At 37.2% G+C, this 72,089-nt stretch overlaps 3 protein-coding genes across 4 annotated transcripts; 1 reads left to right on the top strand and 2 right to left on the bottom strand.

The window, feature by feature from the left end:
* Positions 1 to 6,705: 6,705 nt before the first annotated feature.
* LOC110710788 lies at positions 6,706 to 18,209 on the bottom strand. The gene is made up of 4 exons (XM_021889129.1): positions 18,050 to 18,209; positions 11,214 to 11,412; positions 10,798 to 11,103; positions 6,706 to 7,923 (listed from the first exon to the last, which is right to left on the bottom strand). Exon 4 carries the CDS (start codon positions 7,839 to 7,841, stop codon positions 6,822 to 6,824), a length of 1,020 nt encoding a protein of 339 aa, XP_021744821.1. The 5' UTR covers positions 7,842 to 7,923; positions 10,798 to 11,103; positions 11,214 to 11,412; positions 18,050 to 18,209; the 3' UTR covers positions 6,706 to 6,821.
* A 4,051-nt stretch (positions 18,210 to 22,260) lies between these two features.
* LOC110710785 lies at positions 22,261 to 24,687 on the bottom strand. Its single transcript, XM_021889127.1, has 3 exons — positions 24,082 to 24,687; positions 23,482 to 23,560; positions 22,261 to 23,371 (listed from the first exon to the last, which is right to left on the bottom strand). The coding sequence occupies exons 1-3, from the start codon at positions 24,635 to 24,637 to the stop codon at positions 23,203 to 23,205; spliced, it is 804 nt and encodes a 267-aa protein (XP_021744819.1). The 5' UTR covers positions 24,638 to 24,687; the 3' UTR covers positions 22,261 to 23,202.
* A 16,002-nt stretch (positions 24,688 to 40,689) lies between these two features.
* On the top strand, positions 40,690 to 43,502 carry LOC110710750 (transcription factor AS1-like). 2 transcript variants are annotated; one of them, XM_021889086.1, is made up of 2 exons: positions 40,690 to 41,370; positions 42,001 to 43,502. In XM_021889086.1, the coding sequence occupies exon 2, from the start codon at positions 42,093 to 42,095 to the stop codon at positions 43,197 to 43,199; it is 1,107 nt and encodes a 368-aa protein (XP_021744778.1). In that variant the 5' UTR covers positions 40,690 to 41,370; positions 42,001 to 42,092; the 3' UTR covers positions 43,200 to 43,502. The 2 variants fall into 2 exon arrangements, with proteins under 2 accessions (XP_021744778.1, XP_021744777.1); XM_021889085.1 differs by having other exon boundaries at positions 40,691 to 41,370; positions 42,043 to 43,502.
* The last annotated feature ends 28,587 nt before the right edge of the window (positions 43,503 to 72,089 follow it).

Here is a 72,089-nt window from a genome sequence, read left to right as displayed (position 1 = left end):
CTTATGACATAAGCCAAGTGATCAGTTGTGGAAGTTGATGGTCGATGTTGATGGCTATCGATTATGGGATGTTATGTGGCCAAGGATGTATTATAGCAGGATGTGAGACTTGTGCTATTTTGGAGTAGGTTATTGGTGGTAGCAGCTAGCAGCAATAAATCTTTATTGCCATATGATGGATGATGGTAGCCAGTGGCGGATCCAGGATTTTCGAACTTATGAGTCACCATCAATAATTGATCACTTGTTTCAATCCAAAATTATATAAAAAAATTATATTTCACCAAAATGATTTCAATCCAAAAATAGGATCTCAAAATAGATACTATAAAACTATTACATTAAACTAACTTTATGATTTTTCACTTTAAAAAAAAAAAAGTTAGAAAACTTAAGAGACCAGTTATTAAATATAACAGGTCTCTTTAAGGAAATATGAAAGCAGCGCAAAAAATTATTCTGACAAAAAGAGACTTGTTATCTAACAGGTCTCTAATGACGTGGTGGCAATAGCAGCAACAAAGAGACCACCTATCTGATATTTTAATAGGCTGTCTCTTTGATATTTAAAAAACTGACAGTGGGCTAATCTCAAATAGAAGCAGCAAAGAGACCGCCTATCTGTAATAGGCGGTCTCTTAGTTTTTTTTTTTTTTTTTTGTGCATATGAGTCACGTGACTCACTGTGCACCTTAACAGATCCGTCCCTGATGGTAGCACATTGTTTCTTTTAAAAGAGTCCTGTTTGTTTAGCCTTTGCATAGGCAGATAATTCCTTTAACAAACTATTGTAGGTTAGGCCTAGTGACTTATAGATTTACAGCCATAAAAACTTTCAAGGATACTTAGCGTTTGGCTAAATTTTATATTTGAATACTGCTGAATTCATAGATTTTGTTAGGGCTCCTCATTTTGCTGAGAAGTGCATCTTATTTTGACATAATGTTTAAGGAAATATTATTAAATTGAGATTGGTTAGAAACTGAAGAAAGATTAAGAGAATGGAGAATTGGAGAGTGATGGAGAGAGAAAAAAGGTTGATGTGATGGAGAAGGAAAATCTTTAAGTGAAAAGAAAAACGTGAAAGATGAATTGTGACATCATTTAAGGGAAGTGTGAAAAATAGTCTGGGACAGAATATTATTATTTTTCACTCATTTATCTCCATCTCATCGAACTTTTTTCACTCTATATCCTTATAGCTTCTCTTTTTTTCTTTCTTAATCCACTTCTTTATATTGTATTTACCTTCAATAATTAGTCAACTACTCTTACTCTTAAAATTTGCGCCAATATCAAGTAGGAACTTTCATAACGAACAAAGAAAGTAGTTCTCTAGGTTTCACTTGCAAATGACTTATGTGCCTTTTTCTTTGTGCGGAAATCTATGCATTAATTCTTTTGTTTCTAGCGAGTGATGCTACACATACAATGGTTGTATGTGGGCTACCACATACAATACCATTATATGCATGCCACATCAAAAGGAAGGAAAAAAATAAGAGGAAAAAAAGGTGGGCTCCAAAATGCAAACCAATTAGAGGCTGCCAACAATGGTTGTATGTGTAGCCTTTTCCGTTTCTAGCTGGTCGATTAGGTAAAAGACACATTTATCATATGTACAACCTTTTGTGTATGATTTCTATTAGTGTAGTCAAAACAAAAGGTTTAGGTATGTAGATGCGAGGTTGGTGTTTTTGGGTTTAGGATTGTACAATATAGATTTTGATAATGGTGATGAACATTGATGTTAGTCAAGCCTATATGATGTAAGATAATGAAGGGAGATGGTAATCAAGTTCTTGTGTTATTTGATTAATATTTTCCCATGTCCATATGAATGTATTAGGTAATGCATTTCACTAGCAAGCATGTGACCTTGTGTGTTTTTATTTTCCCTTCTTCATTGCATCCATTTCCATCTTTAGGTGCTAAGTATTAGGTATTGAGAAATCTATGAAGATATACTCATGTCTGTTTGTCATGACTTTATTATCCTGATCATCCATATGCAACATTGCTATTTCTCGTTTTATTACCTAGCGCCAGTATGATTTAGTGTATTTATGGAAAACCACTATGGGATGCATGACCTGACTTAGTGTGTTTGTACCATGAGTGTCATCTTTGTACTACAATACTATTTACTTTATATTTGTCTTGGATGTCTAGCTGATAGAAAGAGTTCCCTTTTGAGGTCGCAGTTCCCTCTGCATTTTCTGACTTTCATCTCAGCCAATGTTTCTTTGCTTTCAGTTTATTGTGCAGGGAGAGTAATATGTGTTCATGCAGTCATGCTTTATATAATGTAATTCATTATGATAAGTAACTGGAGGGGATTACTTTGCTAGCAATTTGTGGATTTCAAACCATAGCCTAGGCTTCTGATATTAGTGAAAAGTGGGTTTCGTATTCTAGTGGTTTAGTATTCTATTTTTGACCAGGAGATTTGAGAATCAAACCTTGCCTCCCCCCAGCCCTCAACTGTTTTTCCAAGATCTTCCATTGATTGGCTTTGGTCAATTGGTAGAGCATATAATCAAATATAACGGACAGAAGAAAGATATCTATGTTGTGCCGCTGTTATAGCCTTTGTTTTTCAGCTTCTTTGTTTTTTTGGGCAGCTCAACATCTAAACAAAGATACTAAAAAAAAGTGGCATTTGTTAAAGAATTTACCGATAGAAAAGTTTTGATTAATAAAAGGAGTAAAAGAGTGAAAGAAGATGGGTGAAATTGTTGTAGTGTTATCATTGTATTCTTACTTCTATGACATTGTATTTATAGCCATGAGTTACACTAATAATACAATAATTACTCACATAGAGCCATATGAGTTCACAAGTGTTTGGACCTATATGAGCATTGTGTAATCAAATCAATAATTGGCATTCACTTATTAGACTTATCTTCTAACACTCCCCCTTGAATGCCACTAAAAATCTTGTTAGGTAAAACTTTATGGGATAAGACCCATAGCCAAAAGAGTACACCAATATTATTGTATTATATGCTTTGGTATACTGCCTCGTTAAAAACCTTGTCAGGAAAAACCCGGTGGGATAAAAACCTGATCGAAGGGAAAAAGAGTGCAGTACATATAATACTCCCCCTGATCTCAGCATAGTTCACGAAGATGTCGCATTCCGATTTTGTGAACTAACTGTTCAAATTTCTTCGAAGAAAGTGATTTGGTGAAAAGGTCGGCAAGATTTTCACAAGACTGAATTTGCTGGATATTTATTTCCTCGTCCTTTTGCAGATCATGTGTGAAGAACAGTTTTGGGGCAATATGTTTCGTTTTATCTCCTTTAATATATCCTTCAGTTACTTGAGCGATACATGCTGTATTGTCTTCAAAGATGATGGTTGGGTCTTCTGTTATTGCGTTCATTCCACACTCCTTTTGGATATTACTGATCATCGACCTCAACCACACACATTCTCGTCCTGCTTCATAGAGGGCTATCAACTCTGCATGATTTGATGATGTCGCGGTCAATGTCTGCTTTGTTGATTTCCATGATATTGCAGTGCCGCCATAAGTGAATACATATCCATTTTGTGACTTGGCATTTTGAGGATCTGATAAGTATCCAGCGTCTGCATACCCAATGAGAGCAGCATCTTGTTTTGGTTGGTAATATAAACCAAGGTCTTGTGTCCCTCGTAGGTACCGGAGTAAGTGTCGAACTCCCTTCCAATGCCTATATGTTGGTGCATTGCTGTGCCTGGCTAACAAATTCACAGAGAAAGCTATGTCGGGTCTAGTATTGTTAGCTAAGTACATTAAGGCTCCAATTGCACTTAAGTATGGTACTTCTGGACCCAAAATCTCTTCATTTTCTTCTCGGGGTCTGAATGGATCATTTTTCATATTCAAAGAACGAACAACCATTGGGAAGTTGGTTGGGGTTGCTTTATCCATGAAGAAACGTTTCAAAACTCTTTCTGTATAGTTTGATTGATGGACAAAAATGCCATGACTCAAGTGCTCAATTTGTAGTCCAAGGCAAAATTTAGTTTTCCCAAGGTCTTTCATCTCAAATTCTTTCATCAAGTATTTTGCAGTTTTCTCGAGTTCATTTGGGGTTCCGATGATATTTAAATCATCAACATAAACTGCAATGATAGCGAATCCTGATTGTGATCGCTTTATGAAAACACAGGGACTAACTTGGTTGTTTTTGAATCCTTCTCTCATAAGGTATTCACTCAGACGGTTGTACCACATCCTTCTAGATTGTTTCAATCCATAAAGTGACCTTTTTAGTTTTATGGAAAGCAGTTGTCTAGGCTTGTGGTTTTCTGGTAGTTTTAGTCCTTCGGGGACTTTCATGTAAATGTCCGTATCGAGTGACCCATACAAATACGCAGTCACTACATCCATTAATCGCATTTGCAGTCCTTTTGTGACTGTCAAACTTACCAGAAATCTTAATGTAGTTGCATCAACCACTGGAGAATATGTTTCTTCATAATCAATCCCTGGAATTTGAGAAAATCCTTGGGCTACAAGTCTTGCCTTGTATCTAACTATTTCATTTTTCTCATTACGTTTTCTTACAAATACCCATTTGTATCCAACGGGTTTTACACCTGTTGGTGTAAGGGTTATTTTCCCAAAAACTTCTCGTTTTTCAAGTGACTTTAACTCAGCCAGCATTGCCTCCTTCCACTTTGGCCAATCACTCCTACGTCGACATTCTTCTACAGTTCTTGGTTCAACATCATTTTCATCAGACACGGTGTCGATTGCGATGGAATTTGCAAATGTTTCATTAACGATAACATCTTTCCTATTCCACTGAGTCTTTGTAGAGACGTAATTCATTGAAATTTCATTGTTATCGATGTTTTGAACATCTTGTTCATTCCCCGTAGGGTTGTCTTCTTGTTCGTCCCCTTTTGGATTATCATCATTTTCTTTACTTTCATCCACATTTGGTCTTTCTTGACCTTCTGACGGGGGAACATTATTAGTCTCATTTTCTATTCCATCCAATCTTTTTAGTTTCCTTGGCTTAGAATCTTTTGAACCAAGTGGTCTTCCACGCTTTCTGCGTGCCTAAGATTCATTTTCTATGGCCTTATTACCAGTTGGGATTTCAATACGTGCAGGGGCATTTTCTGCTGGTATATGTGATTTTGTCACCTTCTTTGTGTCTACAAATGCATCGGGCAATTGATTTGCAACACTTTGTAAATGAACAATTTTCTTAACTTCTTGTTCACACATATTTGTTCGTGGGTCTAACATCAACAGTTGTGTTGCATTCCAAATGAGTTCAATTTCTTTCTTATGTGGGTCCACTTTCTCTCCCCCTAAGGCTGGGAATACTGTTTCATTAAAGTGACAGTCCGCAAATCTAGCCGTAAATAAGTCACTAGTCAATGGTTCAAGGTATTTAATTATAGAGGGGGATTCAAACCCGACATAAATTCCCAGCCTTCTTTGTGGACCCATTTTTGTTCGTTGGGGTGGAGCAATGGGAACATATACAGCACAACCAAAGATTTTTAGATGTGAGATACTTGGTTCTCGACCACAAACAAGTTGTAGTGGTGAGAATTTATGATAAGCTGTAGGTCTCAATCTAATTAGCGTTGCTGCATGTATTATATCATGTCCCCAAGCAGATGATGGCAATCTTGACCTCATTAATAATGGTCTTGCAATCAATTGTAATCTCTTAATTAGTGATTCAGCTAGACCATTTTGTGTATGAACATGAGCTACTGGGTGTTCAACATCAATTCCAATTGACATACAATAATCATTAAATGTTTGGGATGTAAATTCCCCAGCATTGTCAAGTCTTATTTTCTTTATTGTATGATCTGGGAATTGTGCTCTTAATTTGATGATTTGGGCAAGTAATTTTGCTAAGGCAACATTTCTACTTGAAAGTAGACTAACATGTGACCATCGTGTAGAGGCATCAATTAAAACCATGAAATATCGAAATGGTCCACATGCTGGATTAATTGGCCCACATATATCTCCCTGAATTCTTTCCAAGAATTTTGGAGATTCAGTAGCAATTTTGTTCATAGATGGCCTTATTATTAATTTGCCAAGTGAACATGCAGAGCATGTTAATTCATCTGATCGGGGAATTTTGACATTTCTTATTGAATGTCCAACTGAATGTGCTATTATTCTTTGCATCATCCCAGTTGCTGGATGTCCCAAACGATCATGCCATAAAATAATCAAATGTTTGTCATCTAACTTCTGGTTAGATATCATATTGATTTCCACGGGTCGTATGTTTATACGGTATAACCCCGAAGAGTATGCTGGCAATTTCTCATATATATGTTTCTTGCCATGTTTTTCTGCCGTGAGGCATATATACTCTTTTTGATCTGTCGTCATTGTTTCTAGATGATAGCCATTTTGGCGTACATCTTTAAAGCTTATGAGATTTCTCCGAGATTTACTCGAATATAAAGCATTATTGATTATTAATTTTGTTCCATTTGGAAGCATTATACAAGCCTTTCCAGATCCTTCAATTAATTTAGCTGACCCGGAAATGGTGTTTACATTTGCTTGAAACAACTTTAGTTGTGAAAAATATTTTCTATCTTTTAAGATAGTATGTGTTGTTCCACTGTCCAAAAGGCATTAATATTCGGAACTAACTTTAGGTAGATCCATATCTTCATAAAATAAATTTAAGATTAGTTTAGAATAATATCATACAAACTTTTATTGATGATAAAGATTTAAAGTACATGACTAGAAATTTAAAATACAGGGAACTAAGAAAATACATTAAAACATAGCATATTTTACATTAGTAGATGGGGAACCTAAGCATTGTTGTTTTCTCCAAGAATGAAATCATTCCCAGTTTCAGCATTGTCCATGAAGAAATCGGACACATCAAGGGTAGGACATGGAGCATTTTCTTCATTAACATAATTTGCTTCTGCATTTTTCTCTTTGCCTTTTACAGAAGCCTGGTAAAGGTCTACCAAATGTTTGGCCGTACGACAAGTACGTCCCCAATGTCCTGTCATGCCACATCTGTAACATGTGTCTTTTCCTTTTGAAAGAGTTTGTTTGTGGCTTCCAGATGACTGTCCCTTCTGTTTTTCAAAATTTTCAAAATTACTGTTTCTTTGAAAATTGTTTCTACCACGTCCTCGGCCTCGTCCGCGATAATTTCCACGGCCTTTTCCACGGCCATTGTAATTTCCACGTCCACCTCTTCTTGTAGCATTTGACTCGGGTGGATAGGAATTTGTTGCATTTGCCTCATGATGAGTGGCCAAAGACCCAGTTGGTCTCAGGTTATGATTTTTCAACAAAAGTTCACTATTTTGTTCCGCAACAAGCAATACACTCATTAATTCATTGAACTTTTTAAAACCTCTTTCACGATACTGTTCTTGCAACAGTATGTTACTTGCATGAAAGGTAGTGAGTGTTTTTTCAATCATCTGTTCATCCGAAACTGGATGATCACAGTATCTCAATATAGACACTATCTCATGTATGGTTGAAATATAATCAATTACAGATTTGAAATCCTGGAACCGTAAATTTGTCCAGTCAAATAATGCCTTAGGAAGGAGCACCCTTTTGTGGTATCCAAATCTTTCATTAAGGCAATCCCATAATTCTTTGGGATCTTCAACCATCATGTACTCAGTTTTAAGGCCTTCATGTAAATGATGCCTTAACAACACTAAGGCTTTTGCCTTATCTTGTTCAGTAACAGGTTTTGCAACAGACATTGCAGAAGTGGTAGTATCAGTTGTTTGACCAGAGGGACTTTTATTTTCTTTAACAGTGTGCTCCAAGCCTTGAGCTTTCAAATTCATCATTGCGTCCACTTTCCATTCCAGAAATTTCTTTCCAGATAAATCTAAGATGCTGAACTTCTTTTCATAAGGTCTCCCATTTTAGCTACAACAAATTTCGTGATAATTAGTTTATAATAACAAATTATATGTACAACTCACATGTTTAGTTCTTCCATATTTATAATTAAGTTAATAAGACACGTGATAATTAAATTTAATAATAATAAACCATAAATAATATAGTCTTTTCTCCCCCTTGGTTTATTATTGTGAGTAATTATATGATTAGACAAAAATTAATCATGTTAGTTGCAAAAAAAAAAACAGCAAAACGACAACAATGACAGTAGTAACAATAATTATAATGATAACGGTAATATTATACAATGATGATTAATAACAACAAACATACATAATAAAACAAAAACAAGCTTTTAATATACTAAAACGACAAAATAAGTGAGTTTTACTTATACATAATGACAAAAATTAATATTGCTACTAATAAAATTACAAGCGCCGTAATTAGAAGGAAATATTGTTTTATCTTCATTAAATCTTCCTCAAAAGTGAAGTTGTGGGTGTTTTGGTTGCCGTTGTCGGGGAACATATCGGAGAAGAAGGGGGTGAAATTTTTTTTTTTTTTAGGTGATTTTTGGATAAAAAGTAGGAAGGGATAAGGGATTTGTGGTGAAATTGGGGGAAAAATCCGTCTTTTATAGAGGTAGGTTAATCCGTTACTGTTCTGTACAACTGTAAAAATATCATATAATAGTCTAACGTACTGGCATAAAATTATGGTCCATATATATATATTTATAATTGTAAAAGGTTATCACACTGGGAATGCAAGCCATAGTGGTCCGAGAGCCCTAATATCTATAAAAGATCATGGGTTCGAAAACGGAAAGAAACACAAAAAGTATGTAAAAGTAAGAAAAATAATAAGTATAAAAGGCTGCATCTTTTTGTTGATCTAGTTAATAATAATATGCATGCAAAGCTACTACTTAGCAATTATAATAACTAAGATAAAAATTTACGTAAAATGAGTATGTAATATCAACATGGATCAAACAAAGAAACATCAACATGAATTAACAAAAGATGATAGTAGTAAATTCACAAGTAAGAGAACTTTCACCGTTGTTTTTGAGGTATATATAGTAAATGTTTGAGTTTCTGTTATAGAGGATCCCAAATATGGGCAACTATAGAGCATACTCCTCGAAACATTTAGAAGTAGATAGTATTATTTGTTATAAATTTTTAGAAGTAGGTATAAATATACCTGACTGAAAACTGGTGCTGATAACGTGTTAAAGAATTTACCGATAGAAAAGTTTTGATTAATAAAAGGAGTAAAAGAGTGAAAGAAGATGGGTGAAATTTTTGTAGTGTTATCATTGTATTCTTACTTCTATGGAATTGTATTTATAGCCATGAGTTACACTAATAATACAATAATTACTCACATAGAGTCATATGAGTTCACAAGTGTTTGGACCTATATGAGCATTGTGTAATCAAATCAATAATTGGCATTCACTTATTAGACTTATCTTCTAACAACATTTTATTTGTTGGGGTGGGCCTTCATGCTGTTATTCTTTTGTGGAGAGACGTCCTCTTTAATTTCACTTCTTTAGATGTATTTATTTTTGAAGATTAAAAAAAGTGGTATTTTTAAGTTCTTATAATGTGAGATTCTTCAAGTAACTGTTAAAGACATATTTATTAGTGCCTGTAAGCAGAAAAGAGATTTGTTGCGCGAGATTAGTAGTAATGAGCAAAAAAAAGCGCGCCCGATCGGGTGGTGCCTCGCCCGATCGGGCGCGTGTATTTCTTAGTAGACGATTAGCGTCGTTTTAATTTGTTTTAGTTTAGGATTTTGTACGGAGTATAAATACTCCTCCGTAATTCGATTTTAGGGCTCTTCTTCGACTCTTTACTCTTTCTTTACTCTCTTAATTATTCTCTTAGATTTCTTTTCTCTTAAACCTTTGTTCTTAATTCTTCCATTAATTCCAGATTTATTTTGGTAACGATTTCTCTTCCCTTAACCTCAGTTGTTTATTTTATTCCTTTCATCATGATTTAATTTATTACCTTGACTAGTTTAGTTTCTATTATGAGTGAGTAGTTTAATTTCTAGGGTTTATGGGGATCTAATAAATAATATAAAGGGGTAATTTATTGTTGTTAATTATCAATGCTAGATTAATTTCCTATTGATTGATTTAATGCTATGTAACTAGATTAGGCATGATCTTTTATGCATGAGTGTGACAACATTGATTCGAGATTCGACAGATGAGAGTTGATGTTTAGGTCTAGTTTCAATAGGCAGGTTAATTTATAAATGGTTAAGTCGAGATTCGAGAGATGAGATTTAATACCGGTAAATTAATTATGTGATTGTAATACGTAGCGAAAGCCCTTTACAATCTGGTTAATTGATGCATTGATGATTGACTATTATTGATTATTGGTATTTCATGATAATTTCTTATTGAATTGTTTTAACGTTTTACAATTGCGGCTTGTAAAAGTATAGCAATATTAAATTGATGAATCGAGCAGATGTTAATTTGATATTAAAGGCTATTTTCAATAAGAACTTAGATCTAGTAAATTGCGAGAGCCTGTTAGATCTATGTTGATTAATAAATTGCGAGAGCTTGTTAATCGTGTTATTTATGCAATGTCAATGATTGATTACTATGTTTTACCCTGGAGTATTATTTATTGGTGAACCTATGCCCTAGATCCTTTTATATATTGTTTTCTCCCTATTCCTATTCTTTGTAGTTTAGTTTCATACTCAAATATAAATATTTGTTACTTAGATAATTTAGATTATAATAATTAATTAGGAGTAAAAAGACTTGTTTCCTTATGGAGATCGACCCTACTTCTCTATCTACTTTAGTTAGAGGACTTAGGAATTATTTTTGATTAGGGGATAAGACTTTACCCTGTCAGTAGCACTGGAGTTAGAACAAATAAGATATTTCCCAGGAAGGGTTGGCCGAGAAGATGTAAAGCGAAATATGGCCAAAAGCTCCAGCACATTTATATCTTTGACCCCCTCTTCGAACTCGTATCCGACACTCTTTCTTGCTCCTTCTCTGTCTCGAACAATCCAAGATACAAAACCCCCCAAATGAGTCTTGTTGTCTTGGGTTGCGTCACAGTGAGCAACATACTTGACCCTTTTGGGAACGGAGTACCAAGAAAAGCGTTCACGACGAACACGATTGCAGGGCTAGATCGTAAGGTTCTGTTTTACATTAAGAATTTTGAGAGATTTCAGAAATGATGTACTAGAATAGATGTTGCAGTGTATGGGTTAAATTTTTATTTAAAGTTCAAAATTTATCAAAGAATTACCTTAATTGCAGAAGAAGTAAAGCCACGAGATCCGAACACAGAACCAAATGGTCCAGAGGTGTAATTCAGTTTTTGAAAACCCTTATTCCAGAAAGTGGGGTGTACTACCTCTTTTGCAGCAAATGATCCAGGAATAAGATTGGCTTGAATTACCAAAAACCCAACACGAACCGCTTTTCCTCGAGTAACTAACATTTTTCTACAACAATAGAAATCAACGCAAATATGTTAGGTGATTTCTATTGTTGTAATCACATACACTTAGAAATCACACACTGAGAAATCGCATACACTGAAATAATAGAAATCAATGCTTTGAAATTTTGGCTTTTTGAAAATCACATACACTGAAATAATAGATAATTAACTGATTATTTGCAACACACCAACCCACCAAGCCACCCATCCTACACACATACAGCAAAAGGGGAGAGCCACAGAGGGGCACTCACCACACACCAGGCAACCAACAACAGTCACAAGCAAGGGCAGCGGACAACTAAAGTACTTTTTAGCAAATTCCTTGGCAGCTTATGGCAAGAAGACAAAAGTAGTTATGGTAGTAATTAAAGCTAAGTCACATGTAGTAAATTGTAAGGAGTAAAATAGAAAGTTTGGAGGAAAGAAAGAATTCGTTCAGAAAAGTTTTTGCTAGCTTAGTAGTTGTAGTTGTAATTTACTCTCAAAGCCTCTGGCTATTTCAATATAATCAACTGTCTTCTGCCTATTTCTTTTCTCTTTGCTGGAATATTGTTGAGTTAGTGCGCTGTCCGTTGCAAGTGATATCAGAGCAGGCATGGCTCCGGCATCGAACACTCAGCGTATTGAAGCTCTTGAGGGCCATGTGATGGATATGGCCACCAAGGTGGGAGACGGAGACAACTACATTCAGGCCATCTTGACCAAAACCATCACAGAGAGCATGGAGGCACTCCAAAAATCCTTGTCGGAGCATTTTGGCCGACAGCAGAATGCCGAGGCCCAGCGGATTGAGGGAAGGATGGACCGTTTTCGGGAAAACCACACCCAACAAATTGCGTTGGTCAGGCGCGACCAGGACAAATTTTTTGAGAAGATACGTGGAGCCGTCGAAACCATACGTGCTGGACAGAGGCCTTTAGGCCACATGGAGGATGAGGCGGCGTCAGGCGCGGGTGGTTCTCCCCGGAGGCAGTTCAGCCAGAACAATGGCAACGGGCAAAACAGAGAGCAACCACTTAGGGGGCATGACTAGGGAGACGGCTATGGTGGTCGAGGAAATTGGAAGTTTCGGAAACTAGATATGCCCCTTTTCTCCGGCGACGACCCAGATGGGTGGTTGTTGAGGGCGGAGCAATATTTTCAGTTTTATCAACTCTCGGAGCAGGAGCAACTTTAGGCGGCTATGGTGTCAATGGAGGGAGATGGATTGAGATGGTATCAATGGGAGAATCGTAGGCGGCCGCTGCGTGGGTGGGAGGACTTGAAACACCGCATACTCACCCAGTTCCGACCGACCAACGTTGGGTCATTACACGAGCAATGGCTGGCGGTTGAGCACACTTCTACCGTGGTGGAGTATCAGAGGGAATTTATCGAGAAGGCGGCGCCGCTTTCCGATGTGCCGGAGAGTTTGATGAAGGGCCAATTTCTGAATGGACTGAGAGAGGATATACGAGCTGAGGTGTGGTTGCTTAACCTATTTACGTTGGAGCAAGCTATGGACTTGGCTACTAGGGTGGAGGAAAGGAATCGGGTCCATGGGTTTAAGAAGTCAAACGGGGCGTTCTCCAAGCCCAGCCCGTATTCGTTTTTTAACAAAAGCCTAGCCAGCACCTTATTATGGGGAGGTGGACCGACCCAATCTTCTTCCTTCATACAAAGCCCAACAACAAGTAAAGCCCCCCAAAGTTCAGTTGGGTCCATTGGATGAACTGGATCAGGCCCAAATCGAATCAGTCCTAGTTACTCACGATTTACTGCAGGAGTAAGGAGATTGACAGAAAGGGAGATGCAAGATAAGAAGGCTAAGGGCCTTTGCTTCAAGTGTGATGGGAAGTGGGACTTCAACCATGTGTGTCGTGCTAAGGAGATTAGCGTATTACTAGTAGAAGAAGAGGACGGTGAGGAGGAAGAGCGTGAGTTTGCGACCATCGAAGGCGCTGCTAGTGAAGGTGTCGAGGTACCCGTTTCCATGTCAATGAACTCACTAGTTGGACTTACTAATCCTAAAACATTGAAGTTAATTGGTGAGATTAATGGAGAGAAGGTTGTGGTCATGATAGACCCGGGAGCTACGCATAATTTTATTTCCTTGCATACGGTGGAGAAGTTGGGAATGGTGATTGAGGGAAGTGGTACGTTTGGCGTGTCATTAGGGAATGGAAAAACGGTGAGGGGGCAAGGCTTGTGTGTTGGAGTGCACCTCAAGTTGGGAGATAAGGTGGAGGTAGTGGAGGACTTCCTACCCCTCCAATTGGGGAATTCCGAGGTGATCCTTGGCGTCCAATGGCTTGAGAAGTTAGGGACGGTACTTACAAATTGGAAAACTCAAGAGATGAGTTTCACGGTGAATGGCCAAACCGCGTGTGTTAGGGGAGACCCCTCCTTAGCACGCACCGGGTTACTCTTAAGGCCATGGTAAAATCCTTGCGCAAGGAGAGGGGCGGATTTTTGGTGGAGTTTAGTAATATGAAAGGCACGAGCAGTGAGTTTGAAGGGGAAATTCCAAAAATTTTAAAGTCCGAAATTGAGCATTTTGCGGGAGTTTTCGAGAGTCCTAAAGGGTTACCTCTGAGTCGTGGGCGTGACCATGCCATTGTTCTTAAGGATGGTAGCAATCCGGTGAGTGTAAGGCCCTATCGATATCCTCAATTTCAAAAGGATGAGATAGAAAGACTTATTGGTGAAATGTTGACCGCGGGAATCATCAAGCCATCTACTAGTCCTTTCTCAAGTCCGGTTCTTTTAGTCAAGAAAAAAGATGGTTCTTGGAGGTTTTGTGTGGATTATAGGGCACTTAACAAAGAGACGATGCCGGATAAGTATCCCATTCCGGTTACTGATGAACTCCTTGATGAGCTACATGGAGCCCAAGTGTTCTCCAAACTTGATCTCAAGGCCGGCTACCATCAAATTTTGGTGAAACCCGAAGACACTCATAAGACGGCGTTTCGAATTCACGAGGGTCACTATGAATTTTTAGTGATGCCCTTTGGCCTCACTAATGCGCCGACGACCTTCCAATCACTCATGAATGAGGTGTTTCGCCCTTATTTGAGAAAATTTGTGCTTGTGTTTTTTTGATGCTATTCTTGTTTATAGTGATAGCAAGGAAGCTCATGTCAAGCATTTGCAAGTAGTCTTAGCTACGTTGAAGGATAACACCTTGTATGCCAATAAGAAAAAATGTGAATTTGGAAAAGAAGAGGTTGCTTATTTGGGTCACATAATTTCAAGGCATGGAGTGGCAGTGGACCAAGAAAAGGTGAGGTCCATGCTTACTTGGCCCATTCCCAAAACCTTAAGGGAGCTGAGAGGGTTTTTGGGCCTGACGGGCTGTTACAGGAAGTTCATATCTCAATATGCACATATTGCCCACCCACTCGCTTACCAACTTAAAAAAGATAACTTCAAGTGGTCAGTGGAGACCACATGCGCATTCGAGAAACTCAAGAAGGCCATGGCTGAAGCTCCTATTCTCGCCATGCCCGACTTCCACAAGGAATTCCTCGTGGAGACCGATGCCTCGGGGTTTGGCCTCGGGGCCGTCTTGATGCAAAGGGGCAGACCGATCGCCTTCTACAGCAAGGTTCTAGGACCTACAAGCCGCGGCAAATCGGTGTACGAAAAGGAGTTCATGGCGGTTTGTTTGGCGGTGCAAAAATGGAAACATTACCTCTTGGGTCGAAAATTTATGGTGAGAAGTGATCAACAGAGCTTGCGATTCATCACTCAACAACACGAAGTGGCCATGGAATATCAAAAATGGATTCGCAAGTTAATTGGGTTCGATTTTGATTTGCAGTATAAACTCGATACGACTAATCGGGTTGCGGATGCCCTTTCACGGAGAGGAGGAGATGAGGTAGAGCTTCGAGCCTTAGTCAGTACGCAAGGGGTGAATTGGACTCCCTTGAGGTGGAGATAGAAGAGGATGCGCTGCTGAAAACAATTTGAAGCGCAGTCTTAGAGGGAACAGGGGTGGCGGGCTACTCTATTGAAGGTGGGAGGCTGCTGTACAAAGGGAGAGTGGTAATACCCAAGCAATCCGACATTAAATTTACCTTGTTCCGGGCTTATCATGATTCGGTCGAAGGGGGGCACGCAGGGGAGACAAAAACCTTCTTGAGAATGGTGGGGGAATGGTTTTGGCAGGGGATGAGACGCGACGTCGCCGAGTATGTGAGAGCTTGTGACGTCTGTCAAAGAAATAAACTTTCATAGCAGAGCCTAGCCGGATTATTGCAACCGTTGCTCATTCCAAGCGCGGTGTGGGAAGACATTACTATGGATTTCATAGAGGGTCTTCCGCGCTCCAAAGGTATCGATACAATTTTGGTGGTGGTAGACCGATTGTCAAAATATGCACATATCATTGGGTTGCGCCACCCGTTCTCCGCTCTGACCGTGGCAGAAGCATTTGTGAGGGAAGTAGTTAGATTACACAGTTTTCCAGGGAGCATCGTGTCGGACAGAGATAGGGTGTTCTTGAGTTCATTTTGGAAGGAACTATTCCGGTTACAGGGGACTGACTTGAAGAGGAGTACCTCGTACCACCCCAAGACGGATGGGCAAACGGAGGTGGTCAACAAAGGGGTGGAAACTTATCTCCGATGTTTTGTTGGGGATCATCCCAAGGCGTGGGCTAAATGGCTTCATTGGGCCGAGTATTCGTATAATACGGCTATTCACTCTTCCACCCAAATGTCTCCTTTCAGAGTGCTGTACGGAAGAGACCCTCCAAAGTTGATTAAGGTGAGCACGGGTTGTTCTTATGTGGAGTCCTTGGATGAATTACTGCAGGAGCGCGACTTAATGCTAGACGAGCTCAAATTGAATTTGTTTCAAGCTCAATTGAGAATGAAAAAGTATTCAGATGCTAAACGATGGGAAGAGGAGTTCTAGGTGGGCGATGCGGTGTTCTTGAAATTAAGACCTTATCGACAACGATCCCTAGCCAAGAAGCCATTTGAGAAACTCGCGGCACGATTCTATGGGCCCTATGAAGTTGTGCAACGCGTGGGTCAAGTAGCATATAAATTAGCGTTACCAGATGAATGTCGTATTCACCCTGTCTTCCATTTGTCTCAGCTCAAGCGGGCAATTGGTGACAGGCCACATTCACCCACCATTCCAAATCAGCTCACCCCGGAGTTGGAGTTGGTGGTTGGACCAGACACGGTGTTGGATAGTCGGATAATTCAAGGGAAGACCACCGTTCAAGAGGTCTTAATTAAGTGGTGCGGACTGCCTGATTTTGAAGCCACTTGGGAGGAGGCTACTTCAATTCTGCGCCGCTTCCCTGACTTTCACCTTGAGGACAAGGTGGTGCTTTTGGGGGGGATTATTGCAACACACCAACCCACCAAGCCACCCATCCTGCACACATACAGCAGAAGGGGACAGCCACAGAGGGGCACTCACCACGCACCAGGCAACCAACAACAGTCATAAGCAAGGGCAGGGGACAACTAAAGTACTTTTTAGCAAATTCCTTGGCAGCTTATGGCAAGAAGACAAAGTAGTTATGGTAGTAATTAAAGCTAAGTCGCATGTAGTAAATTGTAAGGAGTTAAATAGAAAGCTTAAAGGAAAGAAAGAATTCATTCAGAAAAGTTTGTGCTAGCTTAGTAGTTGTAGTTGTAATTTACTCTCAAAGCCTCTGGCTATTTCAATACAATCAACTGTCTTCTGCCTATTTCTTTTCTCTTTGCTGGAATATTGTTGAGTTAGTGCGCTGTCCGTTGCATTATTTACCTAACAATTCTACATACAATCAGCTAATCAAACTAGCTGATACAACAAACTAGTCAAACTACTTACAACTAGCTATACCTATTAGCTACTAACTAATTACACAGAATCTAAGTCGAATGTCTATAGAATTGTGTATTATATTAATTTAACCAAAGTCAATATTTCTCCGACTCTTAATTTCACCTCAAGTATTCATGTCGGATACTCGAATTTCAGACAGAAGTATGACAAATGGACAATTCCATTTGAAACAAAATCCAGCAAATGTTCCATTGAAAAAAAGGAAAACACAAACAATTTCCAACAGATGCCAACTATCTACAACTCGATAGTGCTAAGTTTTCCTCAATAATCTCATTCTTAAGTGTAATTTTGTTTTTCTAAACTCAATCAGATATACTTATTATTTAATTAGATATGTATTCAAATGATTAAGTAATCATTTTTCCTGAAATTAATTAGAATCAACATCAAATCTGTAAATACCACCCTGCATATCCAGATTTCCTTTTCACATTACAAATTTACAGGTATTGAAGGTCAATTAATTCAAAATTCAAGAAAATAAAAATTAAAATACTTAATCAGATTTACTTCAGCTAACATTACTTTAACTCCTCAACAATGCTACTCAATTTTACCCTGTTACCATACACCGGACGCATAAGGACATGAAATAGGATTTCAAGATCTAATCATTTAATGTTCATGCAATTTAACTTCTCTAACAAAATAATTTCAAGATCAATCATTCTAACAACAAAATCACAATCAAAACCCTAAAACCTAATAAATCACATTTTTTTTTTACATTTTTTTCAAAATGAAATGGCAAAAATCTAAAATCTGAAATTTAATGAAATATTAAATCAGTTTACCTTCGGATGATGCAATTCGAATCCATGAATGAAATCGCAAACGGAGGAACTGGGTGTTTAATTTCGTCAAGACTTAGTAAAGACTAACTTTAACTTTATTACAGGAATAATTTGTATAAAATATTTTTTTCGTTAAAAATATTTGTTTTTTTTTTTTTTTTTTTTTTTTTTTTTTTTTTTACCGTTTGGGTCATTGAGCATGAGTCGTGTTGTTTTTATGTTAATCCATAGTTGGGTTAAAAACCTCAAAACGGGTTAGGCCCTGTTCTTTTGAGCTTCTGGGCAGAGCAGATTAAATTTCAGCAGAACAGAGCAGAGCAGATTATATAATAGCAGAGTAGAGTAGAGCAAATTTCAACATTATTATTAATACTATTATTAATGTTATTATTATTAATGTTGTTGTTGTTATTATTATTATTACTATTACTATTACCATAACTATTACTATTACTATTACTATATCAAAAAACCTACAAATTCAATCAATTTACAAGAAATTGGTAGGGCGCCGAGATACAATCTGGGCCCCACCTCTCTAGCTATAGCGAACTTGATCCTACTGAAGATGTGAGCAGCTGCACGAGCATCTGAGTCTTAGCGAACGCCTGAACCTGCTTCAGCAACGCAATAGCATCCTTCTCTAATTCCCCTAACGAAGAAAAGGAGAAAGGAAGAAAACCATAGCCAATAGCCCTGCAACGTGCCCCATACTTCTCTCGCTTTCGCTGAGCCGCCGCCGACACAACAAGACCAGGTTCGAAATCAGACAACCCTGATTGTGTCAAAGGTGAAGACCCCGTCAAGTCGATACATACATCACGACCTCTATCCCAGGAATAAAGCAACACATCTGCTGGTCGTAGCGCCCCGTCATTCCCTCTAGTCAACCAAACGTTAACCTCCTTTCGAGCAGAAATCCCAGATACTCTCCTTAGTAAGAGATCTTTTGTATGTGATCTCTCTCTCTCTCTCTCTCTCTCTCTCTCTCTCTCTCTCTCTCTCTCTCTCTCTCTCTCTCTCTCTCTTTTTCTCTCTCTCTCTCTCTCTCTCTCTCTCTCATTCACTCTCTCTCTCATTCACTCTCTTTCAAGTGTTTTTGCTATAGAAAATAGATTATGTAAACGTAATTATCCTAAATGGTCCAGCATCTTAGTAAGGGTTTGTTCTCATACGTTGTAATTCAATTCAGTTCAGTTCTGTTCAGTTCAGCTCAGCTGCTCAGCTCAGTTCAGTTCAGTTTAGCCCAGTTCAGTTCAGCTCAGCTCAGTTCAGCTCCTAATTTCCTTCTCTTATAAAATATTCATTTCAGTTCAGTTCAATTCAGCTGAGTTCAGTCAATGAGAACAGACCCTAAGTCTTTTCCATTGCCAATTAATTTGATTTTTAAAGTGGGCTCTTTTTTTTTTCTCTCTTAAGCTAATTGTCATGTTTTTCTTAAGAGATATTTGTTGTGTGGTCTTCTTCTCTCTCTCTCTCTCTCTCTCTCATTTTTTTTTCCTAGGTAAAAATAGTTTTCTTAAGCCAATTGCCCTAACTTACTTAAGTGATACGCAATATAATTTATGTGGCCCCTCTCTCTCCTAAGCTAATTTCCTTGATTGCCTTGATTTTCTTAAGTGATCTTTTTACACTACAAAAAAACCAGTGAATTGCGACCGACAGCACCGGTCGCAATTTTTGAGGAAAACGGTCGCTATACACAACTGCGATCGTCACCGGTCGCAACTGCACAGTCATAATTTTAATGGTCGCAAAAAAAAATTTGCGGCCACTTGGCGGTCGCATATCAAATTGCGACCGTTTTTCGTATTTTCAACGACCGTTTTTTAAACTGACGTAATTTGTTATTTGCGACAGGCAAAGCGGTCGCAATTGCTGAAAATTACGACCGCCTAAGACGGTCACAAAACTCGGGGATCTGCGATAGGCAGTGACAGTCGCAATTTTTAGTAAATTACGACCGCCAGTGACGGACATAAATTCCTGTGATCTACGACACGCCCTCGCGACACGCCCTGATAGTCGCAAAAACATGGGATCTGCGACATGCCCTGACAGTCGCAATTTTCAGTAAATTACGACCGCCTAAGACGGTCGCAAATTCCTGTGATCTGCGACAGGCCCTGACGGTCGCAAAAACATAGGATCTACGACAGGTTAGATAAACGGTCGCAATTCCTCATAGAATTGCAACAGGGCAATTTATTATTATAATGCAATTTTCAAATAATTACAATTTGCATTATCGATGTCATCCTAACCTGAACCTATAAAATAAAGCCATTGTAATTCAATAAGAATCATTGTAATAACAAATTATTGTTCAAAAGATTATAATAACCCCTTAAACATACATATTTCTAATAAAGCCATTGTAATTCAATAAGAATTATTTTTTTTTAAACGAAAACTAAAATTATCCAACACATGAGTTCACACCATCCAATAGTCCTACATTGGACATAAAGAAAAATACATTTCTATTCCAACCAAAACACATCCAAGTTCTAGCCTACGCACAATAAAGCGTAAAAAATCCAACAATGAACCAAGCTATCAATAGCAAACTAAAATTATCCAACACATGAGATCACAACTCCATAAACAACTAACATAAATATGAATCATATTGCACAAGTAAAAGAAGTAGATAAATAAGAAGGGACGAAATGGAGCTGCAAAGAGGGTTAATTTGCGACTCAGAATTAGCTATTTCAGATTAAATAACAAAATTAAAAAAAAATCAACCAAAAGGTCAAGACTGAGAACATAGCTTTAATCAAAAGTTCAAGAGTTAAATTTCACCATTTTTAACCAAAAATTAGGCGAAAAGGCTATTTATACTATTTAAAAAAATATTCAACTATGTAGCCTGATATTAAAGTAATTACAATGAGATAAACCCATGTATTAATACACATTTACGATAAGGTAGCTTATTTGGAATGCACATTTACCATGTCTAATTTTTAACTAGTCATTATGAATCTTGCAAATTATATAAAATCATGTACAAAAAGACAAAAGTATCGAATTGATGCACATTTCCAGAGAAGTCACACATGCTACCGGCTACAATTCAGCATACTCACAAATAGTGCTGTCAAATTTCAAACCGAAACCGTTTAATTGCCCGAAACCGACCGACCCAAATGAGAACCGAACCTATTAAAAACCGATTTTTTTGAAACCGAAAACCGACCCGAACCGTATTTTAGTAAACCCGAAACCGAATCGACCCGAATAATGTTAAACCGTATAAGAACCGAACCCGTTAATAAACCGAACCGAATATAAACCGAACTGAAAGAAAACCGAACCGAAAAAGAACCGAACCGTATCTAACCCGAAACCGGTTCCAACCCGAAACCGTTTAAACTGGCAAAAAAAAACCGCTTACACCGAACCGTTAGTAAACTGCTACCCGTTTGCACCGAACCATTTAAAAACCGAACTGATTGTAAACCGAACTGGTTATAAACCGAACCGTTTATGAACCAAATCGCTTCTAAATCGAACAGTTTACAAACTTTTTTATATAATTAAATGGTTTTTTTTTTTACGGGGATATAATTAAATGGATTAAATATTAGAAATCTTAGAATATTTTTTTAAAAAATAGCAAGGCAAATCATTCATTAAGGTCTTAAGGATAGTCAGTGTTCACAAACAAGAGCAAAACAAGCAGGCTCAGGCCCTGCCTCAAACTATTATCAACAATACTGCCTCTAGTCATGTATACATTTGAGGTGATGAAACCAAATGAACAAAAAGCTTGTAATATTAAGTACCAAGGCTTGGATGAAGGCGTGATAAATAAAATTAATACACATAGACTATTAAGCATATGATTACATTGATTATGTGAGTAATAATGAAATAAAGATAGGAGTGTGCTAGTGACATGAATATACTATTAGGCTATGTTTTAATTAGATTCAACTATAATTTAGTAAACTTGAAATGGAACCGATATGAATAACGGTAAAGTGGTTAAACAATCGACGAACCGAACCAGTTATAAACTGAACCGAAAAAGAACCGAAGCAGTTAAAACTGAACCGAAAAAGAACCGAACCAGTTATAAACTGAACCAAAAAAGAACCGAACTGTTTCTAACCCGAAACTGTTTCCAACCCGAAACTGTTTGAACTGGGATAAAAACCGTTTACACTGCACCGTTAACAAACCGCAACCCGTCTGTACCAAACCGTTTACTACCCGGACTGTTTACAACCCGAACCGAATTAAAACCGCTTAAGAATAAACCGAAACCGAATCGAACCGATAACTATTTAAACCGAACCAAAACCGACCCGTGAGACAATTAAACCGATTCCAAACCGACCCGATTAAATACCGAACCGATTTCAAACCGAACCGAAACCGAACTGTCAAACCGTTTTGACAGTGCTACTCACAAATCATAACTACCAAATGTTCCATACAGCTGCTCTTCTATCAGCATACATTCCATCGAATGAATCAACAGTCAAGTTAGAAAGAAATTATTCACACAAGGAATATGAAAACTGTGGATTAACGCGTGAATATCACCTTTCAAAAAGACCAAGCTTAAGAATCACATCTGCCAGATTAGAATTTGCTTCCAACTAACTTAAAGAGCTTCTTTCTTTCCATAGTAAAAGTCCCAGTTTTTTCCATTGCACGATTTATGTCAGTGAACTAACTATTCCATCAACCTAGCAGGAGTATAAAGATTTAAGAACAGGCCAGATCATTCGAAAACTTCAAGTCTTCCTCCTCTTATGTCTGGTTGATCTGGTTTCAAGTCTTCTCAGGCTCATCAGCACTTTGCACCTGACGGCTGTCCAAGTAGAGATACTTTGCGATATTTGCCAGAGCATTTGCTGGTAGATTCGAATCCCTTGGGACCCACACGATCAAAACTTCCTTGTCAAAGTTCCTTGAGATATTGTCCAGGATGCGGTCTGCCCAGTAGCTCATCACAGCATTTTTCCCAGGAATTCCTTTATTCCTCAATAACAGTGTAAATAAAGCAGCACTGGAATCAGAACAAATAAGATAGTTCCCAGGAAGGGTTGGCCGAGAAGATGTAAAGCGAAAGATGGCCAAAAGCTCCAGCACATTTATATCTTTGACACCCTTTTCGAACTCGTATCCTATACTCATTCTTCCACCTTCTCTGTCTCGAACAATCCAAGATACAAAACCCCCCAAATGAGTCTTGTTGTCTTGGGTTGCGTCACAAGGAGCAACATATTTGAACCTTTGGGGTGAGGAGTACTAAGAAAAGCATTCACGACGAACATGATTGCAGGACTTGATCGTAAGGTTCTGTTTTACAATAAGAATTTTGAAAAATTTCAAAAATGATGTACCAGAATAGATGTTGCAGTGTATGGGTTAAATGTTGATTTAATGTTCAGAATTTATTGAAGATTTACCTCAATTGCAGAAGAAGTAAATCCACGAGATCCAAACAGAGAACCAAATGGTCCATGTACTGCAGCCATCCTAGCCATCCTAAATAAGAATCTCAAACTCAACATTCTAAGTTTGAAAGTAGTCTATTATTAAGATGGTCCCAAATAGAAATGTCAGTCATCTATCATTTGGTTACATAGGAGGTATAACTTCCCAGAAATAAATATTGCCCCTACCCCGGGTATCGTGGAATGGAAGTTCCAATTTCCTTGCCATCTCCACATTTCCAATTGAATTATCAATAACGTAAGGAAATGCACTTGACAATCATGTAAGAGTTTCAGAATCAAAGAATTGGAATGAATCAATCGAATAATCGAAAAAAGAACAATCTACAAACCAATCTACTCATTCTGGCAGCAATTCTTACAATTGATATCACTAATTTACAAAAATCAAAAGCAAATTGAAATATACCAATTAAACGAAGATTATAACATTATCTTACCCCCAAGAATTTTACAGAAAAATTACGATACCCCATATAATTGACATTGAAACAAAACCAAATTATACAAGATAATGAAGAAATCCAACATTGAATTAGATGAAAAAATTACCTGGTATAGAAGAAAAAGGCACAGCAGCGCGAGTATCTACGTCACCATTTTCATCAGTATCATCGATAGAAACAGCATCAACAACCTCAGAACACGAAATTGGCCCGTTCCACTCAAACCTATTGGTATCCAATGGCGAAACAGACGAGAAACAGCGACAGTCCCGGCAGAAGAGGAGCAAAAAGGAAGAGGGTTTTGACGGATTTAGGGTTTTGGAGGAGGCGAAATTCGAAGCAGGAGAGAGAAAGACGGACAAAGAAGATAAGGTGGTGAGAGTGCGACGAGAGGAGGAGGAGAAGGCCGTGATGATGGCGGAAGGAGAGGGTTTAGGAGGAGAGAGAAAGATGGATTTGAGGGCAGGACGCCATAGTTTCTCCATTGTTGAGGAAGAAGAAGGAATGGAGGAGAGAGAAAGAGAGAGAATTATGGTGGTGATAATGGTTGTGAGATGGTGGTGATAATGGTTGTGAGATGGTGGCGCTAAAGAGTAGATAGTATCTGATACTCCGTTAAAGGAAAATGGGGTCAATGGTGACTTAGTAAAGCGGATAGGCATTCGGGGTGTTCACGGCTCGATTTGGCACCTAAACTAAAATGCATCACATGAAACCTAAACCACGCAGCAACATACAATTTGGTGCCATATAGTGCAATTAGCGGTTCAATTGCAAACTTATTCATTCAAGCCTTTGAGGGTAATTTTTTGAACACATTCAGTATATGTACACCTATATCTATATAAACTAACGGCTCTATTAGGACTCGGTAAGCGGATGTATTGGCCTATTGACAATTGTTGATCACGTTATAACCATATTCTAAAGCTTTTGGCAAGCTATTTACCCTAGATGTAATCCCGTAATTATTAAGAAATCGCATAAAACATGATTAGGGCGCTGGTTTTGGTGAGATTATTAGGGCAAAAATATTTGATTTGACAATTCTCTGCCGATTGACGAATATAAATAAAATTTTAGGTGAAATGATAAATATGTCATCATTTAAAAACATATTTATTATTTATTGTACTTCAAAATAATAATCTATGTCAGTGTCCTTATCAGTCATTTTGCATACTCAAACATCTTTAAACGACAAATTATTTACCACATTTGTTAGTCAAATCACTTAATATAATCAGCTAGTCCAAATCTATTAACACGATCAACTATGGTTTTCAACTTTAAACCATTCACCAAACACGACCAGCGATTTTATGATAATTATGAATTTATAGCGTTATAACTAATTTTATATTTACGAAGTATATTATATTTGAATAATGATATAGTAATGCTGAGTTATTTTAACCCATTATATTTTTTTCAGTTGAATAAAACTAAATTATAAAAGTGGTTTATAGTCGTGATGTGGTTTGGTTAATTTTTTTGGAAACCGCACCTAAACTGCAAATAGCAATTTGGTCAAAGTCACAAACTACACTACAATTTAAAACTACAAATCACGAAAAATCAGTTTGATGTTTGATTTAGATCGCTCTTTGAACAACCTAGCCATGCAATCTTAAACCGCCATATCGATAAACAAAATGGATGCACCTCCCTCTTCTTACACAACAGGGTCGGCTCATAGGGGGAGCACCTTGAGCAACAACTCAGGACTCCCTTTTGTGGGGCCCACATTTTCATTAAAAAAGATATTTATAAAAAAAAAATTATGGAACACTTCTCCATTGTTTAGGGCCCCTACACAAGCCCACAAAAATCATATGGTACTCTTTGAGTGTGACTAAACAAAGGTGCGCCTCTCTCAATCCCTCATGGTACACATCTAAGTTTTTTCTTTGTCCTGAGTTAGTACCTTACGCTTATCTTTTCTGAAGCCTAGATTAAAGTGAAGTTTCTATAGACTAATATCTTTCACTTGGCTTCAAAAATAAAAATAAAATTCAGGAAAAAGGTCCAAAATTGAAAGAAAAATTTGTTTAAAAAAAAACACTTTTAAAAGCACCATTAAATATTTTAAAAGCTTTTTGGTTAAAAAAAAAAAAACCCACTATGTTCATTTTTTTTTTTGCGAGAGAAAACCCATTTCTGCAACTATATTCTAATTAACTTAAATAGACTCTAATTTCTCCCAATTCTTCTAATTAATATCTAACCTACCCAATTACTAAATAATTAGGTTTAATTTATACATTAAAATAAAGAAAAAAAAACACCCCAACCACCAACCAACCCCCCTTCCCATTCTTCCTCCTTTCCCCCTCCCTTGGAAGCAACCCCCTCACCCACCGGACCAGCCGCCCAGATCCCTCACCTACCGAATCTGGACAGCGGGTCCGATGGGGGGGTTAATTAGAGGGTAATTAGGGAAATAGATTTTCTCTCGTCAAAAAAATAAACATGGTGGTTTTTTTAACCAAAAAACTTTTAAAATGTTTTTTTTCATATAATAATGCTTTTAAAAAGGATTTTTTTGACAAATTTTCCAAATTGAAATATATGTGTTGCTTAATTATTATTTATTCCGAGCTAGAGATCAAGTTGAAGAAAGATCTTTTAGCTCAATATCTAGCCTTATTCCCTTTAGGATAGCATGACCCATATTTATAGCATAATCTTAGCCCAATTTGTTAAATTTGTTTTATCTTAGTCCGTTTTGATTTTAGTCCTTCTCCATGATTGTTTAAGCCCACTCCTTAACAATTTGGCCCAAAATGCTATATATTTTTCAGGGAGGGCTAAAATCTAATATATATATATAAAGGGGAGTTTTTTCCCGAGTTTTTAGAGAGCCACATAGGATCTAATTTTCTTAGTGCGCCATGTAAGATTATAAATCTTAGTAGTAGCCAATTAAATAGGAGATTATTAATTTTTTTTAGAATTAAATAATTCAAATGCCATGTAAGCAAAATTGGCGAATGAGATTATGGCACCAAATTGTATGTTGCTGCGTGGTTTAGAACTTCTGGATATATGACAAGGGAATAAACGCGTTGTCAATTGTCTATCCCTTGATCAAATACAATTTATACAACCTAAATAAACCTAATACGAGTATAAGGCAAGCATAGGGGTCTGTAGACAACTAAAAATGTCTCCCCAAAACCAAACCCGATGATGAACAACCTTTCACCGCCACTATTGGTCGGGTTCAGTATTTAATCCCGAGAGTGCTTAAAAAATCGTATTTGATTAAATTCATATTTTTGAACAGTTCATGGACTAGTCTTGATGTTTGGAAAAAGCATAGTTTTAATTTCAGCCCAAACTTATTAGCCCAAACCTTTTTTATTTTATTGTTTTATTATTTATTTTTGGCCCAAACCTTTTATTTATTTTATTTAATTATATTCTAATTTTATCCCAAAAAATAATAAATCAGAAAATGGCCCGAAATTATCAATCGGCACTTAAAATGCTGAACGAAAAGAGGGTTTAAAATGTATTTAGAAGAAAAAGCAGGCTGGAAATTCCCGCGCCACGGCAGGTACCCACCGTATCACGGGAATCCTTCCCGTCTGACGGTGGGATTTCCCGTGACACGGGAAATCTGCCTTGACACGGGAAATTCCGTGTCTTTTCCGCGTAAACCCTTAACGCGTTTTCTTCCCCGTTTTACTGAAAATTTCTCGCGTCACACTAAAATGCATCGTGTCACGGGAATGTTTCCCGTCTGACGGTGGGACTTCCCGTGTCACGGTACAGTTTTCCGTGTCGCGGGATAATTTTTTAGGGTTTTTATCATTTTAGAGTTCCGTGTGCTCCCTCAGCACATTTTCCCTATAAATACCCCCTCATTTTTGATGTACGGGGCACCAATAATCATTCTCTCTCACCTTACACCAAATATCATTCTCTTCTCCCTCTTTAACCTAATTTCTAGCATCCTTATTCTTCCATAATAATTCCCCTAAGCACTCCAAGGAATCTATACTTAACCCGAGGTTCCGTCCTTAAACCAAGGCGTGAAAGGTACAAATAACTGAGGGTTTGGACCAAATCAACTCTACTTTTTATTTAATTTAATTTCCATTTGATTTATATTTTTATTGAAGTTACTAACAGTTTATTCATGATGTAGCAATTTAAAGGAACGCGCGGAATGTAAGTAATTAATTAATTTAATTACTCTTATTTTATTTTCTTAAATGCATGTGGAGCGAATTGAATATTTTGTTTGTATGCCTTTGAGATCACAGGAGTGCTTTTCAATATAAGAATCGAGTAGAGGCCAATACGGGCGAATGTGACTCCATGACTCACTTCGTACCATCATTCCCGATCCTCCTTTCGTGGTTCAGAACCATATGGAGTTAGTAATCTCATGGATTATGAATGGGGTGTAACCTTCACGGGTCAATCGTTTTTGCCTTTGTTGTCCCTTATCATGGTTGCCTTTTATGATCCGTGAACGGTTTACAAGTTCCTTAAAAACTTGTTGGCAGCTCCCTACTTTATTTGTCCCTAATCGTATTATGTCAATTCCCACTTCCTATGAGTGCCAAGCATATTCACAACATGCTTTTAACGTAGGTGCACTTCAAGCGACGCCTACAGGGTCGAACCACAGGGAACGAATAAACACCACCAAATGTTATCGACAATTAAGCTAGTCCGGAATAGGAGATAAATAAACTAAAGTCTAAAGATGCTAAAACAAGAAATAAAACAATAAGGGAAATGGTTAGGTATAGCATTCACTTGAACATAAACAAAGGCATAGAAATTGAATTACTTATGAACTAAACATGCTCGAATATCGAAGTAAAAGATCCAATCTAGCCGCCTTCCGGGGTCAATTGGCTTCTCCTAACATAGCCTCTATGCTTCCACATTAGAACCATATACTAGGAGGTACTATTAAATAACAATCGATAATAATGAACCTTAACTAAGTCAACTTCCGTTCCTTGTTAGCAAAGATTCACCTTTAATCAACCAACAATGTGCATTTGCAAGAAGATTAAAGAATATCAAGCATATAATGACTTTAATCACAAATAAATCAATTCTAAACTCTAGAACATGCTCAAGGTCCAACTACACCACAACCATCCCCTTAATGAGGAAATTACTCACTAATCATGCTAATAACAAGATTAATTAACAAATAATCAAGAATAAACATGATTAACAAGCAATACCAACAACTAAAATAATAATCAAAAGAAAGCAATAAAAATAGAGGAGAGAGAGTTATAGATTCTCATTGATTGAATGTTAAAATCTACAAGCAAGGTGATCAATCTTCCTCTTCAATATCCAAGAACAACAATGGTGAAACCCTCACCTTCTCTCTCTAAACTACTCTAATCCTAACCTAAACCTAGAGAGAGAAGCTCTCCTAAAAACTGATTAGATAATTGTATAAATGATAATTGTCCCCCCCCCCCTTTTTAATTACCCCAAAATTGGGTATAAATACAAAGCTAATAAAACTTCCCGTAAAAAAAAAAGCTAATAAAACTAAGCAAATAATAGAAAAGAAAAAAAAATGAAAAGGAAAAATAAAAAAAGAGACTAATTATAAATAATAAAAGGAAGAAATAAGAAAAGGGGGAGGAAAAGAAAAAAAAAAAACAAAATCGAATCCCCCCCAAAACCAATTAGACGCTTTTTTTTCCTCCTTCACATTTGGCTGCTTGAACTCCATTGAAGCGCATCTTCATCACCACCGTTCATCAACTCCATCAATGGCTATCCTCGCTTCGACCTTCAATATCAACCGTTCGATCTTATTAAACATCATGTGCGAAGCTCGTGAAATGGTTCGGTCGAACCATGGGTTGGTGTGACCGAACTACGGGGTTGGTTCGGTCGAACCATGTGTGTGTTCGACCACACCTCTTCAAATTACAAACTTCAAAAGTTTCTGACTCGCACTTTGACCGAACTTTTATGCGGTTTGCTCGAACCCGATTGATTTGCAATTTGCTCTGATTTTGGGCGCTTGATTGAAGGGTTGAGTAATTGTTGTGGATGTGAAGATTGGGTGGCTGAAATTGAGTGGTTGCGGCGGTGGTGCGGTGCGCGGAGAGGTGTATTGAGGTGGCTGGTGCTGGTGAATTCGGGGGCTAATGGGTTGGTGTGAAATGGTGGTGGCACTGTGGTGATTTTGGTGGTAGATTGGAGGTGAGTGTGGCGGCGATGGTTGTTGGGTTGGTGGTGATTGATGGATGCTGGTGATAGGTGCGGCGGGTGTGAGGGCTGCAATATGTGGAGGTTGTTGTTACGGTGTGGGCTGCAATATGCGTGGAGCAGGGGAGTTGTTAGATGGGTGGAAATGGGAGTAATTTGAGCTGGGATTGCCGGCAGTGTTGGTGGCTGACGATGGCTGCGTGGTGGTGTTTTCCAGGCAGCATTGCTGCTTGTTGTTGTTGTGGAGTGAGTGAGGAGCTTGGAGCAGGGGAAATAGGTTGATGGTGTGGTGAAGGGAGCAGGGGAAGTGTTGATTGGTTTTGCTGGTGTGGTGAAGGATAGGAGATGGTGGGGTGAAGGTTAAGGTGGGCAACAGTCAGCAGCTTAGCAAAGAATTGCACACACTTTTACTCATCCCCGAACTCTGAACTCACTTGACATGAAACCCGAGATCCTAAACAAAAAACCGAGGAGAAATCAAGACAAATAAAAATGAAATAAATATTAGGAATAAATAAAGTAAAATAAAAATAGAGAAATAACACTAAACTAATAAAAATTAAATAAAACTATACAAGTAAATAAAATCTAATAAATAACAAAATAAACTTAAAACTAATAAAAACTAAACAAAAACTATACAAGCAAAGAAAGTAAAATAAAATAGACTCAAAACTAATTAAAATAAATAAAAGTAAATTAGAATACTTTCAAGGAAAAATAAAGAACAAAATATAACAAATCAAAAGCAAATTAAATGCGAAAATAAACTAATTCTAATAAAAACTACGAAAAGAACTAAAACACGACAAAATTACCAAATAAACAAGAAATGTTATTAAAGATAAAAAAAAAGAGAAATAAAGGGAAAATAAGATAAAATAAACTCGAAAATGACTCTAAAAATACTTCCTAAGAGTGACATAAATGTCACTCATCAAATTTCCCCAAGCTAAACCTTTGCTCGTCCTCAAGCAAAGATAGAGAAAAAGAGAACAAGATGGAATTATTGAAAGCAAAAGAAGCAAAATAGAAAAAAAAGAGAAAGAATGTACACTAACTCACTGCCGTAGGAATCACGGATGCATTTAGTGTATGCATCAAGCCCTTTAAACCCCCATGTCGCCAAAGAGGACGAGTAAGCTCTCGTGAGGGTTTCCTAAAAGGTTTAACCCACAACTCTTGGCAACACATAACATTCAAGGCAAAGGTGAAATCAAGAAAACTCGAGTTTTACATTTCAAACCAAACACAAACAACGGGCTAAGTGCACAAGAATACAATCCTTTCTAGACATTAAAGGTAGCCAAGCAAAAGAATAGCTAAGGTTGGTACACACATAAAGCATGCAAAGGGTAGAGAACTTAGAGGGACTTACACTCCTCCTTATCTCCAACCAAACTTCCGCACCCTCACTAGTTTTGCATCCACTTTTAAGGTGATATCTCGAGATTCCTCGAAGGAACCGGAAGAAATAAACAATGAAAAACATTTAGGCTACCCGACATCTTGGCATCAATAGCTCGCTCAATAGGCTTGGCTTGATTACCCTCCACCAGTAGTAACTAAACCTCATTAAGGTCAAAAGGTCTTAAAAGGGTTGAAACATTTAGGCTAGAGTAAAGGGTATGGAAATAAATTTGAAAATGGGTGGTAAACTTAGAAGTGAAGCAAGGTTGATCATTCCTCAATTCAAACTCAATAAACTACCAACTTTCAAATAAAAAATTCTAGCAATAGATCACAAAGCAACTCCTCCCCCAAGCTTATTCTTTTTCAACCAAACAACAAATATTTTTGCATTTTCTCAATATTTTTTTTCTTTTTTTTTCTTTTTTTTCATTTCTTTTTATTCTTTGCTCTCGCCTCTTTTAACTTTGAGCGGCTTTTTCTTTCATTTCCTTTATTTTCTTCTCATTTGCTCAAACAATTCAACATATCAAAGATAATCACAAGTACCAAAATTTGAGTTTTTCACTTCTTTTTCTCACTTTCATTAACCAAAAATATAAATCAAGTCCCAAGAATGCTTCAAAAAAACTAATAAAGGTGAAAATAAAGCAAAGGTCCATTGGTTTGTAATGTGGTTATACCAAAGAAGGGAAAAAAGGCTTGAATTGGGTTACTAAATGAGCAAATGCAAAAGAAAAATAAAAGAATAGAAAATAATAAAACAAAACAAAGTCCTAATTGCCTTCGTCTTCCCCTAGGTTGGTTCGGTCTCGATCTCGGGTAGAATCAAGCCAAATTCTCAATATGAGCTAGCAATGCCAAGGATCCAGACGCTACACATGAAAGAAATATAGAAGGCTAGAACAATATAAACACATCCTCACAAGAATGACAGTAGTGGAGTAGCAAAAATCACCTTTAAAGCTTCAACTAGCTAGAGAGCGAAAACCATCTTACCACAAACCAAGTGAGCTAAAGTCTCATAGCCCTTAAGTTCTACTACCTTGGCAACGTTATATGCGTGAACCAATCCCGACATCCAAGTGCACAAAAACCTCTAACAACTAGGAAAGAGAGTATTCTAGGTGTTAAAGCCCAAATATGTCTAATATTGAAACAAAACATTTTGAAACCTTGACTTTAATGCCATGGAAAGACACTATACACACGAATATTCACAAAACCAACAATACTCAAGAATGCATATACAATTGTGCAAGATGAAAGCATGATCAATCAAAGCTGCAAATACCAAAAGTCAACTCAATAAGGCACTCATGGCCATCCAAACATAGAAAACCAATCTCAATATTAGACTTTGGCAAGTATGGGAGAAATAAATCAAGCAATCATGAGACTATGGATTAAGAAACCACCAAGAGATATAGATAACCCCCCAAGATAGCGAATAGCTACTCCCCCAAGCTAGAATGGAGCAATGTCCTCAGTGCTCAAAATAAAGGCAAAAAAGGGTGGTGGGAGGGGAAGAAAGAAAACACATCCACACAACAAATCATAATTCATTCAATCCACATGCATTTAAGAAATAAAATTTAAGATGAGGGAAGAAGGAAAGAGTATACCAAATGTGAGGTGGGTGTTGAAACCAGCAATTGAGCACATTGTCCACATTTTCATCTAATTCCTCGTCTTTGTTGCTTTTCTAAATGCAAGCAATCATTGGTGTGCTTCTTCTCAAGGATCTCAATCCAAAATCCTTGCACATGAGTATATGCATCAAGTACCTATACACATAGACAAGAGAGTAAACAAAAATGAGAAACGTAAAAGAAAGAAAAAGAAAGCAATAAAACACGAGTTACTTCTCGAGAAAGACTTGCTTAACGTCCAAGCATGACCAATCTAGTAAATAATTCGACAAAGAACACAAAAGCTTGTCATATGCACCGGCAAACATATCAAGAAATAGAGCACACGCGATGCTCATATGACAAGAAAACATAAAGTACAAGGAGACTTTATGCTTGAGAGAAGGGAGAAAAGAAAAAGTAAAAAAATCAAAAGAAAAATCAAGAAAATAAGACGAAAAAGTAGAAGAATAAAAAGAAAAATAGGGAGACAGACTCTCCTCGTAAAAATCTTTTTGGTTGGCATTATAACTCTTTTACTCATCAACAGCGAAAGAGTTGGGGGCTTCGGAAGCATGGATAGGAAGAGGATCCCTAAGAGGTTCTTTGAGAAAAGAAGGGAGGAACATAGGATAGTAGGAGATATGGTTAAACCTTTGGGAGAAAGGTGTATGAGAAAGGGGAAAAGGGGTAGCTACTCCCTCATCACAAGATCTCACATCACTAATGAGGAAATGAAAATCAATCATGGAATCCTCAAATGAAGATCCCTCACGTTCTGCTTCTCCCTCCAGCTCAAAAACTCCAAATGATTCAACCTAAACCTCCTCTTCACAACCTTGAGCAACATCTCCCTTAAATTTCTCAAGGCCTACCATCTCAAAATCAAGAGTAAATGGGGACAAATTTCTCTCAAACTCATCATCTCTTTCTAATGAAGCCTTATCAATGAACTCACTCATAAGGTTATGGGCTACCGTTTGAAACTCAAGAAATATTTGTGCCATAATCTCAAATGAGTCCAAATCATCATGGATAGACGATTTAAAAGCTTGCTCATTGGAATCATCTAGGGGACTATGAGGAACACCTTTAGAATTCATGCAAAAATCGGATGCAATATGAGAAAGAACATGCACTTCATCATCATTAGAATGTACCTCATTACATTGAGCTATGGGGAGCATCAAGCACATCATGAGAATTCATATTAGACAAATCATGACAATTAGCATCAACATTAAAAGCATGAGAATCCCGAACATAAGTATCATGATTGGCCCTCTCCCAATCATAATTATCCCTAGCTAACCATGAATAGAAATCCCAAGCTTCATCCAAAGACATGTCTTGAAATCTACCATTTAACATATTGTCAACTACTCCTCTAAAATGCTCATTTAATCCCAAATTAATGATTTTGCAATAATCACCCTTGGTAAAACCTTTAACACCATCTAGGAAATCCTCAAGTCTATTGAAATACACCCAAAACGGTTCATTATCAAATTGAGGAATAGAAATATAAGCCATTTTTTTTTACATAAAGCAACACAAATAAAAACCAACAAATAGAATGAAAATTATATACAATGGACTAGTCTCAATAAGATAACACAACGGTAATGGAAGTCGTTCCTCGGCAACGGCGCCAATTTGACAAGTGAATAAACGCGTCGTCAATTGTCTATCCCTAGATCAAATACAATTTATACAACCTAAACAAACCTAATATGAGAATAAGGCAAGCATAGGGGTCGAACCACAAGGAACGAGTAAACACCACCAGGAACGAGTAAACACCACCAAATGTTATCGACAATTAAACTAGTCCGGAATAGGAGATAAATGAACTAAAGTCTAAAGATTCTAAAACAAGAAATAAAACATTAAGGGAAATGGTTTAGGTATAGCATTCACTTGAACATAAACAAAGGCATAGAAATTGAATTAATTATGAACTAAACATGCTTGAACATCGAAGTAAAAGATCCAATGTAGCCGTCTTCCGGGGTCAATTGGCTTCACCTAACATAGCCTCTATGCTTCCACATTAGAACTATATACTATGAGGTACTATTAAATAACAATCGATAATAATTAACCTTATCTAAGTCAACTTCCGTTCCTTGTTAGCAAAGATTCACCTTTAATCAACCAACAATGTGCACTTGCAAGAAGATTAAAGAATATCAAGCATATAAAGACTTAAATCACAAATAAATCAATTCTAAACCCTAGAACATGCTCAAGGTCCAACTACACCACAACCATCCCCTTAATGGGGAAATTACTCACTTATCATGCTAATAACAAGATTAATTAACAAATAATCAATAATAAACATGATTAACAAGAAATACAAACAACTGAAATAATAATCAAAAGAAAGCAATAAAAATAGAGGAGAGAGAGTTAGAGATTCTCATTAATTGAATGTGAAAATCTACAAGCAAGATGATCAATCTTTCTCTTCAATATCCAAGCTCAACAATGGTGAAACCCTCACCTTCTCTCTCTAAACTACACTAATCCTAACCTAAACTTAGAGAGTTAGAGAGAGAAGCTCTCCTAAAAACTGATTAGAGAATTGTATAAATGATAATTGTTCCCCCCCTCTTTAATTACCCCAAAATTGGGTATAAATACAAAGCTAATAAAACTAAGAAAATAATAGAAAAGAAAATAAAATGAAAAGGAAAAATAAATAAAGAAACTAATTACAAAAAATAAAAGAAAGAAATAAGAAAAGGGGGAGGAAAAGAAAAATAAAATAAAAAGAAAAAAAAAACCAAAATCAAATCCCCCTAAAACCAATCAGACGCTTTTTTTTCCTCCTTCACATTTGGCTGCATGAACTCCATTGAAGCGCATCTTCATCACCACCGTTCATCAACTCCATCAATGGCTATCATCGCTTCAACCTTCAATATCAACCGTTCGATCTTATTAAACATCATGTGCGAAGCTCGTGAAATGGTTCGGTCGAACCTTGGGTTGGTCTGGCCGAACTACGAGGTTGGTTCGGTCGAACCATGGGTGTGTTCGACCACACCTCTTCAAATTACAAAACTTCAAAAGTTTATGACTCGCACTTTAACGAACTCCTATGCGGTTTGCTCCAACCCGATTGATTTGCTTTTTGCTCTGATTTTGGGCGCTTGATTGAAGGGTTGAGTAATTGCGGTGGATGCGAAGATTGGGTGGCTAAAATTGAGTGGTTGCAGCGGTGGTGCGGTGCGCGGAGAAGTGTATTGAGGTGGCTGGTGCTGGTGAATTCGGGGGCTAATGGGTTGGTGTGAAATGGTGGTGGCACTGTGGTGATTTGGTGGTAGATTGGAGGTGAGTGCGGTGGCGATGGTTGTTGGGTAGGTGGTGATTGATGGCTGTTGGGGATAGGTGTAGCGGGTGTGAGGGCTACAATATGTGGAGGTTGTTGTTGCGGTGTGGGCTGTAATATGCGTGGAGCAGGGGAGTTGTTAGGTGGGTGGAAATGGGAGTAATTTGAGCTGGGTTTGCCGGTGGTGTTGGTGGCTGACGATGGCTGCGTGGTGGTGTTTGCCAGGCAGCATTGCTGATGGTTATTGTTGTGGAGTGACACTAGTAGAAAAATACAAAAAGGCAACCCCCAAATGGCACCGATTCAGACCAAACCGGTGCCAAAAACCGCCCTAAAAATGGGCGGGATTTTAAACCAAGAGTAATGGCACTGGTTCAGATTAAACCGGTGCCAAAAATACAAAGGGAACCGGTTTGAACCGGTGCCACTGAACCGGTCCAAGGTTTTTAGGAAAAACCGGAACATTAAAACCCTAAAACCCTTATAAGCTTCGATCTCCTTATCTCTCCTCCTCTCCGCCTCCATTCCCCCATTTCATCTCCTCTCCTTCTCTCTCCTCCTTCTCTCTCCTCTCTCTCTCTTCGTTCTTCTTTCTTCTTTCATCTCCTTCGATCTCCTCTCTCTCTCTCTATTCGTTCTTCTTTAGTCTTTCAACTCCCTTCGATCTCCTATATGCAGCAACCAAAGCTCGAGGACCACCACAAAGCTCGATCTCCTCTCATTAGCGCAACTACAGCCGCCGCCACCACCACAAAGTTCGAGCACCACCACCGGCATCAACATCAACAACAATTTCTGGGATTTTTTTTTCAAGTTCTGGCTTTTTTTTTTCGATTTTAATTGTTTTTGTTTTCGATTCACCAATTTTGGTTTTGTTTTCGATTCACCAATTTTGGTTTTTGATTTTGATTTTGGTTTTTGATTTTGGTTTTCGATTTTGGTTTTTATTTTGGATTTCGATTTTAATTTGCCTTTTATTTTGGATTTTGGTTTTTTTCCTATTTGTTTCGTATTTGTTTTTTTTTTTTTTCCGATTTTGATTTTGTTTTTTTTCGAATTTTTGGTTTCTTTTTTTCGATTTCAATTTTGGTTTTTTTTTGGTTTTTGATTTTGATTTTGGTGTTTGATTTTGGTTTTCGATTTTGGTTTTTATTTTGGATTTCGTTTTTAGGGTTTCGATTTTAATTTGCCTTTTACTTTGGATTTTAGTTTTTTTTTCCTATTTTTTTTCGTATTTGTTTTTTTTTTCGATTTTTATTTTTTTTCGAATTTTTGGTTTCTTTTTTCGATTTCAATTTTGGTTTTTTTTCGTTTTTGATAATTTTTTATATTTCAATTTCAATTTGTGTTTTATATTTTATATTTTGATAATTTTGGTTTTTTTTTTGTTTTTGATAATTTTTTATATTTCGATTTCAATTTCTGTTTTATATTTTATATTTTGATAATTTTGGTTTTTTTTTCGTTTTTGATAATGTTTCAATTTTTTGATAATTTTTATATATTCTTAAGCTTATTTTTACCAATTGATTTGTTTTCCTGTTTTAATTAGTGTGTATAGATTATGCAAGAATATTGATATGTTCATGTTGTAATTTTTTTTATTTATTTATAATGTTAGTTGTAATTGATCTATATTGTAATTTTGGATTTCATTATATATTGTAAATTTTGGATTTCATTATGTATTGTAAATTTTAGATTATATATATTGAAACCAATTCGATTTTTGTTGTGAATTGTTATTTTTTTTCAGTTGATTTTATTGGTAAGTGAAAAAAAACCAAAAAAAAAAAAAAATGGACATTTTTGGCACTGGTTAACCGGTGCCAAAAGGAGGATAAATATTTTTTTATAGTATTTTTGGCACCGGTTTTGAACCGGTGCCAAATAGGGGGGTATTTGGCACCCCCCACATAGGCACGGGTTCAAACTGGTGCCTTAGGCTGGGTTTGAACCGATGCCAAATGCGTTTTTTCACGTAGTGTGAGTGAGGAGCTGGGAGCAGGGGAAATAGGTTGATGGTGTGGTGAAGGGAGTAGGGGAAGTGTTGATTGGGTTTTCTGGTGTGGTGGGGGATAGGAGATGGTGGGGTGAAGGTTAAGGTGGGCAACGGTCAGCAGCTTAGCAAAGAATTGCACACACTTTTACTCGTCCCCGAACTCTGAACTCACTTGACATGAAACCCGGGACCCTAAACACAAAACCGAGGAGAAATCAAGATAAATAAAAATGAAATAAATAAATTAGGAATAAATAAAGTAAAAGAGAAAAAGAGAAATAACACTAAACTAATAAAAATTAAATAAATCTATACAAGTAAATACAATCAAATAAATAACAAAATAAACTTAAAACTAATAAAATCTAAACAAAAACTATACAAGCAAAGAAGTAAAATAAAATAGACTCAAAACTAATTAAAATAAATAAAAGTAAATTAGAATACTTTCAAGGAAAAATAAAGAACGAAATATAACAAATCAAAAGCAAATAAAATACGAAAATAAACTAATTCTAATAAAAATTACGAGAAGAACTAAAACACGACAAAATTACCAAATAAACAAGAAATGTTATTAAACAGAAAACAAGAGAAAGAAAGGGAAAATAAGATAAAATAAACACGAAAATGACTCTAAACATACTTCCTAAGAGTGACATAAATGTCACTTATCAATATATTAGTGGATTCCTTTGACATGAGTGGAACACTGATTCCATTCAATGATTGATTTAACTGTGGTACACTCAAACGTCTAGCCGTAACTGGAGATTATAAAGGGTGTTTCCCGGTTTCTTCATGAGTTGAGTGGGAGCTTTGGTTGCAATAAATTGGATTGAGTCTACCTATTTAGTTAGGAATGTGTCTTGGGCCAAAATGCATGGCCGTGCTCAAATGAATTACATAGTAATCATTTGTTCTGTGAATCTAACTCAGTATTTCAAGAAAAGATTTGTAGACTATTATGATCACGACATGAGATGCAATCATATTATCAAATCGACACACATTGACTTAAGGAATTTGAATATTGCGTACTTGTCTCAGACAAGTGGGAGATTGAAGGAGTTATATCTTCGATAAGTGCAATTACTAGATATATCAAGGATCACTATTATGGAGATAATAAGTTCGTTTTTTTGGGTCGTCATTGTTTGTTGCTAGATATGACAAATGATCTTTGGGCTAGTTAAATAGTCCAAAGCCCAATAGAATGGATCCTATGAGGTCACACAACAAGGGTATTGGGTTAAACAAGTAAGAGGCCTATTAATGGGCCTCATGAGATTATGACATACCATGTAGAGTGTTGGGCTAGAGTAGTGTGTTAAGGATAAGGAGTTTGGGCTTAACATTAACTCTTATTTAGAAATATGATCTACAAATAAGATCCATGCCTAGGGTTGCAGTAAGTCATAATTAACTTACAGTAAATTATAACACAAGGCAACCAGCTTTCAAAAGCCCTAAACTCCCTTTTCTCTCATCTCACTCACGGCTCTCCCTCTCCCCTCACGTTCGTACGGCCGGCGCCCATAGGTGGTGGTTCGTGGTGGTTATCGTGGTGGTTCTTGGTTAGTTTGTCTCTCTTCTCCGTTGAAGGTTGATTGAAGCGTTCAATCACGACTAACTAGCATAAGTGGAGGTTTAACTTGTGCTCGTGGACCAAGTAGAGGAATCACACTTGGTGTTCTTTATCTCCCTTTGTTCTTGCTCGATCGCACGTGGAATCACGCTTCAAAGTTACGATTATATGTTCTTTATGTGTTATGCATTAGATTTTGAGATTAGGTACTGTATGAATATGATTCATGTTTTTTCCGCAATTAGTACCTATAATCTCCTACACTTTGTTTTATTGTTATTTGTTTATTCTAATTTTTTTAATTCCTGTGTAATTTTATAAATAGAAATGTAAAAAAGGGATGGAGGATTGGAGGGAGTACAAAATTAGAGCGATATTAGCCAAAATAGTCGGATTTATTTTGCCAAATCTACTCTTATCTAGAGGTGTCAAAAGCACACCCGAACCGACCCGATCCGAATATTATCCAATTCAGATTTGGACTCGGGTAGATATAATAATTTAATATGACTTAACTTTAAATATTGACTCGACCCGACCCAACCATATTAAACCTAATCCGATCATTAGAAATCTATATCTATATCTATATCTATACTTAGTATTTAAAAACTCTAACCGGAAAATACACATATCTCCATTCTATAACACTTTTCTAGCTTCTTTTACATTAGATGTGCCACATGTCTTTTTATATTTATTTTTAAATTTTTTTTATTACACTATCTTAATTATTTTATTAAACTTATTTTTTCATCTTTCTCATACACGCTTCCTATTCATCTCCCCTATTCAATTCAACCTTTTCCTTTTCTCTCTTTAATTTTACATTCACTTTTTTTTTTTTTTTTTTTTTTTTTTTTTTTTTTTTTTTTTAACTCTTATCCAACAACTGTGACGAGACAAGCTTAAGGAATTTCTCATGTTTTCATTTTATTTATTTTTTTGCTACAATCTTTTCACTTTTTGATATTCTCCCCTAATCTTCCAGCAATGGGTACTCTTTCACCATTTTTTTTTTTTTACTCTTATCCAACAACTGTGACGAGACAAGCTTAAGGAATTTCTCATGTTTTCATTTTATTTATTTTTTTTGCTACAATCTTTTCACTTTTTGATATTCTCCCCTAATCTTCCAGCAATGGGTACTCAGAGTTCTTCATTGAACCGGCTCCTCAGCTTTGTCTCCTCCATTTGAAACAGCTTCTTAGGTAACATTTTTCTTTGTTTTTTAAGTATCACATTATCGTCGATTTTGTTATCAGTATAATCAATTTAGGGTTGTTCTGTGGTAGATTGATTGAACTATTGATTAGAATTAAAGCTATGAAGATTATATACATCGATTTTGCTGCTAGAGTTTTACAATCTGGAATTTCTGTTAATATTCTTAAGCCAGAAGATTTTTAAGTGATTTTTATATAATAATTGAGGCAAATTTGGTTGCTAATGTGTTGCAGAACCCTTTAATGCTTAATGCTTTTCTTATTTTTTTATTTTAAATTTATTTAATTTTATTTTGTATTCTGGGGTACAATGATAAGTTGATAAAGTACTCACTCTTTTCTTTAAATTCTCAATTATTCTGGTTTTCATTGAATAAAATAAATTGGAATGTGGTAATGGGTATTTGAAATATTGGTTTTTTAGGTCTTGTTTAAAATATGGAAAAGTCTAGTATTTTGTAAATTTGTTAGACCTAAAATGTTAGGGAGTTTAACTTTGCTATTTGTAATCTTGTAATTATCAAATTTTTTGATTTCTTGCTTCCTAGTTCCTATGTTAGCTAATATAGTAAGACTTTTATTTGCTTATGTTAGTTTGGTCTTTGTTTTTGTAAGAATTGTTGCTGGATATATATGTTGAAATGCAATTACATATAGGCGCATGATGAGGAGTTTGAGGCAATGGGCAATGACGTTTGCACTTCGAGATGAAGGAGAGGCAGCGTTGGACCACTGAAGAGGACGCGTTACTAAGTGCATATGTTAAGCAATATGGTCCAAGAGAATGGCATCTTGTCTCCCAGCGAATGAACACACTCCTTGATAGGGATGCCAAGTCTTGTTTAGAGAGGTGGAAGAATTACCTAAAACCCGGGATTAAGAAAGGTTCACTCACAGAGGAGGAGCAGCGCCTTGTTATCCGTCTCCAAGCCATGCACGGGAATAAATGGAAGAAAATCGCTGCAGAGGTGCCTGGGCGTACTGCTAAAAGATTAGGCAAGTGGTGGGAGGTGTACAAAGAGAAACAGGAGAGGACTAAAAAGGAAACTAGCAAGTGCTTGGAGCCAATTGAAGAGGGCAAGTACGACCATACATTGGAAACTTTTGCAGAGAAACTAGTGAAAGAACGGATGCCCCCTAGGCAAACATTTCTTATGGCTACCTCCAATGGGGTTTTTTTACATAGTGATCACCCCTCTCCCCCTGTGCCCCCTCCACCTCCGGTTACTTCTACCACAACTATGCTCCCTCCATGGCTTTCTACCTCTAATGGAGTTTGGCTGCCATCTTCTCCTTATGTTACCTTAAGTCTCTCGTCGTCTATTGTCCCTACGCATCCCCCAACTCCAGTGACTTGGGTTCCACAAGAAATGGGATCCCATAATATTGATAACTACCCTCTTACTTTGGGTTGCTTGCCATCTTGTGCTGGGGCACATCCTGAGCAGATGATCATGTCAGAGCTCATGGATTGCTGTGGAGAATTGGATGAGGGGCACCATGCTCTGGCAGCTCATAAGAAGGAAGCTGCTTGGAGATTAAATAGAGTGGAGCTTCAACTAGAGTCAGAGAAGGCCAATCGAAAGAGGGAAAAGATGGAGGAGATTGAGGCAAAGATAAACGCTCTCAAGGATGAGCAGAAAGCTAGCATTGAGAGAATCGAAGCAGAGTGCCGGGAGCAGCTTGCTGGGCTACGGAGAGACGCTGAAGCTAAGGAGCAGAAGCTTGCTGAGCAATGGGTTACTAAGCACACGCGGATTACAAAGTTACTTGATCAGATGGGCTGCAGGACTCGGGTTACTGAACCAAGTTGATTCTCCAGAGCAAAATGGACTAACTATTAAATTACATATTGTCTGTTTTTTGCATTGCTGATTAGTTTGCAATTTGTGCACTTGATGTGTTTGCATTGATCTCTTTCAATAATAATATTGTTTCTTCCACTACCATATCCTGTGTACTTGCAAGAGATTACACAATGATCTAGTAGATTGTGAGAAGTTTTGTCTCTCTTATATCCGCTTATAGATGCCTAAAAGTCGTTATACTCTCTCTATTTCATTGTATTTTGCTTGGAGGGCTTTTATTGAATTTGATAGCAGAAAGTTCAGACGAAATGAGAGACTTTTAATTTTAGTAATTAAAGTTGTTTTTGTGCCTACCTTAATATTGGACTGATTTCAGTTGATTTTAATTGACTCAGGATGGGTCAAAATTCAAATTAATTTTCGCTAATCAAATATGTATACTCTCTGATCATAAGGTGCAAAAAGTGTTGAAGTTTGAGAGGTATAAGGTCAATACTTGAGGGCATAGGAGATGGAGGGATGGTCCCCCCGGTTGGTGGGTCGATCCTCATTTCCCCATTCCTGTGATAGGACGGCTGAGAGGGGGATCATAGACCCACACAGATAAGGGTTTTTATTGGCTGGAAGCAGTTGGCCCATTTGAATAGTTTTAAAATTTCGCTTGAAAATTTTGCAAAAACTTTTGAATTTATTTATACTTTTGGCGGTGAATGATGTTGGAGGCTTTGCGAGAAGACACTATGGAAGGCCGACGATGGTGGCTTTAAGGCGAGGGTCGACGACGGTTGCTTTAAGGTGAGTAAAGTGGTTGAGAGGAAAGGAAGGGCTGATGGTCGACGTAATCAGAGAGTGATGTCGTTTAGAATATGAAACGATGGTCAGCGAAATCAGAGAGTGATGTAGTCCATACGTTGGTCGGAAGTAGTGGAGGGTGAAATAAAAGGCGTGGGTGAGCGAGCGAGCGAAAGACATGACGGAGACCAGGTGTATTGTTGTAGTATTGAAATTGTTTTGAAAATATTTTAGTAACAAAAATGGTTTTTTAAGTATTATTTGTATTATATTAGTATCAAAAAAGAATGTTTTATATACAAAATTCATATCAAATTCTTAGTTGTGGTATAGTATGGACGTAAATATCACAAAATGTTATAAATATGAAAAAGATGTTTGTTGGTAAAAAAATAAAAATTCCTGAAATTCTTAGTCACGCTTGCATAAAATGTGATTTTTAATTTGAAAAGAGTTTGTGAATTTAGATAAGTTGGCTGTTGTAAATCTTTTAGAACATGAGGTCTCTTTAACTATAGTAATTAAAAACATTTGAAAGGAAATAGTGGATACGTGATTGATGGTGAATTAGTGATGTGAGTTGATGGTAGAACACATAAATGGAGTTACTGTTACCGTCACAATGGTTTCAAAATTTGTAATATTGATGTTGGATAGCAAAATTAGGGCTGTTCCGGTTTACTAAAAACAACTGAACTGAAACTGAAATGAACTGAAAGTAATTGAAATGGATTTTTTATGAGAGAAGAAAATTAGAAACTGAACTGATTGGAGTTGAACTGAAATGAAATTAAGTTGAACAGAACAAGCCTTTAGTATATGAAAATATGAATATTATAAGGTCAATAAGAAATTGCACATGTAAATTTGGTCAAAAGTTGTTTAGTACCTACAATTTAGTTGTATATACCTACACCCTAGTGCATGTAGTACTACCTACACCCCCACTACTCACTTTCCCACTAAAGCTAAAAAAAAAAAAAAAAAACCCGGGTATAGTAACATCCTAAGCTACCAAAAAAATAAAATTAGAAGTATTTTCTCTCTCATCAAAACCTCCAAAATCTAAAATGACATTCACAAAAAAGCTTGAAATTCTCTACAAAAATCAAGCACAATTTTTTAATATAAGGCCCTGTTCTTTTGAGCTTCTAATTTAATATTAAGTATTAATTTTAAGTAAAGTAGAGCAGGGCAGAGCAGAGCAGAGCAGATTGAAGCAGAGCAGAGCAGATTTCAGCAAAGCAGAGCAGAGCAAAGCAGATTTCAGCAGAGCAGAGCAAAGCAGCTCTAAAGAACGGGGCCTAAGAGATGAAATCGCACAATTGCAAGAAATTTCTCCAAAAGAACAATGTAAAATCAAATTATAAGTTGATTTGTTCCCTTTTTGAAAGAAAAAAGTACAAAGTTATATATATATATATATATATATATATATATATACACATATATATATATATAGCGATTGAATTTTTTTAGCTGCATTTGGTAATTATCCTTTGATGATTGTGATGAATTTGATGCAATTTATTACAACTAGGTGCTTTTATGATTTTGATTCATTAAGTTTATATGATTGATTTTAGTTTTTTAATATAGAAATCTTGTTATTGTTGCTATAGTAGTCAATTGATTAATTATTTGGAGGTAATTTGTGTTTTTTTGTACAAAAATTATTTTTTATATTCAAACTAACATCTAGTGTCTTAATTGCAATAAGTTTGAAAATTTGATAGCAGGAACTGTAACATCATTTTGCAGAAACTTATTTATTGTGAATTAGCTTGTTATTCGGTTAAGTTTCAACAAGTAAATTTAATTTGTCGTAAATGTTCATTTTTGATGAACTTCATGTTCATTTGTAGAAGGACTAATATTCAAATTGTAATTACTAATTTAAAAAACATATTATCAATTATTATGGGACGGAGGGAGTAAGTTATTATGAAATTGTGGCCATTGAAAATTGAGTATAGAGTATAATTGTGCTAATTTTCTGGATTATTTGAATCTTTGTAGAATTACTAAGATTAAAATTAGTTTATATTAAAAATGACTTTTCGGTAAATGTTCATTTCCATTTTGATAGACGTTTATCATGACATTAGTACATGATCAATAACATTATTAGCTACGATCTAATTACCCTAGCTTGTTTATAATCATTCACGTATTAATGAATGTTTACTGGTATTTAAACAAATGTTCTTTTTTTTTTTTAAATACGTACATGTTCATTATCATATTGAAGATATCAACATAAAATATAATAATACATATTTATACTCATGAGCTTCATTTGAATATCATACTACGTATATACATTTTAAAAATAATATTGATATGTGTTGTTTTGAATTTGATACATACATAGATGTTTATTTGTATATTTGTGTATTTACACATATATATTAATGTATGTTCAATTGTTTATTCACTAGCTAAATTATGTTAAAAAAATAAATCATACATTATTAATTCATCATAGACCTTTGATAATTCCATTCTAAAATATAATATATTCTTACGGTATTCATCCATATGTAATATCAATCCTTATAAAGTTGTATTTTGATATATTGAACTATTATTAATTGTCATTTACTATTAATATATATGCATTTGGATTTTGACATACGTTATTTTTTATATTAATAAATGTTCATTTAGAATTTAATACATGTTCATTTAGATTTTATACATTTTCATCCTCGCATTGAAAGATTTTTATATCTTTATAGTGTGTTTAATTTGTATTCTTAATTGTTATTCAAGTGTAAATTTTCAATTTTAAATCCTTAGATGTCACGTACTTTTATTTGGAATGTGTTATTATTATTCTTTTGAATAAACTCTATAAATCTCTTATTGTATAGGATAATCAAGCGAGGAAGTTAAAGGCGACATATATATATTGTGCTCAAATTGTATTTTTCATGGAAAACACACAAGTATGTGATTAGAAGTGCAACAAGGAGGATAAATATACACTTTATTATACCAAATATAACAAATAATATTCAGTTAATTAACAAAACACATATGTGCGTTTGGTACACTTTCATGTTTATAAAACAATTACATGTAATACTATTGCTGTATAGAAATGCATTATTATTGTAATAAAATTAAGGCCAAATTAGAAAATAACACCTGCTAAAGACCCCGATTTTGTTTTTAACACCTGTTAAAAAAAAAGTTTAATTATAACACCTTCAAAAATCCCAAAATTTTGGTTTCACCACCCACTAACAGATTTTTGGATGGAAACCGTTAGTGGGGCCACCATGTACACGTGTCAGTTGTTAATTAGTTTAAAAAAAAATTTAAAAAAAAAAAAAAACCTAACCCCCTAACTCAGCCAGCCACCGCACCGGCACCACCTGCGGCCAGCCACAAACGGTGGCCTTCTCCCCTGCCTACCCCATAACCAACCAACCACCAACCACCGACCACCAGCCATCGATTTTCGCCGCCGAACCACCTCTAACACCGGAAATCGGCTCCCCCACCCTTAACCCACCTCGAAAACCGCTATCATCCTTCACAAAGCCGCCAAAGTACGGTTCCCCTCCCCAACGCAACCCCCTTAAATGGACCTCCTCCCTTCCCGCACCGCCGAAACCGGCGCCCCCTCCCTTCCCACACCACTGAAACCGGCTCCCCTTCCTTTCCCTCAACCCAGAAACCGACCTCTTCCCTTCCCACCTTCGAAAACGGTCCCAAGCTCCCGATGACTAAGGTTTCTGGGATAGGTTGGGGTGGGGGAAGCAAGGGAGGTGTCGGAAATTGGTGATTGGCGCCGGAAATTGGGAATCAGGGTAGGAAATAGGGAAGGGGAAGGGAAGAGGCGACTGGCCGCAGGTGGTGCCGGTGCGGTGGCTGGCTCGATTAGGGGGTTAGGTTTTTTTTTTTAAATTTTTTTTTTTTAAACTAATTAACAACTGACACGTGTACATGGTGGCCCCACTAACGGTTTCCATCCAAAAATCTGTTAGTGGGTGGTGAAACCAAAATTTTGGGATTTTTGGAGGTGTTATAATTAAACTTTTTTTTTAACAGGTGTTAAAAACAAAATCGGGGTCTTTAGCAGGTGTTATTTTCTAATTAAACCTAAAATTAAATTCATTATATAGCGGAAATTATTTTTTAACAACATTGAATAGAATTCTAATACGTATCATCTTACTAGGAAACTTACACATAGCTCTAGAAATGAACATGTGATGATATAAAAAGAAAATTTGTTGAAACACGAATAAACAAAAATGAACATTGGATGATGCAGTACTTATAATGAAAATGATTTAAACGCAACAGTTCTTATAAATAAATCCGATCTATTTATTTTATAGAAAATTCATGAAATTCAATTCAAAAAATACATTAATGTGAACAAATACTTCTTATTAAAAATGAACGTCTAATGATACATAAATGAACATTTTCCAACATAGAAATGAACGTGTTATAAAAATTTGTAGGAAATTCTTAAATGGAAAAGGGCGGGGACGGGGCACACGCAGAGGGTGGGGGGTGCAGGTAGTGTACCCTATCGTGGGGTGTAGGTAAAAGTTTGTACAAACAATGTATGGAATGAATTGATTTGATTTGTGGTTATTAGGCCCAACTAAGGTCAGATATTACATTTGTGGCTTAGTAGGCCTAGTTGTGGTTAGTGTGTTGTAATGTGAAGATATATCTGTTTTTTAAAAAATAATATTATTAAAATCAGCAACTTAGTATATAACATTAGAAACAAGTAATGTCTCTTGTGGGAAGCCCCCAAATAACATGAGAACAAGTTTATTTATAAGGATTACTGCGCTCAAGTCATTTTTATTATAAGAAGTATTAAATCATCAAACGTTCATTTTTTTTTTCATATGTTACAACATATGTTTTTTTTATATCATCAAATATTCGTTTCAAGAGATATGTGTAATTGTGTAAGTAATATAAGTTGTGTGCAAATACTACATCTAAAAATTCTATTTATTTAAATAAAATGTAGTTATAAAATAATCTCCAACATAAAATAAATTTAATTTAATTACAATAATAATAACACAATTCTATTCTATTTCATATAATTGCATCATAAGCATGAAAGTGAACCATTCAATCCTAAATGTACATGTGTGTCTTGTTAAATGAACTTTATAATTATTACATATGGTATAATAAAGAACATATATAAATATATCCTCCTTGTAGCACCTCTATGAAGGAATTATGTTTTCGATAAGTGCAATTACTAGATATATCAAGGATCACTAATTATGGAGATAATAAGTTCGTTCTTTTAGGTCGGCATTGTCTATTGCTAAATTATGATAAATGATCTTTGAGCTAGTCAAATAGTCCAAAGCCCTTTAAAATGGATCCTATGAGGTAACACAACAAGAGTATTGGAATAAACAAGTTAGATGCCCATTAATGAGCCTTATGAGATTATGAAAAACCATAAAGAGTATTGGGTTAGAGTAGTTTGATTAGGATTATAGTTTTGGCTTGACATGGACTCTTATTTAGAGATGTAATCTATAAATAAGATCCATGACTTAGATTGACATAATAATTGACGAGTCAGTTAATTGTTATTCAAGCAACTAAGTCCCAAAACCCTAATTCTCTCTCCCTCTCACTCACGACCCTCTATCTCTCCTCCCCTTGTCCGTATGGCCACCCCTTGTGGTGGTTCGTGTGGTGGCTTGTGGTGGTTCGTGGTTGCTTTGTTGCTCTCTCTTCTCCGTAGAAGGTCAATTGAAGTGTTCAATTGCAACTAACAAGCATTAGTGGAGGTTTAATCCGTGCTCGTGGACCAAGTAGAGGAATCACACTTAAAGTTCTTTGTCTCCCTTGTTCTTGCTCGATCATATGTAGAATCACGCTTCAAAGGTATAATTACTTATTCTTTATGTGTTGTGCAATGATCTTGGTTATTAGATCGATGCTTATGAATATGATTCATGAAATTCCGCTTAGAGTATCTAAATCCCTACAGTGATATCAGTTAGCCTATGCATGTACATATATTGAATATTAATTCTTTGATAATTTACAATATTAATTCAATTAGGAGGGAGAATAATTTAATTATGGGTCCATTATTATTATTTTAAATGTGATTTAAGATATAGAATTATTAAAAGTTGTTTAATTTGCTCAAGAATTGGCCTAAAAAGATCCGATTTTTGGCCCTAATGTATTCGAAAATTCAAACCCCCCATTACCCTAATTCGATTTTTACAAAAACCATGAACCCCAAAATTGTGATTTTGTGTTTTGGTTTTGATTTAATTCGAATCCTATGTGATTTATGATTTTAATCTATTTGATTTCATGATCAAATTATTTAATTTAAGATTTAATTGAATTAGGGATTGATTTCATGAAGAACCTTAATTTCAAGATTGAATATGATTTAATTTTGTAATTAATTGGACTACATTAATATTAATTTAATTTTAACAAAAGAATTGTTTTAATTTAAATTTAAATAAAAAAAGAAGGTTTTGTGTGCGACAGCCGCAGCTGGGTGGCGCAGCCAGGACGGCTGCCACTGCAGGTGGTCCGGAGGGAGGGGCGGGGCAGGGTGGGGCTTCAGGTCGGAGAGTAGGGCCAGCAACAGTAGCACCGTGCAACAGTTGCGTGGCACTGTGGCTGCTGCTGGGCAGCGTACACCGGCTGGTGTATGACCATTATGGCTGGCTTCGGCTGGCCACACCATGGTGGCTGGCGCACTATTTTAAAAAAAAATTTATTTCAAGAAAATTAGATTTTAAAATTAAAAGGATAAGTTTTGGTTTTAAAAGATCTTTATCAAAATTAATGTTTTTAATTTTGTTAAGTTTGGATAATTATTGAGAAAAAGATTCTATAGGATAATAATTCATTAAATAATGAGATTATCCCATTATTACTTTAGGATAATAATTGATTTAAAATTATGTAATTCACTTAGCAATTAGGATAGAATCTCCTAAATTAGTTAGGATAATAATGGAAATAAATATGATTTATCTTCCATAATTAAAATAAGGTTTGATTCTATCTCATACCTAAGATAGAATATATGATATTTTATGATTGGTAATGAATAATATATGATATTATCTAATTACATTAATTTAATTAAAATATGAGATATTTAGAGTCATGTTTCCTTAATTGGACACATTTAATGTTGTAGTTTACGAAAGCATGATGAGTGATTTATTATATGGCACTCTAAAATATATGATATTTTTTATTGCTATATTTAGACTAGTAAGACTCATAGATTCTAAAATACGATCTACGCATCGTTTCTTATTTTTGTAATCTAAATACGGTCTGCTGACGAGGGGTGGAACTAGGTCGTTGAAACTAATCATCCTTGGTCAAACTTAATTTATAAACACTTAACCAACCTAAATACAAGTACAGAGGTAAGTCAAGGGTCGAACCCAAAGGAACGGTAATGTTCAAGCACTCTCAATTATGTGCCTAAGCTAGGTCAAAGACAAAGATTAAGAAGGAATACTAACAACTAACAAACAAAAAAACCAAACAAATAAAGCACTAGGGAATGAGGATCAACAAGTAATCATGACAATTGTAGCAACTCGGGAACAACATGCAAATCAATGGTTGCGAAGACTAATGGTAAGAGCAATTAAAAGAGCTCGACAAGCTATCTCCTAAAGGTCTAACTAGCGCCTATTACGAGAGACACTAACTAGGAACGTCACAAATCAAACTTTATTGATAATTGTAAGCTACAAATCAATGGTCCGTATCAATGTAAACTCACAATGCAATCTAGCATAATTCTCAAGGCCTATCGAATTACACACATGCACAATTCCATTAATCACTTTAAACTAAACAATTAATCTCAACAATTGTGTATATTGGTTGAAAGCCCTATGATGTGTCTATTTTATGTAGTATTTTACCCCCGTCCCTTGGTCATAATTAGTAGTGTTTTTGGCTCTTTAGAGCCACTTTTATTACTAATTGGTGTTTTCTAGTGTTTTTCGTAGATTTGGTTGACTTTTACAGGGATTTATGCTTTTGGAGTATTTTCCCGAGATATTTTGGAGCAATCACGAGCATTAGAGAAACACGACCAGAGTTTATAGCCCAGGGCTGGTTAGAGCCATCGAACCGGTGATGAAGGGCTCGGTATAGGTGATACCGGGGCATTTGGACCGAGTATTCAAGACCCAAAGAGGAAACCCAGATTGGCCCGAAGAATTGGAGCTCAATTGAAGTCCAAATAGTGGCCCAAATGAGCCGCCCGACCAAAGAGGCTGGCGCCCGGAGGCGCGCCCGGCCGGGCGGGAGAAGCTTTGTCTGGCGCCCGGTGACGCGCCCGGCCGGGCGCGAGATTAGTGTTAGGGACAAAAAAAGGCGCGCCCGATCAGGTGGTGCCTCGCCCGATCAGGCGCGTGTATTTTTAGTAGACGATTAGCGTCGTTTTAATTTGTTTTAGTTTAGGATTTTTGTACGGAGTATAAATACTCCTCCGTAATACGATTTTAGGACCACAACATCTTCTTCTCTCTTTTCACTTTTCTTTACTCTCTTAATTATTCTCTTAGATTTCTTTTCTCTTAAACCGGTTTGTTCTTAATTCTTTCATTAATTCCAGATTTATTTTGGTAACGATTCTTCTTCCCTTAATCTTAGTTATTTATTTTATCCCTTTCATCATGATTTATTTTATTACCTTGATTAGTTTAGTTTTTAATATGTGTGAGTAGTTTAATTTCTAGGGTTTATGGGGATCTAATAAATAATATGAAGGGGTAATTTATTGTTGTTGATTATCAATGCTAGATTAATTTCCTATTGATTGATTTAATGCTCTGTGACTAGATTAGGCCTATCTTTTATGCATGAGTTTGACAATATTGATTCAAGATTCGAGAGATGAGAATTGATGTTTAGGTCTAGTTTCAATAGGCAGGTTAATTTATAAATGGTTAAGTCGAGATTCGAGAGATTAGATTTAATACCGGTAAATTAATTATGTGATTGTAATGCGTAGCGAAAGCCCTTTACAATCTGGTTAATTGATGCATTGATGATTGACTATTATTGATTATTGGTATTGCATGATAATTTCTTATTGAATTGTTTTAATGTTTTAAAATTGCGGCTTGTAAAAGTAAAGCAATATTAAATTGATGAATCGAGCAGATGTTAATTTGATATTAAAGGCTATTTTCAATAAGAACTTAGATCTAGTAAATTGGGAGAGCCTGTTAGATCTATGTTGATTAATAAATTGCGAGAGCCTGTTAATCATGTTATTTATGCAATGTCAATGATTGATTACTATGTTTTACCATGGAGTATTATTTATTGGTGAACCTATGCCCTAGATCCTTTTATATATTGTTTTCTCCCTATTCCTATTCTTTGTAGTTTAGTTTCATACTCAAATATAAATATTGGTTACTTAGATAATTTAGATTATGATAATTAATTAGGAGTAAAAAGACTTGTTTCCCTGTGGAGATCGACCCTACTTCCCTATCTACTTTAGTTAGAGGACTTAGGTATTTACTTTTTATTAGGGGATACGATTATACCCTGTCAAAATTTGGCGTCGTTGCCGGGGAAACAATTTTATTTTTATTTCTGATTGTTTTTGTAGTCTAGATTATTTCCCTTTTTGTCTCAGAGAGCGTTAGTTCTCTGAGACAAATCTCATATTTGCTTCTAGTTTTTGCTTATGCCCAGGTGTTCCAGATCAGGTTACATCCCATTCGATCCTGAGATCGAACGTTCCTTTCATAAACAGAAAAATTTCTACAAGCAAATCCTGGCGGATTTTGGTGATAATAACAATAATCACCGTGACCCTCCAACTGATTCCAGCGATCTAGAGGCATCATCAGACACAGAATCAGAGATGACGGTTCCAAAGAAGTTTAGTGATTATTCACAACCAAAGCTTACGGATTTTCCACATCTCACCCCTACTCCGGCTCTTGATGGGGTTCAATTTGAAATTAAACCTCAATTTATAACGATGATAGAGAGGAAGCAATTCAGTGGAGCCAAGGGTGAAGACCCAAATCTTCACATTGCCGACTATTGTCAATATTGCAACACCATCAGGCAAGCCGGGGTCACTCAAGACCAAATCAGGGAGATTCTCTTTCCCTTCTCTTTAACTGGAAAAGCTAAATTGTGGTTTAATGGCTTAAATAGAACTACACTTGGTATAACTGACTGGGAAACTCTTGTTTTGAATTTCTATAACAAGTATTATCCTGCAGAGAGAACAGAAGTACTACGGAGTGCGATTCAGAACTTTGCCCAAGAAGCCGATGAGTCTTTATATGAGGCTTGGGAGAGGTTCAAGGACTTACAAAGAGAATGCCCTCACCATAATTTAGCGCAATGGCAGTTGATCCAAGCCTTTTATAACGGCATTGGAAATTCCTCTAGAATAATTTTAGACTCTGTAGCTAGTGGGAGATTTATGAATCTTAATGTTGATGATGCAGGTCAGGTTATTGAAGATATGGCGATACACAATTCCCAATACGGGAATCCCAGAGGATTTGTTAACAAGGGGAAGCATAGTGTCGACTCTGTATTTTGCAAGCTCAACTAACCTCTATTTGCCAAAAATTAGATAATCTGAGCACTGCTAATGTAGCTAATGTTTCTGCGATTAATAATAATTCTAATGAGGCTTTCTGTGAAAATTGCAGTATTGTAGGTCATTGGGAGCAGGATTGCAGGAGTTCCGTGGAGCAAGTTAATGCCTTCCAATCTTATAGGCAGAATAACCCATACTCCAACACTTACAATCCTAGGTATCGGAATCATCCATACCTTTCCTATCGGAGCACTAATGTTCAAAATCCACCACCACAAGAACCACAGGCGCCGCAGCAACAACAACTGAAATATTATCATCCCAATGCTAGCCAGAAGAATCAACCACAACAACCCTCCTCATCTTCCGACCCTTCTCTGGCGGAAATTAGAGCAATGTTGGTCAATATGCAAAAGCACATGGAGAGCAGAGATGCGACAATTGATCAAATTCTAGCGCATAATAAAATTGTAGATAATCAAATTGCGCAACTCGCCGCTACTCTACAAGCCTGCCAACAGGGAGCCCTGCCGGCACAGCCGACTAGGCCTACGGATCAAGCATTTGCAATTACTCTACGGAGTGGTTCAAACTATGAAGGGCCCTCTATGCCCAAAGTTGATGAACCTGTTTTATCAAATAATGCTAATCTTGATTCCGTTAAACCAAACAATGTAGTTGATAGCCCTGCAGGGCTAAAGGATAATACTAACATATCTAATTCTACATTGCAGGGTAAAACTCCAGAGAAGGTGGCTGCTCCAGTCCAGAATAAGAATGCTCCAAAGCCAATTATCAAACTTCCTTTCCCCGATCGTCAATTGAAGAAAAACTTGGATAACCAGTTTGGTAAGTTCCTGGAGGTGGTAAAAGATTTGAAGGTAACAGTTCCCTTTACTGAATTGATCACACAAATCCCCTCGTATGAAAAATTTATGAAAGAAATATTGACGAGAAAAAGGTCTATTAGTGAGGTAGAGACAGTAGCTTTCACTGCAGAGTGTAGTGCCGTACTCAAAATAAGTCTCCACCAAAATTAAAAGATCCGGGTAGTTTTTCTATCCCTTGTCATATTGGAAATCTCTTGATTGATAATGCATTATGTGATTTGGGTGCTAGTGTTAGCGTCATGCCATTATCTGTGTGTTCTAAGTTGAATATGGGTAAATTAAAAGCTACCAATATAACTCTACAAATGGCCGATTGTTCTTTCAAATACCCCTTAGGTGTTTTAGAGGATGTCCCCGTTAGAGTAGTTAAATTTTATATACCTGTAGATTTTGTTGTTCTTGATATGGCTGAGGATATGCAAACCCCAATTATTTTGGGTAGACCATTCCTTAACACTGCAGGAGCAATCATAGACGTACGAAGTGGTAAGTTAACACTATCAGTAGGGGATGATAAAGTTGTTTTTAATCTGAATAATGCCCCTAAAAGCTCCATGACTGAGGAGAAATGTTTCAGTGTTAATGTGGTTGTAAATTATTCTAACAAGCCCCAAGCTCTTGAAAAAGATCCCTTGGAGGCGGTATCTTGTGTTGCATCCTTTTCAGGTGTGATAGACAAATGGCAGAAGGAAGTCGATGCAATAGAAAGAGCACTCTACAATGTTGGTCTTGGTTTCGAGGATGAACAAGTGGAACCGATCGAGCAAGTTGTGCGAATCGAGCCTACGGTAAGTATTCCACCAGATCGAGTTGCAAGTGTTGAACGCGATGACAATTTGAAGCAACATTCGATCAAAGAAGGATTTTAGTGGGTACCATTGAAGATCCCCCAGTCCAAGTCAAGGAGGATCCATCAGATAAGGCGACTTGGCGTCCCACAGGTTATGTCAGGAAGCCGCTTCGCAGCCTAAACATCGCTAGACCGGGTGAGAAACCACCCGATCAAGCGTTAGGCCAAGGGTCCTAAAAATTGTACTTGGTAAGAAGGTCGTGCGGGACCTAGATAAACCAGCGCTTTGCGGGAGGCAACCCGTATTCTTAATGTTTTTTAGTCTAGTTTATCTTTTCTTTTTCTTATGAGAGGAGAGATGAGGGAATTTAATGAGTTCTATGAGTGTTTGTTCAGGTTTGAAGGAAAAGAGTTAGCCAAATTTTGGAGATAAGAAGAAAAATAAATTTCGCCGATTTAGTCTCGGGCCCGATCGGGCGCGAGAGCAAGGGTCTGAAAATAAGAAATTTCGCCCGACCGGGCGAAAGGCGCCCGATCGGGCGCGAAACTTGACATTTACGGAATAAATTGTCCGCCCGATCGGGCAAGCCTCGCCCGACCGGGCGCGAGAAGGGCGAAATTTTTGCCTAAAGATCGCCCGACTGGGCGAATGGTGCCCGACCGGGCGCGAGAGCTAGAAGAAAAACAGGTATGAAGATCGCTCGACCGGGCGATTGGCGCCCGACCAGGAGATTGGCGCCCGACCGGGCGCGAATAAAAGGCAATTTAGATCGCCCGACCGGGCGAGGGCCGCCCGACCGGGCGCGAGACCCAACCACGTAAATTTCCAGATCGCCCGACCGGGCGACCCTCCGCCCGACCAGGTGCGAGGGATTCCGCCCCCTTCTTCTTCCGTCTTTTCTTGTTTTCTTCCTCCATTTCTTCTTTCCTCCATTACTTTCTCTCTCTAAAACTCAAATTTTCTCTACCTTCTGTCTAAGATTTCTCCTCCATTACCAACCCAAATTCAAAACTCTTTACATATTTGTGATCCTCTCTTCATCCTCTTCACTCTCATATAAAAATTTTTCAGTTTTAATTCAATAAATTTTTAAACTCATTTCTTGAACGTGGCATCAAAGAAGGCTAGGTCCATTTTTGGTAGGAGCTCCAGTTCGAGGGAGGAATACGACCCGGACTTGCAACTCCCGTATTGGCCGACGATCCGGATTGTGAGCTGGGAACAAAAGGAACGGCTAGAGCATTTGGTCGGTCGTGAGGTAATTCCTTCTCGGTGGTTACACCGCCCTACCTTAGAATCATTTGGTTTGTACGATTTTGTTAAACGATTTTTGAATGATATTGGCATGAGAAAATTTGTTGACATGCACTATCCTACATACCGAGAACTTATCTGTGAATTCTTGTCCACTTTTCATGTTGTTAGTAGTAGGAATGGGCCTAATTTATTTTTCAGGTTAAATAATAGAAATATTAGTTTAACTTTTGTTGAATTTTGTAAAATTTTTGAATTAAATTCTGAATTATCTCACCAGTGGCATGCAGACTATAAAATGGGTGACTTATATTATGCTTTGACTTGTTTACCTGCCCCCGACCCCCAACATGCTAGTACCAAACCTATTCACCACCCTGTCCCAAAAATCTGGCAAAGATTTGCGGGTTTGTGTTTTTTAGGTAGGGCCGAGCCTCATAACGCTCAAACTAACGAACTAGCTATCATAGGACACTATGTATACGGGTACGGGAAATTGAACATAGGTAGGTTTATAGTTCACCACTGAGTAGGCATGCCACAGCCAGCACCACTTCTAAGTCCCCTATCCGTTTAGGTGGCCTTATCACTCAAATAGCGGTAAAAAAGGTCGGTTTTGTAGTAGACGGACCCCACCAGCTGACTAACTGTGGACCAGATACCTACATGACTGCTAGGTATTTTGAGGATGTGGGGTGGGTTAGACCGGATAGCGAGCAGACACCCTATTGGTGTATTCGGACTGGGAACGAGCAACCTTTGCCCATTTTTTCCCTACCCAGTCCAGAATTGACCGCCTTTCCCCCAGAGCAACTTTCTTACACTTACGATGCTTTAGTTTCCAACGCTAGGGGGCAGGCACCACCACCACCAGTTCCACCACCCCAGCCTCAGCCCGAGGTGGCTTTCTCTCCACCTCGTATGTCCCATTCCGTCCCTCATGTTGACTCTGACCAGTTTGGGATCTTAAGAGTATAGGTCAGGCCCTAGGACGTATCGAGCATTCACATACTGATCTTAGGAGGATGGTAGGCTCCATTGACCACAGGTTAGGGTACCTAGAGAGGAACCAGGGTAGAGCTCTCTACCCTATGTATGATGATTATGCTTGTCGGGGCAACATTCCCGACGACGCTATTGACCCTGACTGGTTTCAACCTCCACCCCAGGGATACGATAGGGATCCCACTGCCCGTGGTATTTACACTGACTATTCTTCTTTCTTCGGGTACGGGCAGGACATTCCTTTCGGAGGACCGGCGGGGGGGGGGGGGGAGTTTTCACGCTGATTATTTTGGTGGTAGCTCTTCTGGTGCAGGTGGTGCAGGTGGCAGTGGAGGTGCGGGTTTCGGCTCGATGGATGAGGATGATGAGGACTAGCTATGCTGGGCTAGTTTCCGAGCCAATGAGGACATTGTCTGATTCTGGCTTGGGGGAGATTTTGGTTTGGTATATTTCTTTTTCTCTTTTCTGTGTTTTATTAGGTTAGATTTCTTGCTTTTAGGTTAGTTTTATTGCTTTCTTTTATATATAAAAATACAAAAAAAAATTGAAAAAAAAATCCAAAAATACGTTCCAATGAATTATAAATTATGCTTCCCTGTGCCCCTTACTTGAGAAAATTGTTTTGATTCCTGGTATTTGATGATAAATATTGTGGATTAGTTGATCATGATTTGATGTTTGATTGCCTTGAAACCTTAACTTGCGTCAATTTTGTCCAACTACTTGTGAATATAGTGCTTGACTAGTTGATTTGGTAAGGAATGTGTGATAGTTCCATAGTTCCTAGTATGTCAATGAATTTGAGTATTGGTTTGCAACTATTAGTAATATTTATATGATTCATTATTATGCACATTGTGGAGGACGAAGGCATTTGTTCTTTTAGGTAGCCTCCAGATATTGTAGATACATTTGTTCCCTTCTTGCTACCCATGTTGTTGCCTTGACTTTTTTGCTGTTTATTAGCCGCATTACAAGCCTATGTTTCCCCATTTGTTACTAGTCCCAAGCTTGGCTTGGGGGAGCTATTAGTGAGTGAGGTGAGGGAGTTTGTAGTGTGCTTACCATTTGCACAATTTGGGTGGGATTTGAGAAGTTGTTTTGTTGTTATTCATGTTCATTTTTGATGAGTTTGAGAGTTATATTTTCTTGAAAAATATAAAGCATGATATTATGAAAAAAAAGAGAAGTTCAAAGAAAAAAATTTGAAAAAATAAGTGAACTTCAATAGAAAAAGAAATGTTCAAATGATCTAGTTGGAGGTTGATCAAAAGAAAAAAATTTGAGCCTCAATGGAAAAAAATTCAAGTTTGGAAAATAAGTTTGTTTATTCACTCTACTTCTTCATTATTATATCTTATGAGTGAAATTGTAAGTGTTGGGATTATTTATTATGATTGGAGTTTATTTGGTTGATGTTAGAGTTGGTTATGTAGGAGATGTATGATCATTATTTATTTTGATCATGGGTTTTATTAGGATATGGCTCCTTTAAGCATAGCTTTTCTCTCACTTATTCCCAAATTTATCCTACCCTTTACCCTAGCCTTACATTACAAGCTTTAAATACCTTTTGACCTTTATGCATAGAGTTGTATGAATGTGAAAGTGTTGTTTATCAATGCAAGTTATGATTTGACATATTTCGAGTCGACTAGTAGGATGAGCGTTCAATGTTTTATACACACGAGAGTGTGAGTTGGGAGGGCATTGTTCACATTAAAGGGGTGGTTGGAGAGCGATCGAGTACACCTTTTACTCGCCACATAAATGAGAGTTGAGTGTGTGAGCACTAGTCTTGAATTCTATATGCTCTTGTGGTTTGCTCTGTTTGACAATTGTTAGGGAAGAAAGGTAATTAGATGGATTTGATTGGTTGACTCTGAAGCATGTTTATTTGATTTACCCTGGATCGTTCGTGCTTGATTTTTACTTTTGGGGTGAAGCATATTTATTGATTCATTGATGAGATCTTTGCTTAGGGACAAGCAAAGGTTTGGCTTGGGGGAGTTTGATGTGTCTATTTTATGTAGTATTTTACCCCCGTCCCTTGGTCATAATTAGTAGTGTTTTCGGCTCTTTAGAGCCACTTTTATTACTAATTGGTGTTTTCTAGTGTTTTCGTAGATTTGGTTGACTTTTACAGGGATTTATACTTTTGGAGTATTTTCCCGAGATATTTTGGAGCAATCACGAGCATTGGAGAAACACGACCAGAGTTTATAGCCCAGGGCCGGTTAGAGCCATCGAACCGGTGATTAAGGGCTCGGTATAGGTGATACCGGGGCATATGGACCGAGTATTCAAGACCCAAAGAGGAAACCCAAATTGGCCCGAAGAATTGGAGCCTAATCGAAGTCCAAATAGTGGCCCAAATGAGCCGCCCGACCAAAGAGGTTGGCGCTTAGAGGCGCGCCCGGCCGGGCGGGAGAAGCTTTGTCTGGCGCCCAGTGACGCGCCCGGCCGGGCGCGAGATTAGTGTTAGGGACAAAAAAAGGCGCGCCCGATCGGGCGGTGCCTCGCCCGATCGGGCGCGTGTATTTTAAGTAGACGATTAGCGTCGTTTTAATTTGTTTTAGTTTAGGATTTTTGTACGAAGTATAAATACTCCTCCGTAATACGATTTTAGGACCACAACATATTCTTCTCTCTTTTCACTTTTCTTTACTCTCTTAATTATTCTCTTAGATTTCTTTTCTCTTAAACCTTTGTTCTTAATTCTTTCATTAATTCCAGATTTATTTTGGTAACGATTCTTCTTCCCTTAATCTTAGTTATTTATTTTATCCCTTTCATCTTGATTTATTTTATTACCTTGATTAGTTTAGTTTTTAATATGTGTGAGTAGTTTAATTTCTAGGGTTTATGGGGATCTAATAAATAATATGAAGGGGTAATTTATTGTTGTTGATTATCAATGCTAGATTAATTTCCTATTGATTGATTTAATGCTCTGTGACTAGATTAGGCCTATCTTTTATGCATGAGTTTGACAATATTGATTCAAGATTCGAGAGATGAGAATTGATGTTTAGGTCTAGTTTCAATAGGCAGGTTAATTTATAAATGGTTAAGTCGAGATTCGAGAGATGAGATTTAATATCGGTAAATTAATTATGTGATTGTAATACGTAGCGAAAGCCCTTTACAATCTGGTTAATTGATGCATTGATGATTTACTATTATTGATTATTGGTATTGCATGATAATTTCTTATTGAATTGTTTTAATGTTTTACAATTGCGGCTTGTAAAAGTATAGCAATATTAAATTGATGAATCGAGCAGATGTTAATTTGATATTAAAGGCTATTTTCAATAAGAACTTAGATCTAGTAAATTGCGAGAGCCTGTTAGATCTATGTTGATTAATAAATTGCGAGAGCCTGTTAATCATGTTATTTATGCAATGTCAGTGATTGATTACTATGTTTTACCCTGGAGTATTATTTATTGGTGAACCTATGCCCTAAATCCTTTTATATATTGTTTTCTCCCTATTCCTATTCTTTGTAGTTTAGTTTCATACTCAAATATAAATATTGGTTACTTAGATAATTTAGATTATAATAATTAATTAGGAGTAAAAAGACTTGTTTCCCTGTGGAGATCGACCCTACTTCCCTATCTACTTTAGTTAGAGGACTTAGGTATTTACTTTTGATTAGGGGATACAACTTTACCCTGTCACCCTACTATTGCATGCTGGTATGAGTGCAACAACCACACTGCGCTTTCCATTTCCCAAATGTCTGGACTTTTTCTTGAAAAATTTTGAATCTTGAACAGATCTTCATTCCAAGAGAGCGAAAAAGAGACACTCTCCGGCAGAATTAGGTTACAGAATGAAGTCGGTGATAATAATGAAGGAATAAATTTTTTGAATGTAAAATTGGTGAAGATGATAAAATAATGAAAACCATTTCAATTTTGTGCTCGTAGTGTGGCTGTTTATCCACATCTTAAGTGAGGATAAACAATGAAATCATGTGATGATATTTATCCACATCTTCACCTACGAGCTTAGTGTGTTTGTTGAAATTGCTGAAGATGATAGAATAATGGGATTTAGAGAAGAAGCTAAGGGTGGTGATAACTAAGAAAGAAGGGCGTTGATAAATGGCTCTAAAGATTGATCCAGAAGCATTAAAGCTAAGTAGTAAGTGTAGGCGTCGTTCGAAGTGCGCCTACGTAAAAGCATGTTGTGAATATGCTTGGCACTCATAGGAAGTGGGAATTGACACAATACGATTAGGGACAAATAAAGTAGGGAGTTGCCAACAAGTTTTTAAGGAACTTGTAAACCGTTCACGGATCATAAAAAGGCAACCACGATAAGGGACAACGATAGGCAACAACGATTGACCCGTAAAGGTTACACCCCATTTATAATCCATGAGATTACTAACTCCATATGGTACGCAACCACGAAAGGAGGATCAGGGATGATGGTACGAAGTGAGTCATGGAGTCACATTCGCCCGTATTGGCCTCTACTCGATTCTTATAGTGAAAATCATCCCTGCGATATGAAAGGTATACAAACAGAGATTCAATTTGCTCCAAACTATTATTTAGCTAAATTGGTTGAATATTAATGCAACACATAATTCTATAATATTGTGATCACTTGATTTAATAACAAGATTAAAAAGGACCCTAAACCGGTTGTCCAAATTATCTTATTAGGCGTGATTTTCAATTACATATTCCCTTTAACATGCAATATGGTGATCATAGAATAAACATTAATATTGGAAGCAATTTAACAATAATTCCAACAATATAAAATCGTTAGAAAAATAATAGAAATAAGAGGAACATAATTCTTACTTTGATTTTGTTTGTTTGCAACTACAAAATAATAAACGAGTTAGTAACTTCAAGGAAATAATAATAAAACAATAATTAAATTAAATTAAATTAAGTAGGGTTGATTTGGGGCCAAACCCTCAAACAGTTCTACCTTTCACGCCTTGGCTTAAGGACAGAACCACGAGTAAAGTATGGACTCCTTGGAGTACTTGAAGAAGGAATTTTGAAATAAGAAGGGTAGGCTAGTGTTTAGGCTAAAGCATAGAAGAGAGAAAAAACTAGAGAATTCATTGATGCCCCGTACATCAGAAACGAGGGGGTATTTATAGAGAAAATGTGCTGAGGGAGCACACGAAACCCTAAAATGATAAAAACCCTAAAAAAGTATCTCGCGACACGGCAAACTGTACCGTGACACGGTGTAGACACCCATTTGTGTCTCCTCAAAACCAAACCCAGTGATGAGTATCTTTCACGTCGAATCATAATCGAATGAAGTGAAAGTGTGGAAAGTTTAGTGTTGCGGAAAGTTTTAATTTCTTTACTCTCTCTGTTTTTGAAAACTTATTTTAAGAAAACAGCCAATCCAGTTTGGTTGGTCCATGATATGGGTCCAATAGTAGTGTGGTTGGATGGGGCTTGGCAAGAGCTTTCCAACGATATATTATAAGCCCAATTCCGATGAATATTAAGGAAGTTATGGCCAATTTACTATGTTGGGCCCGTTTTGAGCCTTATATGCGGCCCAATGATCTAGGGGAGGCCCTAATATAGATTTATCATTCCTAATGCAATTAGGAATGGTTTTAGTCTTCTAGATTCTTCTAGAAGGTTCTTTTCATTCCTAATTCAATAAGCATTGATAAGTTGACTTTTGTTGACTTTTTAGAGTTTTAATTAAAATCAAAGAGTATTTTTGAGGAAAATACGATTTATCCTCCTGTACGGCAATTTTTATCTGATTTTTAGAAAACGCGTGATTTTCTAAATCAGCGTCAAACGCCAGCTGTAGCGATTGGCGCCTGGCGCCAATTGGCAGCGTTGGCGCTGGTTCAATTTTTTTTGTGCCAGACTCTGTTTTGATATTTTATCTTTTTGGCTTATTTTTTCTATAAATAACGTATTAAAAACTCCGTTTTCGATAACCAGTTTTCACCTACAATCATCGATTCTCTCTATTTTCACCAACTCTCATCAAGATTCTCTTGATTACTCTCTCTTTTCTAAACTAGCTTCTCTCAAATATAAAAATTCGGCATTGATTAGATCTAGATACACCTAGCCATATTCGAAGTTGCCTTCGCCCTAGACGTTAATGGTTTAATTTCTGAGGGTTTGGTCCCAAATCTCTATTTCCATTATTTAATTTAATTCTTTGATTATTATTTTCCTTGAAGTTACTAACGTGTGTATTTTGTTATTAGAAAGTGGTATGAGGCATCAAAGTAAGTACTTTAATGGTTTTTATTGATGTTATGATATAGAAATCATGCTTAGGTTGTTATTATGATTCCTAGTATCATGTCTAGGGTAACTTTAATATCAAGTATGATTAAAAGTATGATGCTTCCTATGTTCTTCCTAATGTTTATGATTGTTAGTATCATGTTAGGGCTAAATATATGATTTTTGATGTTAAGTGACATGCTAGGGTTTGTTATTAATCTTGTTAGTATCATGCCTAGGATCTTGCTATTATTATGCTTTAACATGATTATGAATGTTATTATTATTATTATTATTATTATTATTATTATTATTATTATTATTATTATTATTATTATTATTACGATTATGATTATTTTCATGATGATTATTATGTTGCTTGATTATTTTTTACTTATTGCTTGATCACACCTTTTATGCATGTTTAAAGGGAATTTTGTACTTGTAATCACGCTTAATAAGATAATTAATAACCTTGTTTAGGTTTAATTTGATTATAATTCAAGTGATCGCCAATAATAGATTTATTTGTGCATTAAATTCAACCAACATAGATAAACAGGTTTAGGGTTAATCCTATTGATTGCATGTTAATAAAAAAGCGCACATGAATACGATCAGAATAAAGTAGAGGCCTATTATTAGGGCAGGTTCAATATCTTTTAGGTTGGATTTGTACCTTCATCCCCGAACCCTTATTTGGTTTAAGACCTTATGGAGTTGACGATCTCTCGGATCGTTAAGGGGTGTAACCTTCACCCTTTGAACGGTTTATAAGTTCCTAAAAAACTTGTTGGCGAATCTTTTGCTCTATATTCTTCCCTTTTAATTTGGACGCCACCGTACTTTAGTGTATGATCACAGTGGGGTTCAAGCTAGGGGATTAATGCTTGAATTATTCCCTATACACGGGAAGTCCCACTATCAGACGGGAAACATTCCCGTGACACGATGTAATTTTTGAGTGACGCGGGAAATTTTTAGTAAACGGGGAAGAAAACGCGTTAAGGGTTTATGCGGAAAGGACACGGAAATTCCTGTGTCACAACAAGTTTCCCGTGTCACGGGAAATCCCACCGTCAGACGGGAATGATTCCCGTGGCGCGGGAATTTTCAGCCCGCTTTTCCGTCTAAATACATTTTTAACCCTAATTTCGTTCAGCATTTTAAGTGTCGATTGATAATTTCGGGCCTTTTTCTGATTTATTATTATTTGGGCTAAAATAAGAAAATAAGCAAATAAAATAATTAAAAGGTTTGGGCCAAAAATAAATAATAAAACAATAAAATAAAAAAGGTTTGGGCTAAAATTAAATAATAAGTTTGGGCTGAAATTAAAACTATGCTTTTACCAAACATCAAGGCTAATCCATGGACTGTTCAAAAATACGAATTTAATCAAATACGATTTTTTAAGCACTCTCTGGATTAAATACTGAACCCGACCAATAGTAGCGGTGAAAGGTTGTTCATCATCGGGTTTGGTTTTGGGGAGACATTTTAAGGTGTCTACAGAAGCCCCCACTTTGACTGAGTTTGTAGAAACGTCAATTTCGAAAACGATAGTCAAAGTAGTCGATATGGACGGAGAATGATTTAAGACGTTCTGCGATCCTAAATCATTCTGTATACGCCGATACCTGCAGAAAAATGTTAATTCCACAGATAAAAGAGTAAAAGGATAGAATACGTATTTGGCACCAGTGTATCGGTGACAAATGAGTTTGGCAGCTTCCTATGCTTGAAGGAATCCACCGGATGACGTTTATTGAAACGCTTTCCATGCCTGAGAAAGGCCGACTTAGGAGTTTGGTAGTTTTCTAAGCCTGAAGAGACCTACCAGATGATACTTTCCATGGCTGAGGAAAGTCGACATATGAATTTGGTGTCATTCTATGCTTTAAGAAATCCACCGATGATGCTTTCCATGCTTGAGGAAAGCTGACAAAGGAATTTGGCGGTTTTCTATGCTTGAAGAAAAATCCATCGATAACGCTTTCCATGCTTGTGGAAAGCCGACTTGGCGGTTTTCTATACTTGAAGAAAAATCCACCGATAACGCTTTCCATGCTTGAGGAAAGCCGACTTGGTGGTTTTCTATACTTGAAGAAAAATCCACCGATAACGCTTTCCAAGCTTGAGGAAAGCCGACTTGGCGGTTTTCTATACTTGAAGAAAAATCCACCGATAACGCTTTCCATGCTTGAGGAAAGCCGACGACTACTGTGATCGCTGAAATTTGCAAAAGCATGATGGTTCGATAATCCCCGAACGTGGACCGCAGATGATTCACACCTTCAAGTCGATTATCCAACCATATTAGGTGCTTATGATATCGACAAAAATTGACTTTAATGCTTCTAGGGGTAAAATAGTAATTTTGGTACCCTTCGACCGTCCGTTAGAATTTTCCGCGTAATCTTACCGAAAAATTAACTGTCCAATTTGCGCGGAAAATCGTGCAATTCTGGTCAAAATGCCGGGAATATTCGCTAATAGCTTCAAAAAGTGTGCAGGACCAAAAACCTGAACTCCGTGCCACGTAAATAAATCCCGTGACACGGTTTTAGATTACCGTTAAACGGGAGTAAATCCCGTGTCACGGGAACTGTTTTGGCACAAAAAATTCCACGTGCTTCGTTCCACGCGCCTGAACACCGTTACTCAATAACGGAAAATGTGGAACAGTAACGGGGTCGTGCAACGGTTATTTTTGGCTTTAAATATCAGCCATTTCTCCCATTTTGCTCACTCACCATTTCTCTTTCTTGTCCTGTTTTCACTCCATTTTTTTTTATCTTAACTGCTCGGATTCCCGTGCCCTGGCAGCGGCTCACCGGCGCTCGGTTTTTTCTTCCGTCATCCGGATTTTCTTCCTGTGTCACGGCGGTTCTGCGGTTTTTTTTCTCCTTTTTTTTTATTTTTTTGCTACTGCTTGCTGCTATTCGTTGCTGCTCACTGCTGTGCTGCTGTTGCTGTTTATCGGAGCTCCGGTGACTCCTGAAATTACCCTGACACGGTATTTAAGATCCGTGACACGGTACTTACTCACCGTGTCGTGGTGGAAGCTGACCGTGTCGCGGCGGCTGCTCTGGTGTTTTCGGGTTTTTGCAAATTTTGGAGCTCGAACTTTCATCAATTTGGCTCTAAACTTTTTCTACTTTCTTCATTTTTGGTTCTCCACAAGGATCTATGTAAGTTTCCTTTGATTTTTGTCTCAAATTTGCTTCAAATAATTTCATGTAAAAACCCTTAAAATCAATTTGGGGATTTTTTGATTTTGAGGTTTATGTTGAAATTCTTGCCATGAATTCACTTGTATATGTGTGTATGTGGTTTGTGAGAGATTTAAGACAAAAATTGCATGATTTGGTGAAGAATTGAGCAAATCACCATTTTTGGTACTACTTGTGGTAAATGTTGTTCCTTGTTGTTCATGTTGTTCTTTTGCACTTGTAATGATGACATGTTGGTTGTGGATCTTGTAAAATATGCTATGATGCGTCGATCTATTGTTTTTGTGCAATTTTGAGACATGTTTTGTATTGTGTATGTACTACATTGTCATGGAGAACATAGTATAATGCAATTAGAAGAACATAGTATTAGTTCGTCATGGAGAAACTAAATACTATAAATAATTCCATAATTTTGCCAATTTTTAGCCTTGAGGTAAAAATTTAGCATATAATGCAATAAATAACTAAATAACTTAGGAAGCGATGCTAAGCACTAAAAATGCAACTCGATATAAATAACTAAATGTCTTAGGAAATGATGCTAAGCATTCAGATTTTTATTTTTATAATAGCATGCCTAGACGACGGGTAGAGGTAGGTGGGTCCCACCTCCGTGGACTTCAGACCAGTTGGTTTTCTGTCGTGAGAACCACGTTTCTCATCGCCCACTTGCCGGCATAGTTGACGGCACGCTTCGCCACCACGGTTTTGGAGCCGGAGATTTGATTCCTCGACTTCACCAGATTATCACGAGGGATCCTGCTACGAACGCTTATGGGAATCAGCTGGTTTAGTGGACTTTTATTCGGCGGTCGTAGGGTTTCGCAGCCCCCGGGGTTGTGGTGCGACAGTCGTTCGCGCGTTGTTGGAGTATTTTTGGGTTACTACCAACACCTTTCACTTTGCTTGGGGGGGGATGACAGTGACCCCTCTGGACTTGAGCATGATTAGCGGTCTACGCTTCACCGACCGGGCCATAGTACATATGTCTGATCTTTCTTAGGGAGCGGCTGAGGTAGCCGATTTGTTAGGTCCGATCGTTCAGCACTTCAGGACCCAGCCAGTGTCTCGAGAGGGTCCTCGGAGCGAGCGATCAGAGTTGGCTTCGGTTTTAGGCCGTGGTTTCGACTTGGAGGAGACATCACCTGATCAGCGAGTGCGGATCTTCATTCTGATTCTAATTTCCATGACTCTTTCTCCTAATAGGAGTTCACGTGCACTCCTTTGCTACCTCCCTTCTTTAGTCAGGATCAGTGAGATAGGATCCTTTAGATAGGCCAGCCTCGGATATGCCGACCTTCACTTGTCGTTACGTCATGGTTGTAGGCAGCTGAACGACGAGTCTCCTGTCACTGTTTACGGTCTATGGAGAGTCGTAGAGGTGACGATCCTTTCCTCTTCTTGTTTTATTTTAATTTGTTCGACTCATGTACTCAAAGATTACTTTTCATTGCAGCTATGGTTCTACGAGTACTTCCCAAGATTGGCTCCTCGACGGCGTCATGGAGCGATTCATGATTTCCCTGTCGGGGCCAGCTGGCGTGACCGTGGAGAGTCACGGGTGGAGTCTGTCTCTGCGCTGCGCGGGCTGCTACGCCGAGGCACTTCTTCTGTTGGCGTAAGAATTACTTTTGTAGCCTGTTATTTTCTCTCTTGACGTTATTTTTGGTGCTTCATTGCAACATTTTATGGTTTTCAGGTTGCTATTGATGTCCAGTATCGTCCTTGGGCTGGGATGACTAATCTTCCAGAGGCCTTGCACCTTTCAGCGTACCGCACCGTTTTTGTTGGTACCAGACGCTTTGTCTAGTATCTGGGGGAGCGTGTCGTTCTTCAGCACAGTGGTGATCGCTTTGTGGTGCCCTTATCTCCACCGGAGTCGATGCAAGACTCGCGCTTGCTTAGAGAGTTGATAAACAGGGGAGAGCGCTACACTTTTCCTTGGCAGGAGCTTATGCGCATGGAGGGTGATTATGCGCAGGACTTGCTTCCCTCTCTGGCTCCTCCACCCCGTCAACCTGAGGTATGATTTCTTTTGAGGGGTTTTGTCGCTAGTCTTTGTTTAAATAGTCGAATAACTTGATTATTCGATCGTATTTTCAAACGACTGTTCGTCTTGTGGGGAGGATTGAGATTCCGCCTCAATCTGTCCGCTACCCAAGGCCGATTGGTATTACTGAGGACCATATTACTGACGTGCCAGAGGGTTTCAGAGAGGCGCAGGAGTCTCTGCCTGATGTTTTTGAGCCGGTAAACTTTTGATGCATTATTCATCCCTTTTAACACTGCTTGTTACTGATTTTTCTTTGTTTTGTTCTCAGCCTAACCGCCCGGAGATGATGGGATTTATGAAGCTGGTTAACGCTTTGAAGTACTGCATCATCAAGCTTCGGCGTGGTGCGAGTTGTCGGAGCAGTACTGGCGATGTTCTTGAGGTATGTTCACTTTTTCCCATTTCTACCATTTGTTTTATTTTGCATTGTTGACGCCTTTTGATTTTGTATCTTTCAGGAGCAACGAAGGTCCCGCTCGCGCTCGAGGCATAGAGGCTCGGATGAGGGGGAGCCTAGTCGTGGTAGACGATCTCCTGAGGTTCATCGGCGTTCTCAGTCTCCGCGGGATCCTTAGCCGTTTCAGAAGGTTCAGTGGCAGCAGCCTCAGTCTTCCCAGCGCTTTCAGGGTCAGGGTTAGAGGCAGCGACAATCGTTTTCACAGCCTTCACAGCTTGAGTTTAGGCCAGTTTTGACTCCAGTGGATCCTGGCTTATTTTCACAGGCTGGAGATGATGGCGGGACTCTTTGGGTCACCGTTCCCATATTCACAGGCTGGAGATGATACTGATCCTAACTCTTCTAGTTCTGCAGATTTTTGACCGAGGGTCTTTATTTGTACATACTATGATGACACTTGACGCTGCTTATTTATTATGACCCATTTTGTACATTATTCACAGTTTATGTATTTATTAGCGTGTGTTAGTGTGTGCTTGAGACTCATTGTGTGTGATTGTGTATTTATTAATGACGCGACAAAAAACGTAAGTGGAGTAAGTGGAGGGTACCGACCTTCCCCAAAAGAAAAAGAAATAAAAAGACAAGAAAAAAAATAAATAGAAAAAATAAAGAAAAAAAATAAAGAAAAAATAGAAATAAAATGAATAAATAATAAAAAACAAAAAATAAATAAAAATAAAATAATTAAAATAAAATGATAAAAATAAAAAATAAAAAAAAAATTAAAGAATTAAAAAAAAGTTGAGAATTTTATTAGGAATGATATTCTAGAAAAACAGAAAAATAAACGGTGAAGATAAAATACTAAAAAAAATCCGGATAGATACAGGAAAAGATAAAAAAAGAAAACGCGTGGGTGTCGTGACACGACACTGTACACCGTGTCACGGCAAAATCTGTCGTGTCGCGGCACAAATTCCCGTGACACGGTGGGACTCCTCGTGTCACGGTGCGCGTATTCTACAACGGTGTGGTTTACGCGTATGGAAAAATAATTTCTGAGTAGTTCCGAGCGCTTTTGCTATAAAATAGGACCAGTATATTCGTGATATGCATAATCACGAAACACAAAATAATTAGAATTTCATATTTCAATAATAATGTCTCAGAATTTTGATAATACATTGCGCGACTGGTCTTATTCTTTAACCAATGCTGACAAAAGAGAGTTAGAATTGTTTCATGTCAGGGGTTTACTAGCCCTGAGACATGTAGCGGTTGAACAGGATTTTCTTAGGGCAGCATTAGACTATTGGAGTCCAGAAACACATTGTTTTAAATTTGATTACGATGAAATCTGTCCCCTGCCGGAGGAATTCGGTGCCATCTTTGGATTTCCTGCCAGAAATCTTATTGCGATGCCTACCCTACGGGGGTATTATTACCAAGACTTTGAATGCCATCTGAATCTAACAGATCCAGATTTAAATAGAATTGTGTGTGGTAATAAGGTAGACTTAGAAAAACTTGCAAATTTATATTTCAATCGCCCTATCTCTGAGTCTTATCATGTATACCGTAGAAGGGCATATATTTTTTGCAT

The sequence above is a fragment of the Chenopodium quinoa genome, unplaced genomic scaffold, assembly GCF_001683475.1.
Source record: "Chenopodium quinoa cultivar QQ74 unplaced genomic scaffold, ASM168347v1, whole genome shotgun sequence".
NCBI lineage: Eukaryota > Viridiplantae > Streptophyta > Magnoliopsida > Caryophyllales > Amaranthaceae > Chenopodium > Chenopodium quinoa.
The sequence above is the reverse complement of the archived record's forward strand: the minus strand, read 5'-3'. Positions and strand labels throughout refer to the sequence as shown.

Coding starts and splice junctions, on each gene's coding strand:
- LOC110710788 (XM_021889129.1), bottom strand. CDS start 7,841: ATGATGAATTTGAAAGCTCAAGGCTTGGAGCACACTGTTAAAGAAAAT.
- LOC110710785 (XM_021889127.1), bottom strand. CDS start 24,637: ATGCCTATCCGCTTTACTAAGTCACCATTGACCCCATTTTCCTTTAAC. Junction 23,561..24,081: donor GCCTTTTTCTTCTATACCAG/GTAATTTTTTCA, acceptor ATTCTTATTTAG/GATGGCTAGGATGGCTGCAG. Junction 23,372..23,481: donor TTACTTCTTCTGCAATTGAG/GTAAATCTTCAA, acceptor ATTGTAAAACAG/AACCTTACGATCAAGTCCTG.
- LOC110710750 (XM_021889086.1), top strand. CDS start 42,093: ATGAAGGAGAGGCAGCGTTGGACCACTGAAGAGGACGCGTTACTAAGT.